The sequence below is a fragment of the Pongo abelii genome, chromosome 4, assembly GCF_028885655.2.
Source record: "Pongo abelii isolate AG06213 chromosome 4, NHGRI_mPonAbe1-v2.0_pri, whole genome shotgun sequence".
Classification (NCBI taxonomy): Eukaryota; Metazoa; Chordata; class Mammalia; order Primates; family Hominidae; genus Pongo; species Pongo abelii.
The window spans coordinates 84,532,762-84,600,864 of NC_071989.2; the positions used below are offsets into that span (position 1 = coordinate 84,532,762).

Here is a 68,103-nt window from a genome sequence, read left to right on the forward strand (position 1 = left end):
CAAGCACACATACATGTAAATATACACACATATATACATATAAATATCACATACAAAGATACAAATACGCACACATATACATATACATGCATATGCATCACACACACACACACACACACACACACACACACACACACACACAAACATCTGCACCCTGTCTGGCATAACTTTGCCCTTTTCTGCTCTGTTCACATCTTTTTGGCTACTGTACCTTTAGCTTGAATTCTAGCTTTTCTGTTGGTGAAGATGAAATGAAGTAACCTGAATCCTGAGTCAGTAGGGCCAAATTTGATAGGATGATTGGCTCCAGTAGGGGCTCCTGATGAACAGGGCTGCCTGGGTCTTGGGCAGACCCCTGTATTTGAGGTCACACAGATATTTCCCGAACTATGTGCCCCAACAAAGGAAGACTGCTCTATGAGTTAACTGAAAGTGGACAATTAGGGAGCCTCATTTCCCAAAGTTATTAACCTCCCTTCTCTCTCTTTTTCACTGGAAACACTTTCCAAGAAAGCTTATAATAGGGTTTAGCTTTCTGGAAAATGAAACTCTTTTAAACCTTTCTTTCATGGAAACCCAAACTTTCTCAACTGACTTTTACAAAACGTTGTTTTTAGAGTTGCACTGGCTATGCAGAAGAAGTATTATTTTAATGTGCTACTTATTCTCAAGTATGTGTGTTTTGTGCATAAAATTGACTTATATACTAGCATATTATTCATATCATAATATGCTAGTATGTGAGATTTTTAAAAGCTTTATGTCTTTGCAAAAATTTTCACTGCAAGATCCTTTAAAACAATGGCTTTTCTACTGGTCTAAAGTACCAGTTTGCTGATCATTGCCTACCTGACAGGGGAGGAGAGAAAGAATTAATATAATGTCCATCCCTTTTCTTCATCCCCTGTAAGTTAATTAGTTTCTAAGTTTCTTGAATCTTCTTCCCAAATTTTTCTCTAATTCCCATTATGGCTTTAGTCTGGGTTCTTACACCCAAGCTTAGAATTATAGCAATAACCTGCTAATTGCTCTCCTTGGAGTAGCTTATCGCTTTCACTTCAATCCAACCCATGCATTAATTTCATACAGATCATCTTAAAGCACTGATATCATTATATCTCTTTCTTGTTCACACTCAAGGGCTGCCCAGTGTGGATGGAATTTAATCCCATCATAATATTCAAAGCCTTTTATCATCTGCCTTTCTTATCAACTTCCTAGTTCTCTCCATGATATCACTTATAAGAACATTTTGCAAATAGGGTAGTAGGCAGAATAATGTTCTCCCTCCAAAAAGAGTCCACATACTAATCCTTGCAATCTTAAATATAGTACCTTAATGTGGCAAAAAAAAAAAATGTTTCAGATGTGATTAAAGTTAAGAACCTTGTGATGGGGAGAGTCTCTGGAATTATCCTCGTAAGCCTCATGTAATCACATGAGTCCTTAAAAACAGACAAGCTCTCCAGGTTGTGGGGAGAGGAGATGTGACTCTGAAAGAAAGGTCAGAGAGATGCAACGTTGCTAGCTTTGAAGGTGAAGGAAGAGGCCACAAGCAAAGAAATGGAAAAGGCAAGGAAATAAATTGTGCCCTAGAGTCTTCAGAAAGGAACACAGCCCTATCAACACCTTGACTTTAGTCCAGTGAGACTCATGTTAGACTTCTAACCTACACAAGTGTAAGAGAATACCTTTGCGTTGTTTTAAGCCATTAAATTTCTGGTAATTAGTTATAGCAACAATAGAAAACTAACATATGGGTAAATCACCACATGCGTACATACACAGTGTTTCTATTTGCCAAACAATCCTCCCACCTCTAGGCCAGGCCCAATAGTGGTTCCAGATACGTTCCCAGGCTGGCCTACTGCACGAAATGCCCTCCTCATTCCCTTTCACTTACTTAAATATTCTCTGTCAGTCAAGTCCAGCCGAAGACCTGTTTCTTCCAGATTACTCCCATCCCTTCCTTTCAGGGTATTGTCTGCACTCAATCACTATCTTCCTACTTTGTCAATTGTTTAAAGTCTGTATGTCTTGTGTCCATAATTAGATTTCAGGCTATTGGAGGAACAGAGACCACATTTTACATTTTTTTGTGTACTTCTTAATAACCAGAAAAATTGCATACACACATATGATCCACCCTAAATAAGTAGTTTAATGCTAGAACATTTTAAAAGTTAAAAATTTAAAAATCAAATTGTTGCCATTAGAAAAAAATCATTGAACTCATTGATGAAATTATAATGCAACTCAGTGAGGAAACAATCGTATTGTCAAATAACCTTCCCCAAGAAAATACCACTGCATAAAGAAAGTCATTTCTGTGCATATTTTAGTGGCAAGGTAAGCTGTAATAGAAATGAATGAGCCATCTCCAGTTGCAAAAGAGTTATACTTTACTACAGGTGAATAGCAATATAACACTTTCTTACCAGCTTGGGAAAGAGATCAGCCTGATTGCTAAGTAGAATGGACAGGTTTATTGTGAGGGCTTGAAAAGTGGGATAAACCCTGAGGGGTGTTGCACTCACAATGCTTAGCTACTCCTTTGTTCACACCTTCATTACATTTAATTTTATTCCTTGGAACTGGAAAATTCAACCTTTGATAAGTTGCTACAATTGACATCCTACTCAGTATTACACATCAGAAAATGATTTCAGTCCTTATGTTTTGCTGCAAAATAGGTATATATTTAGCACTGGAAAAATGATGAAAAGCATTCTTGAGCTTCTTAATCAAGGAAAGTAAGATGAACAATAATGTAAGCATGGGGTGAGACATGGATGAGATTATTATTTGATGTTCTTATAATATTCTTAAGATTCTGATACATTCATCCACTAATCCCTGTAGCTGCTTATTTGTAAGATAATATTCATTATCAAGATCCTTTGGACTTTAATGATTTTGGTAATTATTGATTCCATTTGCATCCTCTTTTTAACCATGTGATTGCGCTCCAGGACAGAGGAAAATTTGCAACAGGGTCTGAAATTGAGCAGAAACAGTTTATCTCCATATGAAACCGATAAGCAGGGGAGAGAATGCAGAATGTGCTGCTAAGTAACAACTGGTCCATTGCTGGATATCTGCAGTGTAATTTGGTGATGAGGTCCATGCCTCCTCCACAGTCATAGCCACTGTCTCTCATTGTCACTGCCTCTGTGTCTTAGTCCATTGGACACCTAAACAGCTCAGCCCAAATGGAGTCCCCAGAAAGAAAAAGTTTCATTTTCTGCTTCCCCCAAATAGGTGCCCAGGCTCTATTTCTCCTAAATTGTGTTCCACACATTTTTTCAGCTTGTCTGCTGGCCTTGCCTGGCTGCTTGCAATACACTGGGAATTCTGCTGGGTATATTGGTTTCGATGACAAGAAATGTATTTCATCCATCAAATGACAACATGTACATATACTGCCTGATGAACACACAATACCAGACATCCGTACGAACTCTTGCTTGTTTCAATCTATTTACACTGAAGACTGTTCAAGAGTCTCAGCATGTAGTTGGTAATTGATACAAGTAGAAGATGGGACTTAGCTCTGGCATCAGAGACCTTTGGCTTGGTTTGGGTGTGGCGCTGAAGGCCGCCTCCAAGTGCCTCCTAACTGGTGACTGGGTCACCTTCTCATTCTGGTCCTCTGTTTTGTGATTGTCAACATCTTGTCAGGAGTCACTCACTTCTTCCTCCTTCTTCCCACAGCACCTTGTTTGTGCTTTTCCTGCGTCATTTTGCCTTTGGGTTAATTTTGATTGTTTAGACGTGTGCCTCTATGATAACAAAAATTAAGCTCCTTGACAGCAGAGAATTTGTTACTCGTATTTGACTCTCCCTCAGGACATAGCAAAGATCTGTGCACCTACTAGACAGACAATAAATATTTGCTGAGTATTTTTTGAGTGAATAATGGCAACTGAATTGTTAACTTTCAGATTCCTATAGTATCAACTCATGGGATCTTCTTTTTTTACATTCATATGGTTTGGCTGTGTCCCCACCCAAATCTCATCTTGAAGTGTAACTTCCACAATTCCCAAGTGTCGTGGGAGGAACCCAGTGGTAGGTAATTGAATCATGGGGCAGGTAATTGAATCATGGGCAGATCTTTCTGGTGCTGTTCTCGCAATAGTGAATAAATCTCATGAGATCTGATGGTTTTAAAAAGAGGAGTTCCCCTGCACACCTGCATAAGGTCTCTCTCTTTGCTTGCTGCCATCCACATAAGATGTGACTTGCCTGTAATCCCAGCACTTTGGGAGGCCGAGGCAGGCAGGTCACGAGGTCAAGAGATAGAGACCATCCTGGCCAACATGGTGAAACCCCATCTCTACTAAAAATACAAAAATTAGCTGAGCATGGTGGCGCGTGCCTGTAATCCCAGCTACACGGGAGGCTGAAGCAGGAGATTCGCTTGAACCCAGGAGGCGGAGTTTGCAGTAAGCCGAGATCACGCCATTGCACTCTAGCCTGGCAACAGAGCGAGACTCCGTCTCAAAAAAAAAAAAAAAAAAAAAAGATGTGCCTTGTTCCTCCTTGCCTTCCACCATGATTGTGAGGCCTCCCCAGCTATGCGGAACTTTAAGTCCACTAAACCTCTTTTTCTTCCCAGTCTTGGGATCTCTTTATCAGCAGTGTGAAAACAGACTAATACACACATGCATGACTTCCCAATATTTGTCTTTACAAAGCCAATTGAAGTCTTGTTTCTTGGCTTCTACTATCTTGTTAGCTTGAGGCCACTCATCAAAGGAACGTACACTATCCTAAGTGGTTATAGCAACCCCTAATTTCATCATGATGTAGAAGAGTCGCCTGGTACCTGGTTACATAGAATCTTTACTGTATCCCTAATAAAATTATATGGAATATAATTTTTAAAACTGTACTTATTCATCAAATCTAATTCTCTTAATAAGTAATATATATCTGAGACTATATTAGAAACTTTTAAATGACCAAGCACATTCTAAGATACCTAGTATTTGAGTAGAATCCATTGTCTATAGAAGTTTCTTGGTATCTTCAAACTCCAGGTCAACTGTAAAGAAACACTTATGAAACTGCCATCATCACAGTGAATATGACCAAAAATGAAGGTAAACTTGTAACACAGAAGTTTATTAATTAGAATGCTCAAAAATATTAATGAGTTCAGACTGGCTTTTGTTTCCTTTTTTTCACTTTGAAAATGATAATCAGTTAACTTGTGTAGCATTTTACATAGATAAACTAAAAACCAATTCTAAAAGCTGTACCTGTGGTCATTGGCCAATGAAACCAAACTCTGCTGATTTTCAACACTGCAGGCTAAGGTGAAGCTGCAATGTGCCCTTATCCACACTGGGCCACCATCAGTTATAATCAGTGTGCCCTTATCCACACTGGGCCACCATCTTCCTACTTGTTACAGAAAAACCTGCTCTGTAAAGACAGTTAAAGGTAAGGAAATGAGAAATATGGCAACCGCATGCTGAGGACATCTCAGTCTCTTCCTGTCCATTAACCCAGTCAGAGTACAGTCGCACTAAAATGTATCCCAGGCCTCCTGGATTATTTATGCCCATGATACCAAATTATCAAAAGTTCTATAAGACCATATCACACTAAACCAAATAAAAGAAATAACCAAGGGTGAAAGTAGCTGAGAACATTTGGAAAATGAAACGAAGTGGATAATAAAACTGTAAAGATTGTATTTATGAATTTAATTCTATAGGCATATAATATGTTAAAGAAAAAGTACTAGATCTCTGATTACTATGTGTTTCTGACATTTTATAGACCTTGAGATCAGATATGAGTACTCAATCGATTCAGCACTGCGTATCGCCACTGCAATTAAGACTAAATGAAGTGAAAACGCTTTTTAACAAGTATGTCATAGAAAGTGCTATGATTCATCTACTTACAATGGAATTAGAATTCTGGAAATATGTCGCCAATTTTTTTTTGCCATTAGAGAGGATTAAATTGTGCAAAATAAGTGCATTGTCTGTTATTTATGACTCAGATCTAAAATTTTTCTTGGTAAATGAATAAAATCTTTATATAACCATTAATCTGATCTCTGGTATTTTCAATAGTAAAAAGGAAAGTGTTGACATTTTACAATTCATTGCTGAAAGAAACCTATAAAATGGAGTGCCATCATCTCATTGTTTCTTGATACAGACCAGTCATAATTTCTATACTAACTTTTAAGTATGCTGCAGTTTAACTTTAAAGCACCATGGTATAATTGAATTTATTTACATACTTTTCAGATCATATTGGAACCTGGACACATCCCATGACTAGAAGGAGTTACTATTTTATTTAAAGATTATGTTGAATAATATAATCTATGTTGACGGGAGGTTGGCTCTGGGTTAGAATCACACTGTCACTTACTAGCTGAGTAACATTAGGCAGGTTACTTAACCTCTCACCAAGCCTCAGTTTCCTCATGGCAAAATAGCATTGGCCTCAAAGTGTTTTCTTTTAACTTTGTATTTTGAAATAATTGTACATTCATAAGAAGTTGCAAGAACAGTATAATGAGGTATCAGGTATCCACCACCCAGCTTACCCCAATGGTGACATCTTCCATAACTACAGTTCACTATCAAAACCAGGAAATTGATTGGCACAATGCAATTAACTAGACTCAGTTCTTACTCAAATTTCACCAGTTTTTGCACATACTTTTCTTTGGGGGAGCAAGGGTAGGGCTTTGCATAATTCTACGGCATTTTATCTCATGTATAGATTCGTGTAACTACTATTACAATCAAGATACAAATATGTATCTTAAATACAATTAAGCATTTGAAGTACTTAGCACAGGAGGTTGCACATAGAAGAAACTAGTGAAATGTTACCTACTAGTATTAATTAGATTAAATCAGATGATCTTGCTTATTCAATGCTTTCCAATTATGTGAGTTACTTTGTTGGTTGACATAGACAGTATTTTAGAAGTTAGAAATAAGGCTTTTTGTATTAATCATGTTTAGAATTTTTTTTTTATACTTTATGAAGCTTTGTCATCTTGGGCCCTTGCCGACCTGAGGAGGATCGGCCCCTCACAGGGGGCAGCTGATTCCTATAGAGGGCAAGAAACTTGCCTGTGAGAGCATACCTTTTATATGCAAACCAACCAATCCTAGCCCATACCCCACCCACCTCTTTATATCAGGCTTCTGCAGCCTGGGACACTATCACCTTCTCCTCAGCCACCCCAGGCCCAGGTACTGGCCAACCAGAGATCACCCTGTAGTTTAGAGCCCACTGAGATTCTTCAATGTACCTAGTGCATGCCCAGCCTGCTCAGCTGCTCACCCTGCCTCACCCATTCCTTCCATGGAAACACAATACAGGCTTTTCACTCCTTCCTTCTGTTTCCTGATCAATTCTGGTGCTTCCTTGTGTGGCTCGCCCCCTATTCTTGGGAGCTGTGTATTTTATTTATTTATTCATTTTTTTTTTAAGACAGGGTCTCCCTCTGTCATTCAGGATAGAGTGCAGTGGCACGATAATATTTCACTGTAGTCTTCAATTCTTGGGCTCAAGTGATCCTCCTGCCTCAGCCTTTCTAGTACCTGGAACTGCAGGCACCACTACGTCCAGCTAAATTATTATTATTATTATTATATTAATAATATAATTTTTTATTATAAATATTATTATTTATGTAGAGATGGTGTCTCACTAGTTGCCCAGGCTGGTCTCAAACTCCTAGGCTCAAGTAATCATCCCATCTCAGCCTCCCAAAGAGCTGGGATTACAGGTGTGAGCCACTGCACCCCACCACAAGCTGTATTTTCAATGGCAATAGTCTTCCGTTCTATTTGCCTCATCCTAACTAAACCAAAACAAAATCCCCGGTACATTAAAAAATATCCTTCGAGCCCCAATTAACTCTCTATTTTGGAAAGATATAAACTAGAACATTCAAAGTGAGCCAAATCTGTCTAACATGGATGTGTGCCTTCCCTCAGACTGAGAGGTCCCAGTTTAGAGCAAAAAATTCACCAAAGAAATAAGTGAAAGAATTTGGCACATGGTAAGTACCCAGGAAATGCTCAGTTCCTGACTTACCTTCTCCCTCTTTGACCATAACTCAGAAAGCAAATTTCCATAGCACCAATGTCTACATGAGTAAGAGAGAACCTAATTCTTTTTAGCAAGTGTCCCTCATGAAACAAAAGAGCTTCATGCATGGCCCACTGATGCCTTTGCTTCTGCAAAGAAGACTTCACAATCAACCTGTTTTCCAGAAAACTCATGCTGGACCTCTTCCTGTGGCAGTCCTCTGACTCAAGAGACTCAAGGTTCCTGGCCTCTGCTATGGGGCACCCTGCAGTCTGACTCACCTTGCAGCCTGCACCTTCCTGAGCCTCATCCTTATCGTCCTATTAGACTTCCATTGCCTGCCAACCAGTTTGAGACTTCACTACATGGAGTTGCCAGATATCACTCCTGCTCTTGAGTGATTCCATCTTGGAGCTTGGATCTCTCCTATCTTATTTCCCTTCTGAATGACCTCTCCATTTCAGCTTTGCTTTTTATGCTCATAACCATTCGTATTCTGCGTTCATAGATGGGCTTCAGGGGGTCAGTGAAGCAATGGGAATGGTTGTTGAGTTTTTGAAAATTCAACTTGCTATGCAAATATGTAGAATGATCATTTTATCCTGCTTTTTTGTGCATCTCCAAACATATTCTTTACCCTGGTTGCCCATTGGAATTGCCTGGGCAGCTTTTGAAATGTACTGGGCCATATCTCCAAAGTCCTACTTCAATAGGTCAAGGTGAAACCACACATTGGTCGTTTTAAAAGATTCTCAAGTGATTCCTGTAAGCATCTAAGGTGGAGGTTCATTTTCTTGGCTGAGTAGTGGGGGCGGGTGGGTAACCTCTTAGTCATGTCAGAAATCTCTGAGAGGGATCAAGCTGGAAGAATGGGAACATGTGCTTTTCCACAACCCTTTGGCCACCTCCAGGTCCTCAAATTATATGATCAAATCTGAGATATGCCCATTCAAGTGAGAATATTTGACTACCTATGAATTGGTAGAGGCTTGTGTGCAGATTCAGTTTAGAATTCTGGGGCAGGACAAATTCACAGGTATTGTTATGGGCCTCTGTCAAGAGACACATAATATCTGGTTTGCAGATATTGATGATTGATATTTAGGTCCATTAATTTATTAGGGGCTATGAAATGCTGATATTCTAATTCTATCATTCCTTCTTTACTTATCACCTGAAATCTTTCTATAAAGAAAAATTTCCCTTCATCTGTCATTTGGTGAGCCAATGGCATGGTTCTTATAGGAAGGGAGGGAGGATAAATTATACAAGTTACTTGTTTTCAAATGAATTGGTTCACCGGTATCATCTGCTGTGATTAATTAAAGCTCCTTTGTCTGCTGTTTTGTAATTATTGTCTTTTTGTCTGTGCTATAATGCTGTAGCTAACATTATTCAATTTGACAAGTGAGCACAAGATGCAGACACAGCTTCACATACCGCTTTTCTCTACATCAATATGTGTTCGTTCCTGAATTATCCAATATTACATTCACGTTAGCCATCACTGAAAATGACACCTACAAGGCTGGGCATGATGGCTCACACCTGTAACCCTAGCACTTTTGGAGGCTGAGGTGGGAGGATCGCTTGAGCCCAGGAGTTTGAGACCAGATTGGGCAACATAGCAATACCCCATTTCTAAAAAAATAAAAAATAAAAAAATAAAGTTATCCAGGCATGGTGGCATTCGCCTGTGGTCCCAACTACTAGGTGGGCTGAGGTGGGAAGATTGCTTGAGCCCAGAAGTTTGAGGCTGCAGTGAGCCATGATCGCACCACTGCACTCCAGTCTGGGCAACAAAGTAAGACCCCATCTCTAAAAAAAAAAAAAGAAAAAAGAGAATGGCACCTACAAAGTTAATGACACAGAAAGAGTTTAATAAGCACGTGCCTACTTAAACCCTATAAAAACTTGAAGATACTTAGCACATCTTTGTTCTGTGGTTTTTTTTTAAATAAGGATCTTCAGAAGGCTATGGATTACTATTTAATTATATTTTAATCTTCCAGCTATTGTATCATCCTAGTTAGAACTGCTAAAGAGCTAAGGATTAACCTGGTTTTTGAAAGTCAGGGTGTAAGCCAGCCTACACATCTCCCATAAACACGCTTGGTTCTTCAAGTTCCCAGCAAAAGCAACACAGCCATAACACAGGTGAGGTACATTGCTTATCAATATATACAGATTAATTGAAGTAAGAACTGTGCTGTTAAAGAGAAGTACCCAAACACATGTTCTTATAAGTTTATGCAAATAAATTCTCTAACAATTTTATATTGGAATAAAATATATATGGCAAAATATACAAACATTCATATTCCCACCGAATCTCTGTGGCTGTCTAGCCACTTGGCAGAAGATCAAAACTCTGCCAGTTTATGAAGCAGATTCTGCATCAAATTAAGGTACTGTCCTGGGCAATAGGGAAAATGCCCATCTGTACTAAAAATATAAAAATTAGCCAGGCGCGGTGGTGCTTCCCTATGATCCCAGCTACTCAGGAGGCTGAGGTGGGAGGATTGCTTGAGCCTGGGAGGTTGAGGCTGCAGTGAACCGAATTCACACCACCGCACCCCAGTGTGGGTGACAGAGCAAGACTCTGTCTCAAAAAATAATAATAATAAAATAAATTAAGGTATTGGTGCTCTCTGTACATTTGAACCCAACAAAAACTGTCTCCTTGACCAAACTTTAGTCAGTCTCTCCTGAGCCCTCTTCTCAACTAGGCCTCAACGTGCATAGCCCAGTTTTCACAAGAATCCCACAAAGTCGATTTAGAGAGAATCCCCCATCCTCGATATTTGATCGCTGTTGATGTCAATCAAATTCCTCATACCCTACCCTTGATGTCTCATCAGCCTTTCCTGCCCTCAGCAAGAGCCTTGTTTGGCCAGTCTAGCAAGAATCCCCCGTCTTTGATTTCTCTTCTTAGTAAATTTCCATCCACCATTACTCCCAACCTGTTCCTTGGCTGTAAAATCTCCGCTCGTTCTTGCCGTATTCAGTGTTGAACCCAGTCTCTCTCCCCTATTGCAATGGTCTTGACACTTTTACCTATTGCAATAGTTCCTATTAGGATCCTCCTTACCATGTTAACAAGGGTCAGAATGATTTTTTCTCTAACAAACCTGGGCCCAGCCTACTCTATCCAGCACTAATGTGCACCTCCCAGAAGTAAGGGAGTCTTCTTAGGATCCTCTTCTTTGATTACCTGAGGTAGAAGGTGTGGGGGACCAAATCAAAGAGTACACCAGTTTCTCCCGACATTCTTTCCCATTCCTTAGATGAAGAACAAAGAGAAGACATTACATTGCTAGATGCAGTAAAATGGGTACATAGAAAAACTTCACAAAAGGATTAAAAATAACATAACTACACTATCACAATAATCATTCCACTTACACAATAAAGTTAACTCAAGTGGGGATTCTTAGTTTCATGTTAATTTCCTCCCATAATGCCCCAAGATGGGGACACACTCTTCAGATAAATAGTCCTGCTCCTGGAGCACCCTGAGCATTCCTGGAGCTCCCTGTGCATTCCTGGTACTGGCATTTATCTCACTACATTCCAGTCACCTCTTGTCTGGGCTCCTCCAGGGTAGGGACACCTGGGGTGATGGTGGGAAGGTGGGGAGTTGCTCCTTATAGTTGAACACAGGCCTCTAATTCCATAATCATCTGAAGAACATCAGGCCCAGAATGTGGACCATTAGAAGCTCCAGGCAACATTTTGGCTCTTTAGATAGACAATACCATGTTAGTCCTTAAACTTGTGCCTGAAACCTTTTGAAAATGTCAATGCTTTATTGCCACCTTCTGGTCAAATTGTGTTTTGTGTTACTTCTTCAAGACATCATATGGTCTCAGTAAAAAGGATCTGAGAGAAATGAAGTCCCTGTCAGAGCAGAAATCCCACTTCTCCAGTGGTAGCCAACATGGACAGAATGTTATATATCCCTTGAGAAATTTCCCAAGGATGTGAATGCATGTATATGTCACACAAATGAATACTGTTCTGAATCTTGTAGAGTATAAAAGACAGGACATTATAGCTTAACATTTCTACAGGGCTTTGTTTTTAAAAAACAGTTTACAAAGCGCTTTCACATTTGGTCATTATAATAACTTGAGAGGCAAGTAGGATATATTAATAGAATGATCTTTTGGCCATCCTATAAAAAGACAGGGAATTGTCAATGAACTCTAACTTTCCTTGCAGGTTTGTGCTCCTATTAATCTTTTTAAGCTTTCTAGAATGGTTCTATATCTACTTTTTCATTAGCAAGCCCACTTTTGCATTTAAAATGTAGTTTACAAGAATAATGTACACATCATATTAAACCATCTATTGTGTAGATAAAACTTTAATAATCAATTCATAACATGTATACATTAATGCCTCATGCTGATGCATAAACCTGAATTTATGGTTCATCATGATGATGACGATGATGATGAGACACTAACATGTGAATTAAGAGCACTGCCTCTGGAGCAGACTGTCTGAATTTGAATCCCAGCTCTGACTCTTACTGGCTGTGTTGTCTTAAGCAAGTTACTTAATCTCTGGACTTCATTTTTGTTCTCTGTGAAATGGAGGTGAGGATGATGATGATGGTGATGACGATGATGATACCTATCCCACAAGACTGTTATGATAATTAAATGAGTTAATATCAATACAGTGCTTAAAACAGTGCCTAGCACATAAATAATTATTTTTGAAAAGTAATTAAACCAGCTCCTGGCATGTAGCAAACACTATTTATAAAACAGAACAACAATAATTAATATTCATTGCAAACTTGCTATGTGCTAGGTTCTAAATTTAGAGCTTTCCACACTATTATTTAATCTCCACCTGACATATGAGGAAACCTGAAACACAGAGCACTTAAGTAACTTGCCTAAAGTCACACAGCTAATGTGGGTAACAGAACTGAGATTTAGTTAACGTGTCTCTGTCTAGAAGTTGTTATTTTACTACCTAACACATGTCTCTGTTACAATGAAACCATTTCACCGATTTATCAAGTTAATTCTATACTATTTGGAATCCTCTGTAACCCTAATGAGCTACACAAGCATCCAACTTTGTCTTTCTCTTCTAGGGTTTTGGTACACATTCAGATGAATCTTAATTTGTTCATGGCTATTTTATATGCAGACATATTCAATGCCAAATGAAATGCCGTGACTATATTTAATAAGTGTATGATGATAATAAAGAAGTTGTTAGGCTTACATTCTGTCCTTGCTCATCAGAAGACAGTTCCAAGAAACTAATCTATAACTTTGGTAATTAAATATTTACTCATCATGATCTCAGATTGAATCCTCATGAACTAACACAAGACGAGAAGTACATATCAATAAACGATGGGATCATGACCAGGATCTTCCTTGAAACAACAAGAAGGTAAATACGTAGTCGTGGCATTCCAATGTTTCCTTTGAATCATCTTAATTTCCTTTCTTATATTTTTAAATATTTTTATATTATAAGAGAATTGTTAATAACTTGCTCCACCTCAGGGAAAAAAGGGAAGGGAAGAAAGGAGAAGACTCCTGCAGAGTTAAATGCTTTCACATTTCTTGATTAATTCAGCACCCTACTCCACCCCCAAGTACAGGTGGGAGATGCTTCCTCACACCCACTCCACTGGGGGTCCAATCTAGGACCCCATCAGTCCTCTCCCTCTCCTTCGGTTCATGAGTGTCTTGGGGTATTATGTGCATTGGGTAGTGAAGCTGGGGAGAGGGGGATGGCTGTGAGTGTTCCTATGTAGTCAGTCGGGGAGGATGCTGGAGGAATGAAGTCCTCATGGGCACCAAGGGAGGATGGTTACCAGAGTCCCCTGGTGCAGGCAGGGGTGACATTCCTATGAATGAAAGTAGAGCCAACTGCAGGTGATGGCCCAGCTCCCAAGCAGTTCCTGAGCACCAATAGCCCTCATGGTGGTCCCTTATCAGATCTGCCCACCCAGTTCTTCCTGGGCAATGCACTCTCTCTCTTCTTGAACACCTTTTCCTAATGCCCAAACCAGCCCCAAACCCTGTTTCCTCTTTACTGTATCCTCTTGTTTCCTTTTGGTCTTGGAAAAACTTCTTACTTCCTTTAGCTCCTAACCTTCTCTAGTGTACTTCTTGCTTTTCCTCAAACCCTAGTCTTTTGTTTCTTTCTGATAGGCTGATGTGCATCACACTCAGAACCCATTCCTTTCCTTTCAGACAGAATCTAAGGGAAAATGATACTATATTAATTATATGACATAATTGTTATATAACACACACATATATGTATGTATACACACACATACACACAGAGTGAGAGAGAACCTTGCTTTGTCACCCAGGCGGGAGTGCAATGGGGTGCTCATGGTTCACTGCAGCCTCGATCTCCCAGGCTTGGGTGATCCTCTTACCTCAGCCTCCCAACTAGCTGGGACCACAGGAGTGCGGCACCATACCTGGCTTATTTTTTAAATTATTATTTGTCTCCTTATGTTGCCCAGGCTGATTTCAAACTCCTGGGCTCAAGTGATCCTTCTACCTTGGCATCCCAAAGTGCTGGAATTACAGGCGTGAACCACCATGCCTGGCCAACATATAATTATTGTAGTAATATTTTATAATGTTATTTTATAATATTTGGACATTATATTGTTAAATTATTATAATTGTTATAATATTGTTATTATTCTTATAACAGTATTGTATAACACTTGTTATAATACTGTAACATTTCATCATCTTATAAACGGTTTTAATATTTATTATATTATTATATTGTTATAATGCTATAAATGTTAAAATATAAATTTACTTTGAAATCATATATATAGTTATTATTATATTAAAATGGTTTGAATATTGCTATCTTTCTACTCTAACTTGTGTGAATGTAACTGCTCCAGGGAGATCGTCTGAGTGTGGGAGAGTTGTGGAAAGGTTCTGAGAACATTTTGTTTACCTAGTAAGGAGAGAGTGTTTATTTTGTCCCAGGTATCTATTTTGATCCTCTGAAAGAAAACTTGCATTGCTTTTTTTTACATCTAGTTAGTGTAACCAAATAAATCGTTGCAAGACTTCACTTACTCTATTTTCTCTAATAATCTGTAGCATGTTTGTCCTTTAAACATAACTCCCATGACATTCTTAGACTTGTGCTTCTATAGAATAAATTGCATTCAATGGATGATATAGTTCTAGTGCTGGTAATCTTATTTTACAATTGTACTTTTTGTGATTTCTTAATTTGTCTTTCTCTCCCACTAGACTTTAAATGGCAAGGAACTAAACCTATTTTCACTCAACCTTGTACCCCTCCCTCTTAGAGCCTTGCACCATGCCTAATACACAATTGATGTTCCATAAATATTTGTTGAACAAATAAACATTTCTCTATTTTGCCTTCAAAGACTTCTTGAAGATTTTATCTACACTTTAGAGATAAGGATGAACAAGAATATTGGTAGAACTATATTAAAGATGTTAAGTTTCCTGTGCCACAACTCTCTGGGTCTTACCCAGATGACTTAAGGCTTCATCCCACATGACAGTTTCAGCGATTGGTTATAGCCACCTGGGGCAATTGTGTTGAGAAGGATTATGGAGCCAAGCCTGGGCTCGGAGGGAAAGAGCCAAGTATAGAGAGGCTACATCCTTGCTGCGTACGTGCTGATCACACCTCACATTGACATGATCACCCTGCCGAGAGAAGTGGGACCAAGGAATAATCACACATATCCAATGTTTCACACAACTTTTTTTTAGCTCATAAGCTCTGTGAGTTCCACAGTCCTACACCACTTCAGACATCTGTCTATAAGTAACTCGGGTCTTCCTGTGCATTTAGTGGTCTTTCAACTTAATTCAGTAGTATACACTGAACACTTACTATCATGGGAATGTGTTGATGGTGCTCAATACACAGGTATTCTGTTCAGTAATCATTTTAAAAATAAATTTTATTTTCTAGGATAGTTTGAAGTTAAAAGCAAATTTTACTACTCATTTTTAAAAGTCTGACTCAAACGGTAATCTGCAAACGTAACCAATTGCAATTTGCATCAACCCATGTAGTATATACATACATGTGCATGCACGTACACACACAACCAGTTACCCTCTTCTTTCCACTATCATTACAGCTTCTTCTGTATATCACTTCTTGGTTAATATTTGTCAAAGGGGAAGGAGAAAAGCCCAAAACTTCAAAACACACCAGGAGCATTTTTATGTCATACTGGTTGAAAAATATTCACAAACATTTCTTTCTTTTTTCTTTTTCCCTTTTTTTTTTTTTTTTTTTGAGATTGAGTCTAGCCCTGTCACCAGGCTGGAGTGCAGTGGCAGGATCTCAGCTCAACGCAATCTCCACCTCTCGAATTCAAGTGCTTCTCCTGCCTCAGCCTCCCGAGTAGCTGGGATTACAGACACGCACCACTACGCCCGGCTAATTTTTGTATTTTTAGTAGAGACGGGGTTTCACAATGTTGGCCAGGATGGCCTCGATGTCCTGACCTCGTGATCTGCCCGCCTCGGCCTCCCAAAGTGCTGGGATAACAGGCGTGAGCCACTGTGCCCGGCCTTTTTTTGGTTTGTTTGTTTTTGAGACGGAATTTCGCTCTCGTTGCCCAGGCTGGAGTGCAGTGGCGCGATCTCGGCTCACCGCAACTTCCGCCTCCCAGGTTCAAGCAATTCTCCTGCCTCTGGAGTAGCTGGGATTACAGGCACTCGCCACCACGCACGGCTAATTTTTGTATTTATTGTAGCGACGGATTTCTCTCTGCTGGTCAGGCTGTTCTCCAACTCCCGACCTCAGGTGATCTGCCAGCCTCGGCCTCCCGAAGTGCTGGGATTACAGGCGTGAGCCACCGCGCTCAGCCTCACAATTTCTTTACCAAATTTCTGGTAAGTTTTAAGGTATTAATTGCTGGAGACTTGTCAATTAATACAACTGCCTTGTGTGGCTTTACAATAGGGATACTGAGACATTCATCAGTTTTGGGCGATTTTGTCATTGTGTGAACATTATAGCGTGTACTTACACAAAGACTTACACAAATCTAGGTAGTATAGCCTACTACTACACACCTAGGCTACATGGTATAGTCTGTTGCTCCTAAGCTATAAGCCTGTACATCATGTGACTGTACTAAATACTGTGTAAACATAGAAAAGTTAATGCGTGGTGCTATGATGTTACAGAGGCTACAACATCACTAGGTGATAGGAGTTTTTCAGCTCCATTATAGTCTTATGGGACCACTGTCATATATAGGGTCCATCATCAACTAAAATGTTATTTGGTGTATGACTGCACTTGACTTTTGGGGAAAAGGTTGGAGGACATAAAACTTTCACTCAAGCCAACTGATATATTTCTTAACTTAAAGGTTTCCTAGGTCATTCACACAGAGGAAGAACAAAAGATGGTCAAGAAGAACCCTGCATATTCCCAAATCTTCCATTGCTAATGGAAATAGCACCAGGAAGCCAGATATTCTTAAACTTACTCTTATTTTATCATAATGTCAGCAATTATTCCTTGAGTTGGAATTATCTTAAAGTGGTCCTAGAGGACAGTACAGTAAATGCTTCACCTAAAAGTTAGGTTAGTGAAAATTACTAAGATGTTTAACAAAGTAGATAAACTACATTAAAAAAGACTATGTCATTTAGGCATTACATTAGGCTGAATGAAATAAAAACCCTACTATGGTGACTTAATCAAGAGGAAGTTCAGAGACAGGTGGTTCACAGTGACATTAACATCCCAGGATTCTCCCATCCTTCTGGTTTGCTTTCCTTAGGGTGTGGTGTTCATCTCACAGTCACGATGTGGCTTCTCCACCTCGAGCATAATGTCCATCTTTTAGGTAGGGAGAAGAAGAAAAAAGAGAAGGGCAAAAACAAAAGACTGAATCTATCTTTTTTAAACAGGTGATATGGTTTGGCTCTGTGTCCCCGCCCAAATCTTATCTTGTAGCTCCCATAATTCCCACATGTTGTGGGAGGGACCTGGTGGGAGATTATTGAATCTGATGGTTTTAAAAATGGGAGTTTTCCTGCACAGTTTCTCTCTTTGGCCTGCTGACATCCATGTAAGATGTGACTTGCTCCTCCTTGCCTCCTGCCATGATTGTGAGGCTTCCCCAGCCACGTGGAACTATAAGTCCAATTAAACGTCTTTCTATTGTAAATTGCCAAGTCTCGGGTATGTCTTTATCAGCAGTATGAAAATGGACTAATACAACAGGAAACTATAGCTTTTCCAGAAACCTTGCCTGTAGTCTACTATTTATACCTCATTGGCCAAAACTTTGACATATGGTCACCTAGTTGCAAACAAGAGTGAGAAATGTAGACTTTAGCTAGGTGCATTGCTACCCAGAACGAAATTCAAGTTCTCTTGTCAGAAAGGGGAAAATATGGCTGTTGGGTTGACAACTAGCAGTGCCTACCACAAAAACACTTTTTAAAGTTGCAGCCAGAAAGGGCTTAACTCCTAGGAACCTTGGAGACAGTGAGAAAATGAAATAATTTAATATTTTGAACAAAATTATTTACAGCCTCAGGCTCATGTTCAGGTTCAGGCTGAGGGCAAAGATATGACCTTTGCTCCCACCAGCAGGCAATTAGACATAGCTGAGCAAGGGCTAGCTTGAGTGATTTTTAAAGAACTAGGCAGGCACCTTCCTGCTTATGCTGTAGGATACCTGAAAGGCACCAGCAAGCAATGAACACCCTCAGAAGAATTTAACAATGATTGCTGATTTTTGTATTTTGTATCCAATTTTAACACTAAAAAATTCCTGTTGGAATGGGCCAGTTGCATTCAAAAAAGCACAGTTCAAATAGCCAAAAAAACTTTTTAAAATTAAAAATCCAAACTGACTTGGCATTTCTTGAGAACTATTGAAAGGGCACCATTTCACACTGCCCAGTAACCCTTCTTGCATCCCTTATTCTCTCCTCTCCCATTCACTCACGCATTTTGTTGTATCTTACAAAAGTACGAATCCATAATGAACCAGAAGTTTTAAAAACATCCTCACCACAAAGAGCTTAAGTACAGCTCTAGTATGAACCATTGATTTTGCCTTCTAAAGACCTAGAATTGGTCCAGTGGGACAGACTGTCCTTTGAGAGTTCGAATTCTTATTATAAGGGAGTGTAGAAGGGAGGAGGACTTGGGAAGATTCGTAACACAGCAATGTTTTAACTCATTATACCATCATAAAAGGAAGGTACAAAATGTAAGAATTTTAGCTGGGGGTGGAGAAGAGTGTCTTACCTAGCTTCCTCTGGCTTCCTTTACCATCACTCCAGTGTTTTAATGTTATATCCACCCATTCTTTTCTTGGGCCTCCAAGGGAGGAAACAGGTAATGGTCAATTGACCAAAAGTAAAATGGGTCAATAAATCAGAACTATTGAAATGCTATGGTTCCCCCAGATATTCTCCTGTGGCATCAAAAAGTTGAATCAGGTAAGGAAAAGTTGGCTACCCACAATATTCAATATAAATTATGACAGGTGGATATTAATTAAATATAAATTTATGACATTCTAAAAGAACTTGGGTATAAATCAGCTTTTATTGAATTGACAATATTCCTCTGTTGTGGAATATTATAATATCTCAGGCATTTGAACTTCAGCCTGATTAAATTCATAGGCTCCTGGAATGGCTCTAGATCAGATTGAGTATCAATTAGCTATTGCTGCATACTAAACACCCCAAACCTCAGTGGCTTTAAACAACCATCCTTCATTATTTCTCACAAGCCTAGGGGTGATGTGTGGGCTGGCTGATCACCACCACCAGGATTGCTAATGTGTCTGAGGGTTTCCTGAAGTCTCTGCTCTAGGCTGGGCTTAGCTGGAGCATCTAAGCTAGGAGAGGTCTGCTCCCTGTATTATTCATCTTTCTCCTGAAACCAGAACACATGCCTGGGTATGTTCTTCTTGTGGCAATGGCAGGAATTCCAGAGGGCAAGCGGAATCACTAAGGCCTTGGGACTTAGGCTTAGATGTGCCACTCTTCTGGCACATCACCTCATTCTGCTGACCAAAGCAAATCACATGGCCAAACCAGCTCAAAGGTGAAGGGGAGATTCTTCGCTTTTAGTGAGGAAAACCACAAAATCACATGTCAAAGGATGAGGAAGCAAGACAGATAAAGAACTGGGGCCATTCATGCAATTTCCAAAGTGTGATGGTTAATTTTATGTGTCAGCTTGATTGGGCCACAAGATGCTCATTTATCTCCTTCAATATTATTTCTGGTGTGTGTGTGTGAGGTTGTTTCCAGAAGAGATTTGAATTGGCAAACTAGGTAAAACAGATGGCCCTCCCCAGTGTGGATGGGAATTCTCCAACCCACTGAAGGCCTGAATAGAAGAAAAAGACAGAGTAAAGTTGAATTCTTGCTCTGCCTGACTGCTTGAGCTGGAACATTGATCTTCTCCTGCCCTTGGCACTCCTGGTTCTCAGACCTTCAGACTTGGACTGGAATCTATACCATTGGCTCCCTGGCTCTCATGCCTTCAAATGACACCACGGGCTTTCCTGGGTATCCAGCTTGCAGACAGCAGATTGTGGGACTTCTCAGCCTCTATAATCACTGAGCCAATTCCTTATAATAAATCATATGACAGCCGGGCACAGTGGCTCACACCTACAATCTCAGCACTTTGGGAGGCCGAGGCAGGTGGACTACCTAAGGTCAGGAGTTCGAGACCAGCCTGACCAACATGGTGAAACCCTGTCTTTACTAAAAATACAAAATTAATTGGGTGTGGTGACAGGTGCCTGTAATCCCAGCTACTTAGGAGCCTGAGGTGGGAGAATTCTTTGAACCCGGGAGCCCGAGATTGCAGTGAGCTGAGATCGCACCACTGCATTCCAGCCTGGGAGACACAGCGAGATTCCATCTCAAAAAACAAAACAAAATAAAATAAATCATATGACACTGAAGTTACAGAAATCACTTTTCTAATATGAATAATTTTTTTTTAAAACAGACAGATTTCACATAAAAATCCTGATTGATTTTTTTTTTTTGAAAAATCAGAAGCTTTGCAACACAGGGTCCACATTCTCATATGTCTCCACAGTTCTCTGGAGCTGTGGACATATGGGAATGTGGACAGCTGCCCTGTCCATTCATTTGCTTTATCTCCCTAGCCCATGGAGCCATTTGAGTTTGCGTTACACAGTACTAGTTCTACAGCCAGATCTGTTTCTCAAGCTTCAGATAGGCTTCTGCAGTGCTCACTATCTACTGAACACCTCAAATTCAATATAATTAACAAAATTGAAACTAAATCATCCCTTCCTCCTCATGCAACATACTCTTCTCCAATAGTCCCTATCTTCCTCATCCAAGCTAGAAACCTATTCATCACTTTGACTTTTCTTTCCCTCTCTAATATACTACAGTATAAAATTTTATTCACAATAAAACTACAGAGTGTCTAGGAAATAACCTAAGAAAGAATACCCAAGACCTTTCCCGAAACAAGGGTTAAAATTGTACTAAAGTCCAAGAAAAATATTAAGCAAAAATGTATGTGAATTGACTATCTAAATAAAGTTTTATGTTAATTCCCCTAAATAAATCTATACATTCAATGTAATCTTAATAAAAATCCCATTGGATTGTTTGAGGAACTCAATAAACTCATTCTAAAATTTATATGGAAAAATAGAGGTTTATGAATAAGCTGATTTTGAAAAAGAAAAACAAAATAGGGCCTTGCCCTACCAGTTAAGGCATGCTAAAGAACCTAAGTGATAAAAACAGAATGGCTCTGGCATGGGAGCAAACTAATACACAGATGGAAAAGAATAGCGAGCTCAGAACCAGACCCATATATAAAGATGGGAACCTGATGGAAGATGATGATGGTACTACAAAGCAATGCAAAGGGGATGGTCTTGAGAAAACCAGGTCATATCTGAATACCCCCAGTTGGAATAGAGAACAAATGTGAAAGTTCAAATTATAAGATCAATAGAAGAAAATATGACTTGGGGTAAGGAAAGTCTTCATGAAACCCTACACTGTAAAGCCAAATAAAATTTTAAAAAGTAAAATAAAATAAAGACTGATTTCACTACATACAAATTAAGAATTCCTGGCTAACAAAGAACACTGGACAAAGCTAACAAATATATGACAAACTGGGAGAAGATATCTGTAATATCGAAAACTGATAAAGAAGGAATACCTTGTTTATATAAAGAACTGCAAAATAACAAGAAAGAAATGGGCAAAAAGATATGGATAGGCAATTAACAGAAAGGAAAGGACATATAGCCATTTCAACATACATACATTTCAACAAATGTATGAGATTCTCTAGTAATCAGAGGAGTATCAATTAAAACAGCAAGGAAATAGCTCATTATATTCATAATGGCAAAAAGTACAAAAATGGTTCATATCATTTATTGGAGAGGATGTGGGAAAAAAACATTACAAAACAAAATCAAATCGTGAAGGGTGTCAAGTAGAATGCTCCTTTAGGGCAGCGCCTCTGCCCACTATGCTAAGTACCTCTTAGATCTGAAAACTAGGTGTGGCAAAGACTGCTATTTACATACTCAACATGAATTTTGCCCTTCTTCCTCACTGGTAGAACCCCTATATTATTAGGAGAATAATGTGTCTAGCTTAGAAAAACACACCTATACACACAATTCCCAGCCCCACTTGCAGCAAGGGGTGGCTATTGATAGGTAGACAGGAACCAATGGGTGGGGCTTTGGGAAAGTCCTTTCATCCCTTGCCATCTTGCACCATGGATCAACCTGGAGGCTCTGGAAACATGCTCCGAGAATAGCAGAGCAGAAAGACATACCGAGCCTGGGTCCCTGAAGAACTGTGGAGTCACCGGCCATGGACCGCCCCTCTCTAGGCTTCTGTAATGTAACAGGATAACACCCTAATTTGTTTAATAAGCCACTATAGACCACCTCTGATACTAGCACCTTAATGCAATTCCTGACATTCAAGGCTTTTTCTAAAAAAAAAATTCATTCTTTTCTAATGGTCAGAGGTGAGATACAGACTGGTATTAAAAGGTAAAGATAACAGCCTTGAACAGATTAAGACAAATAAGAGGAGCACTGCTTCAAGTAGCAGTTAATAAGCTTATTTATTTATTCTCCAGTTAATTACTAAAAACTGAAATATCATCTTAAAGATACCTTTCAAATGGTATTTATGGAATTTCTTATCCCCTAAAGGTGGAGAAAGTAGAAAATAGCATCTTTTTAAAAGGACTTCAATATGTTCATTGATGGAGTCATAATGCATCAAGGGAAGTCAGAATTTTTTTGCAATACATCTTTTTTCTACATCACAGGGGACGTACCATGTCTTCTCACTAAACTTCCTTTGATGGCTTAAGGGTTACTCTTGATATGACAATAAGGTAGAATCTCTAAGTTTCCAGATACAGTGCCTTGTGAAGAGCTCTTCAGGCCTAAGGAGGAATGTGTACAGGACCTAGAGAGGGCAGGTCTCTGCTGGAAAGCTCACTGTTTATGAATAATCTAGTGGGCAGTGCACAAGAAAAATGCATACAGAGCCATATTTTAAAATTTAGATTTTATTATTATTTATGTATGGTGAGGCCAACAGATCAGGAGATGGTCTGCTATTAAAAAGACAGTTTATTATTCACCCAGCCCAAGAGGAGGATGCACACCAAGCCACACAAGGCAATTTGGAGAAGCACCAAGGTCCAAAGGAGGCAGAAGGAGTGGGAGGAAACATGGCAAAAAAGCATTACGCGATTTTTGCAGGAAGGAATGGACAAGTCAGGATAAGCAGGTTTAGTTTGAATAATTTCAGTGGGATCTGAGATGTAGGAGTTGTTCCTAGTTGTCTGGTACTTTGCCCTGGAGTAATTAGGGCAGGGGAATATTGGCATGGAGTGTAACAGCCTGATAAAGAAGGTAGATGATCAGTGCGTGGCATGCTGGGTGAGTTGTTTGCTATGTCTAGGAATTAGCTGACCCTTGGATGGGTTATCTCCCTGGTTAGGGAGACCCCAAATGCCAGAGCATCAAGAATACAAAAAATAAGAAAATACAGTTAATGGAAGTGGCCACTGATCTAAGACATTAAACAGGATTCTCTTGTTCAGCTGTGTTCAGCATTTATGGATACTGCTCTGTGACAGGCACTGTGCTGGGCCCTGAGAGAGTAGCATCTGCACAACACAGCTGCTGACCTCCACGAATCTCAGGCCCAGGACTCTGAGCTCATCATCTAATTCTAAATGACTTTGGCAAAGGAAGGAAGTGTGTTCCAAAGAAGGCCTCATCAGTTTAAATATTGGCAAACCAATGCCAGCGTCATGCAGACAAAAGACCAAATAAATGCACCAAACCAGAGCATTTTTCTCCCCTTTTCCACAGAATATTGTCTCTCTCTTATTTTGCCACCAGGGATGCTCCTTTTTGCGACTCAGACCTAATGTACTTGCTCTATTTTCCCAGGGGGTCTAAACTCAGGAACCAGCAGAATGACTAAATGAGAAATAAAAATAAAATTCTGAGCCCCTTAACTGACTGAACAGACCCATTGTTCACTACATAGAAAGCCAGTCATTGAGACAAGGAGTATTGCCAGGGAAGAAGGTTCTATGGGTGCTGCAGCCAAGGAGAATAGGAAATCAGTCTCAAATCCATCTCTTCAACCAACTAAAATTAGAGGTTTATATGGCAAGGGAGAAATGTGACTACATGTGGGAAAACAGGAATTAGTGAGCGGTAAGGATGAGGACTTGTTCAACAGGCAGCAGGTGGCTGGTTAGGCAATCATGATGGGTGAGGGGTATGGTGCCTCATTGTCCAGATGCAGTGATCTGGTAAGTTTCAGTTCCTTGATACTATCTGGGAGGCTTCATGGTTGGTTTCCCAAGAAAGGAACTCAGATAAGACAGATGTAACTTTCTGAAGTTTTAAGACTGGGAGGGTAAATTTCCAGGTTTATTCAAAACCATAAACATCAGTTCTATAGGACAGTTGGGCTGATTTCACACCAACCAGCATTCCTTCCTGATAAGAGACCACCAACCACAGAGAAGTTCTGGCCAATCTACCAGGGACTTACAGTGAGGGTTTTCATGTCCTCTGCTTTGCCATTTGACGTCAGAGGGCTGAAAACTTCACACTGGGATCATGCTAACACCACCATTTTTTGAAAATGGGTCCCATAGAGAGGCAGGAAGCTTAATTGTGCATGTGCATATTTCTTCTTTCATAAATATTCATGAATCCTCCTACAGCTCATTGAATATATTTGGCCACCCTGCTCAGCATAAATTTCTGTTCCCTTTGCCCTTCTTTCCAAGTGTCTGTTCTCAGCTTCTGACCAGAGGCTATGCTTCCAAGCCTGTCAGAATGGCCACCCTGCAGGCTGTAACCCTTCATGAGAAGTAAAGCCCTTTTCTAAATTTATCAACCTCCTCATTCTTCAGTTGACATAAGTAGAGCATCATAGTCCCCACAAATCATTTCTGGGATACTCTGTCCTTATTTGTAAAACAAGGAGATAGGAAATGCATGCTATACTAAAAGTTTGTTCAAAGAACATCAGCACGTGCAAATGTCTGAGACCAGAGGCTCCAAGCCTCCCTATGGCTCTAGGGCTTCGGTAGCCACATTCCCACCAGCTCTCCACGCCCTCAGGTAACGCCCCTCCGCAGGCCGAGACGTCGGCACGTACACTCTCAGGTCCTTCCCGCTTTCCGTCGCTTCCTGTTCCGACTTGGCCCCGCCTGCCGCTGGCGCCGTTGTTTCCGGCTCAACTAGGGAGTTGCTGGACCCCTTCTGGTCCTTGGTTTTCCGACCGCTTATCCGACGCTCCTCCCTCTGTCTCTGTAGCTGGAGAAGGTAGTTTCCAGGAAAGTTTTCCGGTTTCCAGGCCGCGCACATCGGGCAGGGGCCATCCTCGGTCCCCTTGCTCGTTGCTCGCAGCCCCGTTCGGCTATAAGTGAGTTTCAGGGCGTCATGGCCAGGGGCCACCGCGGCCGGCCGGGTGTGAGGCTGCCTTTCGCTGCCCGCGCGCTTCCGTGGCCTCTGGGTCCGCCGGCTTCCGTTTCGGCCTGAACGCAACCCCTACGCCGCGACGAGCAGTCTCGCGCCGGACCTCATGGCCTCGGAGGCGCCGTCCCCGCCGCGGTCGCCGCTGCCGCCCACCTCCCCCGAGCCTGAGCTGGCCCAGCTAAGGCGGAAGGTGGAGAAGTTGGAACGTGAACTGCGGAGCTGCAAGCGGCAGGTGCGGGAGATCGAGAAGCTGCTGCATCACACAGAACGGCTGTACCAGAACGCAGAAAGCAACAACCAGGAGCTCCGCACGCAGGTGCGCGGTCCGCCTCAGCCCCGCGCCCCATCCAGCCCAGGCGAGGCCTTCGAAGCCCCTGATAGCCTCGGAAGGGGTCCCTGGCAGGGGCTCAGAACTACTGTAGAGTACTTGAAGTAAATAAGTAGAAGGTCAGCGCAGTTACAATTCCAAGTACATTAGGAGCAAACCTGAGTTCAGGTTACTTGATTTAAATCAATGTCTCGCGGCTGGCGTGAATTGAACTTAAGTACTGTGGCTACATTGTCTTCATTCTCACTTGAGCTAACATCCCATTGGCAGTAGGCGCATTTACTGTAGATCACATTTGAGTTTATTAAAATGTTGAACTTGAGTCAGAATTCCATCTCTGCCGTTCACTGGATGTGTAAACTTATACCGAGTCTCAGTTCCCCATTAAATGAGAATGATAGCTAACAGTTGTAAAGGTGAAGTAAAACGAAACAGTTTTACAAAGTTTTGAACGGTGCACCTGTGTAAGGTTGCTCTTCTGGGCGTTTATCATCTTGGGCTTTCTTGTGGAAGTAGGGAAGATATATAACTGCTTTTGTTGGAGACGTTTAACAGCTTATTTCGTTTTCAAGATAGATAGTAGGGGCAAATGTTAATGAACTGTCACATTAAAAACAAAAAACCTTGGCTGGGCGCGGTAGCTCACGCCTGTAATCCCAGCACTCTGGGAGGCCGAGGCGGGCAGATCACCAGGTCAGGAGTTCGAGACCAGTCTGGCCAACATGGTGAAATACAAAATTTAGCCGGGCGTCTCTATTAAATATAAAAATTAGGCGGGCGTGGCGGCGGGCGCCTGGAGCCGCAGCTAGTCGGGAGGCTGAGGCAGGAGAATTGCTTGAACCTGGGTGGTGAAGGTTGCAGTGAGCTGAGATCGTGCCACTGCACTCCAGCCGGGGCGATAGAGTGCAACTCTGTCTCAAAAACCAAAAAACCAAGAGCATAATATTTTTTTCCACCTTGTTGGCAGGCTCTCTCTGCCAACAGATTATTTCCACATAGTAACTAGTTTCAATATGACCGTTGTCTAGTTCTTTATAATTTATTAGTTCGTTTCCTAAAACCAGTGTATAGGCTGAACACTGAAACGTCATCAGACTTCTTTATGTTTTGTTACCAAATGGACTATGAAAATAACTGCTGAGTTGCAATGACTTTGTATGACCATTACATAGAGTTCCTGACATCATGACATTATTGGAAAGTTTTTGTTTAGTCAATTTAAACACCTACGGTGTGTAATAACTATGCTAGGAAAATACAAATATGGTAAAAAAAAAAAACACAAAAAAAAACAAACAGGGAGGGGGGCCGGGCGCGGTGGCTCACGCCTGTAATCCCAGCACTTGGGGAGGCCGAGGCGGGCGGATCACGAGGTCAGAAGATCGAGACCATCCTGGCTAACACAGTAAAACCCTGTCTCTACTAAAAATACAAAAAAAATTAGCCGGGCTTGGTGGCGGGCGCCTGTGGTCCCAGCTACAGGCTGAGGCAGGAGAATGGCGTGAACTGGGGAGTCGGAGCTTGCAGTGAGCCGAGATCGCGCCACTGCACTCCAGCCTGGGCGACAAAGCGAGACTCCGTCTCAAAAAAAAAAAAAAAAAGGGAGAGGGGAGCAAAATATGACAGCCTTTTTTTTAATGACAGCCTTTTGAAAAGCTCCTTTATAATTCTAAATTGTTGAAGTACTGCTTGCGTTAGAGATTCTAAAAGAAAACGTTTTTTGCTAATCTTCAGAGAGCCAGCATTTTGGTGTTACTGTTAATTTGATAAATCAGACTAAATAATGGGACTTTGCGAACAGATCCTTTATTTCTTACAGAAAAGAATGTTTTTATGCTAATATTTCGGGAGGTCAGCAATTCTCCCTAAAGAATTAGAAAATTTAAAAGCTATTAATTCCCATTCATGTTATCTAATATCATTCAGTGTTCACGTGGATTTAATTATTAAATATGTTAATGCCTCTTACAAGCTTTAATACATTTAAAAAAAAATAGTAGTTCTGTGACTAAACTGCAGCAGAAGCTAACAGAAGGTAATTGCCTGAGAGGATCATCTGTCCTCCACATGCCTCCATTTTAGTCCAATATTAAAAATTTAATCTCATAGAAAGTCTTGACTCTAGTTTGGATAGTGATAACTCCTTACTCTCCTAGTCAGCCTCCGTTGGTTGGGGAGAGGGTGGATTTGATTAATTGTCATTCCAAATTACTGAATGTGTTTTATCTGGAGCAGTTAAAAAGTTTTGCTTGAGAATTAATGATAACTGGAGAACCATAATAGGTATAGGGTTTGTACAAGACCCCAAAATAGCCTTGTGCAAATTACTCTGTCTCGTCTGATATTTTATGTGTAAAATAGGGGCTAGGACAACGAATATTTCAGGTGGTTTTGTGAATTAATGAGATGTTATCCAAAGCATCAAGTATAGTGCCCAGCATGTAGTAGATACTAGGTAATCTAATTCATAGTAATAGGGACAGTAGCCAGAGCCAGGATTTAGGGCAAGGCAATCAGGCTCCTAGGGCAAGGAATTTAATGGGGCACTAATTCCCAGCGATGGACTCTGTACTTGGATGAATCAGAGGAGGGCCTCAAATTTTTCATGATCAGTGTCTTGCTTGCCTCACTGTAGTTCCTGCCCTAGTATTAGCAACAGATTGGATAACTCATGAAGTGCACGGATAATCTGTATATAATCAGGTTTATCACCTTTCTCTGTTTAAGCTTTATGTATCATTAAATATTTAAAAGCTTGTTTTTTAGTTGGTTTCACGTGTGTAGTAGACATTGTCTCACATTGAGGTCCTCTCAGGCTGAGGTGTATTGACTGAGGCAGCGTATTGACTGTGGCAGCATGTTACCTGCTTTTTGGCACTTCCACACAGTTTCTCTCTGTCCTATGTAGTAGCATCCTTTTAAGGGTATTTTAGTGTGTGAAGTACATGGAGGACAGATGCCCCTCTCAGGCCATCGCCTTCCCTGTTCTCTTCTGCTACAGTTACTTAATTATAGGACTACTGTTTAATGAAAAAATGTATTAAAGCTTGTAAGTGGCATTAACATATTCAAGTGGATAGTTAATTCCAAGTGGAGAATACCAAATGAATATTAGATAATCCAGTAGGGATGAGAATTTGTAATTTTTTAATTTTTGAATTCTTTAGAAAGAACTGACTTTATTAACATAAAAGCATTCTTATTTGTTAAAAATAAAGGACCTTGTTCACAAAGTCTCATTTTCGATTTTTGGAGGAGATATTTGGACGTTTAGTAAGAGAGATTAGGAATAAAAACGTCTTTTAAATGTAAAAAGTAAAATAATAATTTTAGCTTTTCTGAAATGGAAACTTGCTGCTCTTGACATTTCTCTAAAACAGTTATTTGTAATGGCAGGAGACTGGTATATATATTATTAGATCGTCACATGATTTCTTTTTCCTAAAGCCTTGTTTTCTCTCAGGTGGAAGAACTCAGTAAAATACTCCAACGTGGGAGAAATGAAGATAATAAAAAGTCTGATGTGGAAGTACAAACAGAGAACCATGCTCCTTGGTCAATCTCAGGTATTTAGCTTATAGTGAGGATATGCTAATACTGTTACATTCAAGTCATGCTAATGTTGAGTTTTCTTTAAATTTAAAATAAACTGAGATCAAGGCAAATGAGAATTGTTAATACTGTTGACGTCTCTCCATATGATATGGTATTTTCGGATAATCAATTTGTTCTTCTGGAGGAAAAAGTAGTATTGTCATTCCTGTGATTTCTATAATGTTGCTAATGTTTTCAGTGGCACACTCACTGAGTAATTTTTGGCACGCAGTTAGCCATCTACTTCCATATCTGCCTTCCTTGTAACCGGGGGCATTTGTTTTCTTGTTGATGTGTTCTAATTAGAATTATGTATAGTATCAGTCTCTCACCCTTGTGGGAATGGTGAGCCCACCACCATGGCCTCATGAGTGGCATTATGTTATAAGGCAAAAGAGCTGAGATACTGAGTTTTAATATATATGTGTCACAAGAAGAAATCATCTTTCCTATTAAGTTTTGCCTTGCTTCCTTCAGGACATAATTTGACTAAATTGCTAAACATAGCAATAGTGCTAACCTTTCTTATCTGCGTGATATGTTTTAAAAAGTCTGCATGGGGAGAGAAATTTGACAAAAAAAAAAATCAACCCCTAATTCCTTGCCTTTATTTCATTATCACTTGATAAGCAACAATATTAAGGTATCCAGTTAGAAGTTAAGTTTTTTAAATAGAACACAACCGATCTACTGATTTTTATTTTACTCTTGCTGTGGAAAATGTAACCAACTTACCTTTTTTTTTCTTTTTAACTGACAGCTAGGGTCTTGAAGGAGACATTAGAATCAAAGATATACACTTCTGCAGATTTATCTGTACCATCTGTTTTAATCTTTTAAAATTTGTACAGTTGTAAAAATCATGATTTATTTGAAGTATGTGCTTTTTGTGTTTAAATGCCAGTGTTTTGTAATTAAGTTCTTTTTATATACATTATTCTAATATATGATTTCACTTAATTTTTTTGCTACAGATTATTATTATCAGACATACTACAATGATGTTAGTCTTCCAAATAAAGTGACTGAACTGTCAGATCAACAAGATCAAGCTATCGAAACTTCTACTTTGAGTTCTAAAGACCATTTACAAGTAGAAAATGATGCTTACCCTGGTACTGATAGAACAGAAAATGTTAAATGTAGACAAGTGGACCATTTTGCCTCAAATTCACAGGTAATAAAATGCTAAACATGAAACTGTTGATGCCCAAGAACCTGTCCTTCTTTGTTGTTATTATGTGGAAAGATAGACTTCTTTGGTCTGTCACAGCATATATAAGGGTTATAAACATTCTTATGTGTAATTATGCAAAGAATGTTGTAGTTTTTCCAAAACCAAAAGTAGAACTTGTTCATATGTGTAGTGGTTTTCCTACTACATTGTGTTCCAAAATTTTGTGATATACATAAACTAAAACAAAATTTGTCCAGATATTTTGACTCAGCGAAAGAACTGTGGACAACAATACCACATTTACACCTACAAAAATTTTAATGTTCCTTTATGTCAGATACCCTGCCACTGTTCAAATTTCCCTGAATCTATAAATTTGTTTTTATAGTTTGTTTGAATTAGGATCCCTATTGTGTTTGATATATCTCATTTAATCTACAGTTTTCTCCTTCATTTGTCTTTTTGAAATTTTTTTTCCAGTTGAACATATAATTATTGAAGAACCTAGATCTTTGTCTTAGCCAATATTTCAGGGTCTATATTTTGTGGATGGCTTCCCTGTGGCATCATACATTTATTCTCGAATAATTGTCACTCATTTTTAGTGCCTTCAAAACTGGGTCAAAGTTGAAGTTACTGACACACTAGTAAACGTTGTAAAAAGTGGTTCAAATCGTAATTGATAGCCATCCTTTTCCATTGTAGAAATTGAAGTCATTACTTAAACATAGTCTCAAGTCTTGAGTTCAGCCAACTTTTTAATTGATATACAGAAGCTTTTGTCTTATTTGGCATGACTATGTCTTTTATAGGAGCCAGCATCTGCATTAGCAACAGAAGATACATCCTTAGAAGGCTCATCATTAGCTGAAAGTTTGAGAGCTGCAGCAGAAGCGGCTGTATCACAGACTGGATTTAGTTATGATGAAAATACTGGACTGTATTTTGACCACAGCACTGGTTTCTATTATGATTCTGTAAGTATCTCAGACCTTTTTTTTGAGACAGAGTCTCCCTCTGTCACCCCGGCTGGAGTGCAGTGGTGTGTTCTCAGCTCACTGCAACTTTCACTCCCCAGGTTCAAGCGATTCTTATGCCTCAGCATCCCAAGTAGCTGGGATTACAGGCATGCACCACCACATCCTGCTAATTTTTTGTATTTTTAGTAGAGGCAGGTTTTCACCATGTTGGCCAGGCTGGTCTCAAATTACATCTCAGACCTTTTAATACTGTATGATACATACTTAGGCCTGATATCAAATATTAAACCCTAAGCCGAAGTAAGAAAGCAAAAAGCTGCATTTAAAAATTATATTTGACTGAAAACTATTTGACAGAAGAATTCTAAAATAGCTTATGATGCTACACTTCTAAGTTTTTAAAATAAGGTTAAGGTTAAAATAAAGTTTATTGTGATTATTATAGACAATGTTTTGGAGCAGTCTTTATGTATAAAAATAACATACAAAAATTTTGGAGCTTTTGTTAGTAAAAGCAGATAGTTAAACTACATTGTAAATATTTTAGAACCTAAACTAATTTTTTTTTCATAGAATTAATGGAGAAGTAAGGTTAATTTTAGGCTTGGGGTGAGAATTTTAAAAATTATATCAAATACTTTATGAATTCATTTTAGGCCACATAAGGAGACTTCTTTATTGAATTCTTAGTAGTATGTTTATTATTAGCCAGTGTTTTATATTCTGTGCCTTTTAACTATTTCACTTTAAACATTCAGTCTGTTGGCTAGGCATGGTGGCTCACTCCTTGTAATCGCAGCACTTTAGGAGGCTGAGGCAGGTGGATTGCTTGAGTCAAGAGTGCGAGACCAGCCTGGGCAACACAGTGAGACTCTTTCTATAAAAAATTTTAAAAGTCAGCTGGATGTAGTGGCTCACCCTGTAGTCCCAGCTACTCAGGACGCTGATGTGGGAGCATCGCTTGAGCTGGGAAGATGGAGGCTGCAGTGAGCCATGATTGCACCACTGCCCTCTAGACTAGGTGACAGAGTGAGACCCTGTCTCAAAAAACAAGCAAACAAAAATCAATCTGTTAGCAATGAGAGCTCATTAATATGGGATCTAAAATATAATGGACCACTGACTAGGATAGAACCAGAAAATAAAGTTCTTGATTTATAATACAGTGTTATAGCTATTGAAGTCTAATACTTAATTATATTTCATTGAAGATTTGATGACAGTGATAGAACTCAGTCACATACCTCAAACTCAAGAATCTAGTAATCTGGTTTTCTGAGGAATTATAGAATGTGGTACACAAAAGTGGAGTTGACGTTCATCATTCCTGTTACTGGAACTATTGTTATCTAGAGAACATAAGATAATACTAAATATCTCAATTAACATAAGAGGTGTCATTAGTTTGTCAGTCTGCATATGGTAAACTGTAAGTCCTTTGTAAAGAGAGGGTTTTCTTTCATGGGGGTTGCTAATTGACAACGCTAATTAATAACCAGAAAATTAGTGTTTAAACACTTATCCAAAGGGAGTAGTTAGTTTCTAGGAAAACAATAGTTTCAAGTAGACATTAGTCTTTGTCAGTCTTCTGCCTGCCTTTCTGTATCTTTTCTCTTGACATCAGTTGTTTTGTAAATGGTTAGTACATTCTGCAGGTTATATTTCTGAGTAAATTAGGAACTTCATTGTGTTGCCATTTTTATTGTGCTAATATTTTAATAAAATTTTGTATTTTGAAAATGTCTATATTTTGGACTGACAGATTAAAAAGTTTGAATTATAAAAGTTCCATTATTACTAGAAATAAAGATTGGAAAGCCTCCATTCAGTTTCTTAGTTAAGAGAAAGATGGTGAGAAATCTAAATATTTTTTGTAAGAGATCTGCAAAATGCATGGATTAAAGACAATAAATTGCAAGTGTCAATAGTTAGAAAAATAAATTATTCTTTTTCAGGAAGTTTTAGTTGCTCAATCTCAGTACATTAAAGATGTTTCCAGGTCTGATCTGCATGGATTTAGGATGTAAATAAAATATAGACTCTTCAATTAAATCTTGGTTTTAGAGTACTGGCCTGTATATCATAAATACAGGTGATTACCTAATTTTATCTTTCTGGTTTTTAAATCTGTAATTTGCCAAATTCATTTTTGTATGGTTGCTTATAAGTCTTATTTACTGTAGAATTAATTAATTAGTGAAGACAGTTTATTGATTGCATTTTATAGAATGTTATTTTTTGGTATGCATGAGCTTTATTTTCAAAATTTTCTTCACTAATTTTAAGTAATGAACATCAAAAGACGTATCTTTGTTTTATGACATTGAGAGAAGGGTTTAGGGGTTTATACTGCCACACCATTATTGTGCAGTCATTAAGAATCAGGAGTCTAGAATTGCGCTCATATGGTCAGCTTTTTCTTATGCTTGCTTTAGTTTTCATACCTTCAAAAACATTATCAGTTTTTCTTAATGTATTAAGTGGAACCATATGAAATTGCTGTTTCTTATAAGTTAAAAATGGTTAAGTATTGACAATTTTATATGATTAAATTTAATATTTAGATTTACTTGTTTCTCACACTTGGAAAATTAGATCAGCTATTGAATGGTAAAGTATTTTGGAAGATTAAAGCATTTTTTATGCTGTTATCTTTAATTCATTGTCTTCTGAAAATACTATAGTTGTTCAAAGAAGTATTTACCACATTTGAATGTATTTGGCATTTTCGTTTATTTTATCTTACATGAATAGAATTTGTTTTTTTCTTGACTTTCAAAGGAAAATCAACTCTATTATGATCCTTCCACTGGAATTTATTACTATTGTGATGTGGAAAGTGGTCGTTATCAGTTTCATTCTCGAGTAGATTTGCAACCTTATCAGACTTCTAGCACAAAACAAAGTAAAGATAAAAAATTGAAGAAGAAAAGAAAAGATCCAGATTCTTCTGCAACAAATGAGGAAAAGGTAATGTCTTTACAATTTTAAAAATTGACATAATGGTGATAACATAATAATTAAGACAATTTTTTATGAAACTGACAATCATTCAATAACTCTGTATTTCAAACATGCCCATTAAGATGACAACCAAGGAAAGTTTAGATGGAGCAAACATGGACTTTGTCATAAACTCGGTCACTAGAAATAGAAAGCACTTCTTAAAATTTGAAGGAGATAGATTAAGGGCAGATAAAATATCTCGTGTTGTATATAGTTTGGAAGAAGAATTTAGATCCTCAGTTGATAAGTTGATGTCAATGCACAATTCATGATAAAAGATAAACACAGTTTATAGGTAGACATAGATACAGGTTCAACTTTCTTAGTCATGTGGAGCAATTTTTTACTTATTAGGACAATTTTTTTTTTTTTTTTTGAGACAGAGTTTCACTCTTGTTGCCTGGGCTGGAGTGCAATGGCATGATCTCAGCTCACTGCAACTTCCGCCTCCCAGGTTCAAGTGATTCTCCTGCCTCAGCCTCCCGAGTAGCTGGGATTACAGGCATGCACCAACACGTCCGGCTAATTTTTTTGTCATTTTAGTAGAGACGGGGCTTCTCCACATGGTCAGGCTGGTCTCGAACTCCTGACCTTAGCTGATCCTCCCGCCTCTGCCTCCCAAAGTGCTGGGATTACAGGTGTGAGCCACCGCACCCGGCCAGGAAAATATTTAAAAAAAAAAAAAATCCATTGCTGACAACTGTGGAGTGAGATAACGTATTTATTAGGATTAATAGTTTAAATGGCCTGCAAGACAATGGTTAAGAAAGCGATAGTTACATTTAATTGAAAAAAGTATTATGTAGGCTTTCAGATGGTACTTGTAAAGACTAAGGGGAACCCCAAAAATGCTTACGATGATGCAATGTTAAATTGAAAGAAGGAAAATATAAAAAGTTATCAGTGTTCTTTATTTCTACTCTCTGAACAGGTAAGTTTGGTGGTTTATAGGTTAGAAAGGAGGCTTGCTTGTTTTATTGACATTTTATGAACTGTGGCAACTATTTGTTATCTTACTCTTGAAATTTTATCTCATGGTTTCCTGTCCTGTCCTTTCCTGTCCTATCTCTGTCCTGTCCTATCTCTGTCCTGTCCTGTCCTTCTGTCCTGTCCTGTTCTGTCCTTCTGTCCTGTCCTGTCCTTTTTTGAGACAGGGTCTTGCTCTGTCACCCAGGTTGAGTGCAGTGGTGCCATCATGGCTCACTGCATCCTCGACCTCCTGAGCTCAAGTGATCTGCCTACCTCGGCCTCCCAAAGTGCTGGGATTATAGGCGTGAGCCACTGTGCCAGCCAGTTTTTCTTTTCTTAACCAAAGAAAAATTACTTGATACTAAAGTTCACATAAGGAATTAGGATTCTATTAGATTTTTTTCTGTTCTTTATTTGATTTATTTCTGTTCTTCTATTTTTTTGTGGACAATACTTAGGAATAGAAGAGTATGTGACTAAAATACTAAAAATCAGTTTTCTGTTTGCTTTCAAGATCTGTGTTTTAATGGCTTGTGCTTGTTACTAGTGGTTTGACTGTAGGTCAGGCGTGTTGGCTCATGCTTGTAATCCCAGCACTTTGGGAGGCCGAGGCAGGTGGGTTACCTGAGGTCAGGAGTTCAAGACCAGCCTGGCCAACATGGTGAAACCCTGTCTCTACTAAAAATACAAAAATTAGCCGGGTGTGGTGGCGGATGCCATAATCCCAGCTACTTGGGAGGCTGAGGCAGGAGAATCGCTTGAACCTGGGAGGCGGAGGTTGCAATGAGTCGAGATTGCACCACCACCACACTCCAGCCCGGGCAACAGAGCGAGACTCCATCTCAAAAAAAAAAAAAGAAGGCTAGGTTGTGAAAGCACCTCTCCCTAACAATAGAAAAAGAGTATATAGGGCTCCTCAAATGGACTTGCCTGAAAAACTAGAGAGTAGAGGTGGAAAGCATTCTGTGGTATTTTGGTCCAGCCTCGCTCACATAACTACTCATCTTTGCTATTCTTCTTTGAAAATATGCGAATTCCAAGACAAGAACTTTAAGAAAAATCCTGTTGGAATTTGGAGAATTTCCTGAGGATTCTAAAAGGTACCTATGAGACCAAGAGAGTATCTTCGTCTGTTTTCTTTATTTTTAAAGATATTTTTGAGCCTCACTTTTTGTAGGTGAAGGTTAGGTGGAAGGAGGACAGTAGGGGAGATAGGAGTAAATAATTTGAAATATACGTATGTGCGTCAGTGCCCGTAAATAAGCCCTCCTTTCTTTTCACTAAATGGCTAACTAACGTTCTGTACTGGCAAATAGCTTTCCCTGCATATGTTGTTCAGTAAGTAATAAATATACAAGATTGGAAACTGCTTTTTTAAGAGTATATACAGATAGGGAACTTTTTTGCTATAATTTTATAGTGTAAAAGCTCCTCATGGTTTTTCAGCTCCTTGCCCTTGTTCTTGTTCTTGGTGAATTTGTATTGCTAGAAGTGTATATAATTTATCACACTGTGAATGTTTAGCCAGTCTCCAAGCTGAACTTATGCTATTATTAAAGATAGGTATGTGAGGTGAGTGGATCATGAGGTCAAGAGATCGAGACCATCCTGGCCAACATGGTGAAACCCCATCTCTACTAAAAATACAAAAATCACCTGGGTGTGGTGGTGCATGCCTGTAGTCCCAGCTACTCGGGAGGTTGAGGCAGTAGAATCCCTTGAACCTGGGAGGTGGAGGTTGGAGCGAGCCGAGATCGCGCCACTGCACTCCAGCCTGGGCGACAGAGCGAGACTCCATCTCAAAAAAAAAAAAAAAAGAAAAAAAGGTGTATAAGATGTTCTCATATTTTATAAAATAACAGAAGAGCATATGAATTCGCCTCATGTTGCTCTGAGGTAGAAAGAAAAGTGAGAGTGTGTTAGAAACCAAGGGAAAAAAACGGAAAATAATTATTTACTTTTTCTAAGGCTAAAATAATAGATTTGACCATTGTATAACACGGTGACTATAGTTAATAACAATGTGTTGTATTATTGAAAACTGCTGAGAGCAAATTTTAAGTTTCTTACCACAGAAAAATAAGTATTTGAGGTAATGTACATGTTAATTAGCTCAATTTAACCATTCTACATTGTGTACATATTTCAAAACTTCATGTTGTACATGATAAAAGTACATCATTTTTGTTAATTAAAAAATAGATTTGTTCATTTATTATAAGGCATGTCAACTATAAATGTACAATAAATAATAAAAGACTTATGCCAGGCAAGTTAAAATTTTAGAATAAGATAGTTACAGTTAATTTGTACTTTAAACTTTTATATATTATCAAGCTGAATCTGAAGTACTAAATTTTAGCAAAACTACAATTTTGCTACATATTGAGTACATTTGGATCTTTAAATTCATGTTGTAAGTAAAGCTAATTCTGTATTTTATTTGTGTTGACTTGCTAATTGATTACAAGTTTAAAAAGAAAATTTAGGTATTTAGGCCTGCACTGTCCAGTAAGGTAGTCACCAGCTCCATGTGGCTGTTGAGCACTTGAAGTTTTGCTAGTCCAAACTCAAATGTGCTGTTAAATGTAAAATACACTCTGGATTTTGCAGACTATCTAAACTATCTCATTAATAATTTTACTTTTTAAATGTGGCTACTAGAAAATGTAAAAGTACAAATATGGCTTGTGTTACATTTTTATTGGACACCATTGGTCTAGGCTATCCCATAGTCCAGGCAGTATGTGATGAGGGCCTGAAGTAGGAATGTTAAGACATTGAGAATAGAGAGACAGATTTGGATATATTTTGAGAAAAGTCTGTAGCACCTCGTAATTTTATATATGGTTAAGGGGATCTCAGAGATAACTATAGGATTTTTAATTTGGATGATAAGAAGATGGTAATGTCATTAACCAAGAAAGGAAATGTGAGAAGGAGGGGGGAACAGATAGTAACCATTGTTATTTTACTGACATATATCTTCAAGAATTCATTGAAACTTGATGTAATGTTATAAGATAATGATGTTTAAGAGTATTCTCCCCTGTTCCCACGTATCTACCCACCCTTCTCCAGGATTTGAACTCAGAGGATCAAAAAACCTTCAGTGTTGAACATACAAGCTGCAGTGAGGAAGAAAATTTTGCAAATATGAAAAAGAAGGCCAAAATAGGCATTCATCACAAAAATAGTCCCCCCAAAGTCACTGTTCCAACTAGTGGAAATACTATAGAGTCTCCTCTTCATGAAAACATCTCTAAGTCAACATCGTTTAGAGATGAGAAAATCATGGAGACTGATAGTGAACCAGAAGAAGGTGAAATTACAGACTCTCAGACTGAGGATAGTTATGATGAAGACATTACCAGTGAAGGCAACGTAACTGCAGAAGATAGTGAGGATGAAGGTGAGTAAATAATCATTATTTAAGTAAATAGCCCAGTCTGGTAACTATAAAAGAGCAAAACCATTAAAAATGTTAGTGAGTTGTAGTATATCTGCCAGAAAGTAAACATTGTTTTAATGATGTTATTGAAAATTTTGTGGGTTGCCACTTGGTTATTCTGAGAGTAGGATGTGAATAAATGACTAATACTTAGACCTTCAGAAAGTTTCATTGTATTGAATGGCATAGTCAGTAGAATACAAAACCAGGTTACCTGCATTCTAATCTTAAAATATAGATGAAGGCTGTTTTAGTGGGTTAGATATTTGTAGTCTACTTTTGTAATTGAGAGAGAAAATCAAGTTGTCTTTAAAAAGTATACATTATGAATTCGGCTACACGGATATTATGGTAAATCTAATTTTTTTTTTTACTTGAATATATAAAGACATACTTTTAAAACACAGGATTTCATATTACAGTTGTCCTTCTGTATCAATCAGTTCTCCTTTGGTGGATTCAAGCAACCTCAGATCAAAAATATTCAGGGAAAAAAATGGATAGCTACATCTGTACTGAACGTGTACACACTTTTTTTCTTGTTATTATCCCCTAAATACAGTGTAACTATTTATATAGCATTTACATTGTATTAGGTATAAGTAATCTAGAGATGATTTAAGTTGTACAGAAGGATGCACATAGGTTATATGCAAATATGATACCATTTATATAAGGACTTGAACATCCATAGATTTTGGCATATGAGGAGGGATCTTGGAACTAATCCCCCACAGATACTGAGGGCCGTCTGTATAGTGTATGAGCTTATTTTGTTCTTTGGTTCTCAATGGCATTTCTCTTGCTTTTTTTTTTTTTTTCCTGAGACAGAGCCTTGCTCTGTTGCCCAGGCTGGAGTGCAGTGGCGCGATCTCAGCTTACTGTAACCTCCACTTCCTGGGTTCAAGTGATTCTCTTGCCTCAGCCTCCCAAGTTGCTGGGACTACAGGCGCATGCCACCACGCACGCCCAGCTAATTTTTGTATTTTTAGTAGAGACGGGGTTTCACCATGTTGGCCAGGGTGGTCTTGAACTCCTGACCTCAGGTGATCCACCTGCCTCGGCCTCCCAAAGTGCTGGGATTATAGGTGTGAGCCACTGTGCCTAGCCTTTTTTTTTTTTTTTTTTTTTTTAATGGACTCAATTTTTGTAACTTAAAATAATATAAAAATATTTGGGATTTTTTCAGATTCTGAAACCTTAAAAAAGAAAGAGTTGATTATTTGATAACTGTGATAGATGCTAAATATGCAGCAACCTTTATGTTGATCACTTTAATAACAGTGTTAAGCCTTAACCATTGCTATGTATTATACAGCAGAATTTAAGAAGTTTGTTTTAGTCAGAATTAAGATTTTTGACCAGCACATTTTTATTTTATGGGTGCCTCCTAGTTATCCCTATGAAGTTCTTTGTCATAGTAGTTAAATTAATATTTACTCACTTCTTTCGTTGGCAGATGAAGACAAAATTTGGCCCCCATGTATTAGAGTAATTGTCATTAGATCACCTGTGTTGCAGATAGGATCACTCTTTATCATAACTGCTGTAAACCCTGCTACAATTGGAAGGTAAAATGGTTAATATTATTATATCATTCTTTCAGTTATTTCAGAAAGGCTTTATTAAGAGCATGTATTTTTGTTTGTTTGTTTTTGAGACAGAGTTGTGCTCTGTTGTCCAGGCTGGAGTGCAGTGGCACGATCTCGGCTCATTGCAACCTCCGCCTCCTGGGTTCAAGCAGTTCTCCTGCCTCAGCCTCCTGAGTAGCTGGGATTACAGGCGTGCACCACCACGCCCAGCTGATTTTTGTGTTTTTAGTAGAGATGGGGGTTTTACCATGTTGGCCAGACTGGTCTCGAACTCCTCAAGTGATCCACCCACCTTGGGCTCCCAAAGTGCTAGGATTACAGGCACATAAGCCACCACGCCTGGCCATTATGTTAAGCATTATTCTATGTGCTGTGGATACAAAGAGGACTAATGCAAAATGTCTACCCAAAGGAAGCACAGTCTGGGGGGAAAAAAAGACATGAGTAAATAATCACTGTGTGAAAGCACAGGAAATCTAGAGTGGCAATAAGGAAACTGGATAATCCATAACCAGGAGATTTACCGTTGATAGACGTGTATTTTAACATTATCTGTTTTTTAAAATTCTTTCCATGTCACTTTATATAATATGCTTCAAAAATTATTAAAGACACTTTACTTAACTCTGCAGAGAAAAGGATATGGAACATACTCTCCGAATCCCTGAAGTTGGTGTCAGTAAGGTAAGCTCTTTGATTTATCAAATATAGTCCCCTAGATGTAATTTTTTATATTATTATTACAGTAGAAAGCTTAGGGCTTTTTCTCATTTAATAGGAAGGTTAATATGCAGTGTAGTAATGGTAATGAAGGCAGTGCAGATCTGTTTATTCCAGTGCTTGAGAAAATAAAAAATCTTCATCACAATTTGATTGCTTGTTTTGTTTGGTTTTTTTTTTTTTTGCGACAGAATTTCACTCTTGTTGTCCAGGCTGGAGTGCAATGGCACAATCTCGGCTCACCACAACTTCCGCCTCCCAGGTTCAAATGATTCTCCTGCCTCAGCCCCCGAGTAGCTGGGATTACAGGCACGCACCACTATGCCCGGCTAATTTTTGTATTTTTAGTAGAGATGAGGTTTCTCCATGTTAGTCGGGCTGGTCTCGAACTCCCAACCTCAGGTGATCCGCCCACCTCGGCCTCCCAAAGTGCTGGGATTACAGGCATGAGCCACCGCGCCCGGCCCAATTTGAATCAACAAACTTATGTTTATTTTTAAGAATCTGGACAAGAGTAGAAAACATATGAAGTCTTAAAGTAGTACCCATTTAATGAATATTTATTGAGTGAAATAAATAGGCTACATTTTATGACCGTTAAAAAATGAATCTTACCTGGCTTCTGGCTACTTTAGTAGGTGGTTACTTTGAGCCGGAGGATTTTATAACCCAAGAATATATCCTATACCACTCAGGGATTTTGTTTAAAACTTCTCCCAGTTGAGCATCTAATGGTTTCAGGAAAAAGAACAATTGAGTTTTCAAAACAAATAGAACAGAATTGCAACTCAAGTTATAAGTAGAAAATAACTAAAGGTTTAGCTACTGAGATTCTTTATATATTTTTACTTTCTTTTTGTTTTTTGAGATAGGATTTCACTCTGTTACCCGGGCTGGAGTACAGTGATGTGATCACAACTCCCTGCAGCCTCAAACTCCCGGGTTCAAGCAATCCTCCCGCCTCCCACCTCAGCCCCGCAGGTAGCTGGGACTACAGGCATACTCTACCATGCCCAGCTAATCTTTGTGTATTTCATAGAGATGCGGTTTCACCTGGGTGTTCGCTAGGCTGGTCTCAAACTCCTGAACTCAAGTGATCCACTTGCCTCTGCCTCCCAAAGTGTTGGGATTACAGGCGTGAGCCACCACGTCTGGCTGAGGCTTTTTATGTTTCTCTTTCCTGTACTATGTTTTCTGTGTTTTCTCTCCTCTGTTATGGTTGTTATCTTTTTTCCTGTTTTGCTTTTCCCTTTTTTTGACCATCCATCGTTCCCATTTTGCTTTTATTTAATGGACTGTAATGTGGACCTAAAGTAGATTTTATGTGATTTTTGTCTTTTTGGAATATAATTTCTCATTTTCAATTTGAAAGTCCATTTACTTTCACTTTTTGGGGACTCATTCAGAAAGAGGAAAAAGTCCTCATAATTTTAATTCTAACCAGATTATGTTGCTTTTTTACTTTTTTACTATGACCGTGAGTCTCCTGCCTCCAAAAAAATAAAACAACACCTAATCTGTAACTTAAATAGCAAAGGGATCTGAGATCCTTCTCCACCTCCAGTCTAAACCATAGATAGTTCTATGGTGGCTTTTTCTTTTTCTTTTTTTTTTTTTATGTAGAGACAGGGTCTTAACTGTGTTGCCGAGGCTGGAATGCAGTGGCACGCACCACAGCCCCTGACATCTCCTGGGCTTAAGTGAGCCTCCTGCCTCAGTTTCCTGAGTAGCTAGCACTATAGGCACACACCACCACACCAGGCTTCTGGTGGCATTTCTGTTTTTTCTTTCTTTTAAACTAACATCCGCTAGTGGGGTGGATAATTTGTTGGTGAAGTCAGTTTGATAGCACATATAACATGTATCCAAATAGACGAAAAACTTTTAAAAAAGAAGCTTAATGTTAGGGGAAAAAACAAGTATTTGACCACTAGATAGAAGACTTTCTGAGTTTAAAAAATGGTAAAAATTACAAAGGACAAAATAATCTTGCTCTTTATATGTTAAGAACCAATTTAGAAGGCAGACTCAGACAGGCACAACAAATATGACACAATATACATTATTTATTTTTGAAAAGTTCATGCAAATTTATGTTTTCAAACTCCACTGTGATACCGGTAGATAGGTGAGCAAAAGATACATCAGGCAGTTCAGAGTAAAGGAAATATCATGGTTAATATATGAAAAACCATTCAGTCTTTCTAGTAATCTAAGAAGTACAGATGAAGCCAAGGTGTGAATTTTCATTCATCATTTATTAAATATCACTCCTATTGGGAATGTAATTTAGAACAGCTTTTTGGAATAGGGTTTGGCAGTACAGAAATACTTATTCTAAACAATCCAGTTGGAAAAAAGTGTACAAAGGACATAAGAAAATTTACAGAAGAGGAAACCCAAATGGCTAATAAATATTAAGAGTTTTGGGGGTTGGGCGCGGTGGCTTATGCTTGTAATCCCAGCACTTTGGGAGGCTGAGGCAGGCAGATCATGAGGTCAGGAGATCGAGACCATCCTGGCTAACACGGTGAAACCCCATCTCTACTAAAAATACAAAAAATTAGCCGGGTGTGGTGGCGGGCACCTGTAGTCCCAGCTACTCAGGAGGCTGAGGCAGGAGAATGGCGTGAACCCAGGAGGTGGAGCTTGCAGTGAGCCGAGATCATGCCACTGCACTCCAGCCTAGGCAACAGAGTGAGATTCCATCTCAAAAAAAAAAAAGTTTAGGTAGTAATCCAGGAAATGCAAGTTAAAATCACAATGATAAGGCAATTTCACACCTCTTAGGCTAGCAAAAATTAAAAATTTTGGCAACATCAAGTTTTGGTTTAGTATACATAGAGCAGCAAGAATTCTCACAGACTGCTGGTGGGAATATGAATTGATACAACCGCTTTGGAAAACAGTTATCTAGTAAAGTTGAAGATTTGCTTATATTATGATTTAGCAATTCCATTCCTAAGTGTGTACTCCAGAGAAACACTTGAATTTTGTATACAAATAGATTGCGGGTACAAGAAGGTTTATAGTAATATTTTTAAAAATAGTAAAACCTTGGAAAAAAAACCCTGAATGTCCGTTTTCAGAAGGATGGATGGATAGATTGTGGTATATCCACACAATAGATTACCATTCAGCAAAATGAATGAACGACAACTTTATAACTGTGTATAACAACTGGATGAACCTCATGACTTAATGTTAAAGGAGCAAAATAAGAGGAATAGATAGAGTGCTATAGAACAAGGAGGGAAAGATTAGTCCTAACTATTGAAGATCTTGAGAACTTCTCTGAGAAGCTGGCCTTGAGTGTTTCAAATCACATTTTGTATTAAGAATTTTTGGCCAGGTGTGGTGGCTCATGCTTGTAATCCCAGCACTTTGGGAGGCTGAGGCGGGAGGATCACTTGAGCTCAGGAGTTTGAGACCAGCCTGGGCAACATGGTGAAACCCTGTCTCTACAAAAAATACAAAAATCAACCAGGTATGGTGGCATACGCCTGTGGTCCCAGCTGCTCAGGAAGCTGAGGTGGGAGGATCGCTTGAGCCCAGGAAGTCAAGGCTGCAGGAAGCTGTGATCACACCACTGCACTGTAGCCTGGTTGACAGAGCAAGACCCTGTCTCAAAAAAAAAAAGAAGTTTTTAATGATATGGACAAATACTTACATTAGGTCAAAATTTTTCAAATTATAATCTCTAGTACAAAAGGAGAAGAGGTAGGACATATTCTAAATTTTTCATGGTAATTAGAGGTAGAGTTATAGATGACATTTTCTTCTATAGCCTCTGTTTCTACCAGAAGCATATAATAGTTTGTGTTTCTAAAAAAAGTATTAAGTATAATAAAATTTAAATTATCAAAGACTCAAGTTAACATCATCATGTCATACAGAAATTGTCCATAGTTTTGAAAAGTGTAATAATTAATAATTGCTTGATTTCACTTTCTAAGTTTCATGCAGAAATTTATTTTGACCGTGACTTACAAAGTTATGTCCTTGTGGATCAAGGCAGTCAGAATGGCACAATTGTTAATGGAAAACAGATTCTTCAGGTGAGTGTATATGTATTCATTTGTTACCTGCACATTATTTTTAAACTGAATTTTTTTATTTCTGAAGGGCATAATCTTTATCATTTGGTTCAGAGTAGAGTTAAGCCCAAATGTGTTACTTCGGAAGGAATTTCCAGAAAGGCTGAAAAAAGTGTATAATCAGTGGGTACTTACTTGGCTGTTGAGTTTTGACTTCTAATTATGTATCTATGCCTTATTTTCAGTTATGAATCCATTGTAAAGCTATTCAGAGTAAGTGTGTAAATGTCTCAATAGCAACTTTGAAGGTCCTCCCTTTTTTTGTTGTCTTAATGGAAATGTTACTAAATTGAAAACTGTATTAAAGGCAAAACTATGTCTATTCAGTTAACACTTAACATCCTCAGCATGTAGCAAAGTATTTGGCATATAATAAGAAAATATAGGCGCTAGGTGGCATAAAATAAGAAAATATAGGCGCTAAGCGCGATGGTTCATGCCTATAATCCCAGCACTTTGGGAGCCCGAGGCCAGTGGATCATCTGAGGTTAGGAGTTCAAGACCAGCCTGGCCAACATGGTGAAACCCCATCTCTACTGAAAATACAAAAATTAGCTGGGCGTGGTGGTGTGTGCCTGTTATCCCAGCTACTTGGGATGCTGAGGCAGGAGAATCGTTTGCACCGGGGAGGTGGAGGTTGCAGTGAGCCGAGATCACGACATTGCACTCCAGCTTGGGCTACAGAGTGAGATTGTCTCAAAAAAAGAAAATATATAGGAAGGCGGGAGGCCTTATTCTTAGTCTGTAAGAGTAAAAATGGAAATAAAACTGAGTTATCAAGAGAGAAGAAAAGGGAGATGTGATGCATTTATCCCATTCTCTTAACATTTCATCTTTTTTTATTGTGATGATTATATGTTTTGGTAATAGATTGAAGTCTAGAATTGGATATTTCTGATTGGATAGGGAGATTGGTGGATTTGACAAGTTGCTCACTTCAGCTGTCTTCATCTCCACTAGTAGTACTTTTTTTATGGGTCATTAAGTTGGGGACGTGTGTGCATGTGTGTATGTGTCTATTTCATTTATAGCTATTTTAAATATATTTTAAAAATTAAAATCAGACATTACTTACAATAGATGTAAGGTAACCATAAGTGATTGTTTTGAAATCTGTTTTGTAAAATGTTTCCCCTCTAGCCGAAAACTAAATGTGACCCTTATGTACTTGAGCATGGAGATGAAGTCAAAATTGGAGAAACTGTCTTGTCCTTTCACATTCACCCTGGCAGTGATACCTGTGATGGCTGTGAGCCAGGGCAAGTTAGAGCCCACCTTCGCCTTGATAAGAAAGATGAATCTTTTGGTATGTGAAACAGATTAAATGTGGCTGTGATAACATTTCTCTTTCATTACCTAAATGTTCTAAAATATCAGTCAGCTACTGGCTACATGTCTAATTGATACGATACTGCATTGAGAGATATTTATACAAAGCTATCGGTCTTGTATCCAGTTAATCTAATAATAGATTGAGATATATTTCAGTAAATATTACCAAATGAGACTAAGAAATGACATATATTTGGAGGTTGAGACTAGGCTAATAGATTATAATTGTAGTTAATTTTTCTGTGTAATAATTTAGCTTCATGATATGTAGCATTGGTCTGCTTTCTCACCAGGAAAGAGATTGATTAGTTCTCTTTCTGCTAATCCAGTTTAGTAGGCTTTTGAGGCAGACTGTAGTGGTAGTCAAATGTACTTAAGAGCAGTTGTAATTGAAAATTGGTAAGAGTAGATTTTAAGTGTTCTCACCGTACACAAAAAATGATAAGTACATGAAGTAGTAATGGATACGTTAATGAGGTTGATTTAGCCAGTTCACAATGTATACATATATCAAAAATCATGTTGTATACCATATATACAATTTTTATCAATTAAAATAATTTAAAAAGTAGTTATGACTTAATAAAGTAATAATTTAATAAAGATTGGTTTCCTTTTGACATGTATGTATCGATGTAAAAAAAGTCATCCACAGTTGAACTCTGTCATATAATATTAACATAGGAAATAATAAGCCAAGGCATGAAGGGTTTATTGATTGATATGTTTTCTGTCCTATTGATAGCTCATGCTGTATATTGTCTATGTACCATTATTTTTTATTATAATAGCACTGTAGGATATTACTGTTGTGCTTTCAGCCCACACATCTAAAGCTCTTAAAATTTAAATAGATGCTTTGAACTAGTAAGAGGTCATCTTTTTTGACATAAATTTTCCCCCTAAATGCCAAGTATGCATGTTCATTATTTTTTGTTTTCTGATACTAATTTGAAAATGAATATGTTGCATTACACAGTAACATAAATTTTGGTTTCTCTGGCTTTCATTTTGCATATGGCTATGTTCCTTTGCAACATTGACTTAATATTTCTGCATTTGAGATTCTATTACAATAATCATATTGAAAAATCGAGATGTTCATTGTTCATTTTGGTATCTATACTATAAGATTCCTATTATCTGTAGTTTTTGCTTTACTTCTCAAGTAGGTTTAGTTACCAAAATGCTGAAAGGGCGTCATCACAACACAATATCCTTTATATTAATGTTTATTTCAACATCTGGTTAATTGGGATGGGTTACCAATGGGTTATATTAGTTTTTTATTAGTTAAATAACGTTCGTTTTAATTTTCTACAAAATCAGATTTAGTGGCTTTTTTTTAACAAAACTTTTTTTCTTTCAGTTGGTCCAACACTAAGTAAGGAGGAAAAAGAGTTGGAAAGAAGAAAAGAATTAAAGAAAATACGAGTAAAATATGGTTTACAGGTGAGGATGTTGAATATTGTTTCATTTGTTAAGCTGTATATCTGGTTTTGAGTAAAAATATCTTTTTTACTCAAATATACTTTAAATATGCTCAGTACATTTTATATATAAATAGTTGTGTAGTATCATTTTGTGATTTCTATTAGTTTACTGTTCTGGTATTCATAACCTAAAAACTGTTGAAGTTGCAGTAGAAAAATGATAATAGCCTACATTTGAATATACATTTCTAGTTTTCAGAAAACTTGCATTAAGATGCTTTGACATAACTAGACATGATAGTGTCTGTAGTTTGTAGTCCCTGGTACTTGGGAGGCTGAGGCAAGATCATCGGTTTAGATCAGGAGTTCAAGGCTGCAGTGAGCTGTGATCACACTTATGAATAGGCTCTGCACTCCAGCCTGGGCAATATAGCGAGATCTTATCTCTACAAAAAAGATGCATGCTTTTCTAAGTAGGATATGTACCAGTGGAATTTGTGTGTCTTCAACTTTGTTAGGTAATGCCAAGCGGTTTTCTAAAGTAGTTGTACCAATTACTTTTAATTCATGAATTTATTATAAATGTGACCTAAAAGATCTTTTATAAATCAACTATCATTGATTGAACAACATAGTTGGAGAACTAATATGACCTTATTATAATTAAACTACAGTGATTAAGGTAGTATCATATTGGCATAAAGATAAAAGGATGGAACAAAATAATAGTCCAGAAGTAGATCCATATATATATGTGTGGACAATTAATTTTTGATAAAGATGTGATGGCAGTTTGGTGGAGAAAGAGTGGTCTTTTTTTTTTTTTTTTTGAGACAGAGTCTTACTCTGTCACCCAGGCTGGAGTGCAGTGGCACAATCTCAGCTCACTGCTACCTATGTCTCCTGGGTTCAAGTGATTCTCCTGCCTCAGCCTCCCAAGTAGCTGTGATTGCAGGTGCCCCCCACAACGCCTGGCTAATTTTTGTATTTTTAGTAGAGATGAGGTTCACAGCGTTGGCCAGGCTGGTCTCAAACTCCTGACCTTAGGTGATCTGCCCACCTTCACCTCCCAAAGTGCTGGGATTACAGGCGCGAGCCACTGTGCCCGGCCAAGAGTGGTCTTTTTCAGCAAATGGTGGTAGAATAATTGGATGGCCTTACCAAAAAAAAAAAAAAACCACAGACAAAAAGAATGTTCATCTGTACCTTGAACCATCTATAAAAATGATCCAAAAGTGGATCATAGATATAAAAGTAAAACCTGAAACTTTAAAACTTCTAGAAACTTTTTTTTAAAGGCAAAGATTCTAACACCAGAAGCACAATCCTTAAGAACAAATTGATAATCTGTATTTCTTCAAGATTAAAAATTCATGTTTTTCCAAAGACACTATTAAGAGAATGAAAAGACAAGCCACAGACTGGAGAAAATATTTGCAAATCATGTATCTGGTCAAAGACTTCTATATCTAGAATATACAAAAAACTTTCAAAACTTAATAATAAGAAAACAACTCAGTTAAAAAATGGGCCAAAGATTTGAATAGATACTTCGCCAAAGAAGATATGCTGATGGCAAATAAACACCTGAAAAAATGTTCAGTATCATCAGTCTTTAAGGAAATGCAAATTAAAACCACAATGAGATACCACTATACATCTATTAGAATGCCTAAAATTTTCAAAACTGACTATAACAGGTATTGGAAGGGTTGTGGAGGAACTAGAAATCTCATACACTGCTGGTGGGAATGTAAAATGGTGCGGTTGCTTTGGTAGTTTCTTAAAAAGTTAAACATACACCTATTTTACAGTTCAGCCATTCTACTCTGAGACATTTACCCAAGATAAATGCAAGCATATGTGCATAAAAAGACCAGTAAACAAATGTTGATTGCATTTTTTTTTTTTTTGAATAACCAAAAACTGAGAAAAACTCAAATGTCCATCATATATGGATAAGCAAAAACTATGGTGTATCTGTATGGTGAAAATACTACTTAGCAATAAAAAAGCAGGAACTAGTAATATAGGCCACAACCTGGATGAATCTCAAAATAGTTAGGTTGAGTGAAGCCAAATAAAACACGTATATGTGCTTCCACTTGCGGAACAGTTTCACTATTCACTGGTTTCCAACTTGTCTGAGGTCTGTGAGACAGAACACACTCTCATACAAGTTATATGAAGCTAACTTACTACTTACAAATAGTGAGCAAGAGATGACAGAAGCCTAGGATTTATTGTGAAACCACCCCCCAAAGCTCAGAAAGCTGCCTTCTAGGTGAATGGAGTCTCAACTGTGTGTGCCCTACTTGCACAGCAGTTGAGGGACCCTGGAAAGCATCCCACCTTGGGTTATGTACCTCAGGGTCATTTGACTCACTGGGCTAAAATGTTGAAGGACATCCTGTTTCCAGGTGGGGACTGGAACAGAGCCTGGACTGTTTTAGCCAATCCCTCCTTACCTCAGGATGTTGCATTCCCAGCACATTCTGGTTGGTGTTGAGAACTACAAACAAGAAAGTGGGAAGAACTGTTCTGCACCATTTATGTAAACTTCTAGGAAAGCAAACTAATGTATTGTGACAGAAGGAAGATGAGTGATTGCTTAGACACAAGGAAGGAATGCTACACAGGGAAGGTCTGGAGAGTTGGATTACAACGAGAGACAAGGACACTTTTGGGAGAGATGGATATGTTTATTATCTTGCTTATGGTGATAGTTTCATAGGTCCATAAATCTCAAAAGCATCTCATTGTACACTAGGTATGTATGATTTATTTATGTTAATTATACCTCAATAAAGTTTTTTAAAAAGTTATCACTTAATCCTGTAAATAGACGAGGAGGGCAATTAATTAATATTTCTAGTTTACTTTTGAGAAACTAAAGCTTAGTAGCCCAGCTATTAAATTGTAGAGCTAGATATAGAATCTAGGTCTTAAGTATATTTGTGCTAAATTTTTATACTTCATGAAGATGTGAAAAAGAAGTTGCTGCCAAAATAACATATTTTTCTGTCAAATTGTATTTTTTGTTGTTGTTGCTGTTTTACTAAGGTAGAGAAATCATAGAAAAAAACAAGATAGGCCAATTTGGGGGGAAAATAGAAGACATTTAAGGAGAGAATAAAATTGTTTTGTCAAAAATTTTAGCTCAATTTCTTTATTGTCTTCTGGAGGAAAAACTTACTAGGATAGATAGTTCTATATTTTTCTTCTCTTTTTAAAAGCAAAATTAATTAAAAGCTTCTGTCGTACCTTCCTTGAGTTGCTCTCCAGTCCCTAGCATCTCTCTGGATGAGTATCATACTTTTTATATAAAGATCAGCAAGTTATAACAAAGGGAAAGGGAAGGCTTCTATGAACGCTGAATTGACTACCCCTTCTTTGTGCCACCACCACACCTTGTGTATACCTTTATTGAATCACTCATACTGTAACAGGCCAAAGGTTATGTGTGCCTTCCCTCTGGCATTCCATTACCTAGCACGGAGCTTGACATACTCTTTATCTAGTGAATGTTTGTTAAGTGACTAATTGGTCACTTAAATGGAGCTTTATTGAAGCAAAAAACTATTGTTGCCAGGGTAAATGGGTTTTTTAAAAGTCTCTACATTTCTCCCTTCCAAGAAACAGTATCAGACTACTATAGGTCTCTTGGAACTTTTAGTTCCTTAGAGAAAAGGGGAGATAGATTTTTTTTTTCCCCCAAACCCCAGGGATTCTGTATTTTTCTTGGAATACTAGTAGTTCATATTTCAAGATGAGAACACAGCATTAAGTCAGAATATACTGTTATTTTCACCATGTCATCTTCTTATGTATATGTATGTTGTGGCATAACTTGAAATATAAACATTTTAAAGGGAATAGGATAAAAGTAGCATATCTAATATGACAATTTCTTCATATCTTTTTTTTATAACTTTAATATAAATCAAGTAGAGATGGGGGTCTTGCTATATTGCTCACACTGGTCTCAAACTCCTGACCTCTAGCTCTATCCTCTTGCCTCAGCTTCCCAAAATGCTAGGATTACAGGCATGAGCCACCACACCCAGCAGTTTCTTCATATCTTAGCTTGTTTTATTTCATTGTTTATAGAGGCCACATTGAATCATATTTGTTAAGTAAGGCACATGTACAGAAATTCTGTTTTATTTATCAGCTTTGTTTTCCTGAATGAATATTTTGTGTTTATTAAGAATACAGAATACGAAGATGAAAAGACATTGAAGAATCCAAAATATAAAGATAGAGCTGGAAAACGTAGGGAGCAGGTTGGAAGTGAAGGAACTTTCCAAAGAGATGATGCTCCTGCATCTGTTCATTCGTAAGTTTTGAATTACGGTGGCTCAAAACATCCTTTGTTCATAATAACATTCATAGGGTGGTCTGATGTTCAGGGCTATATATCCTGATAGGTGGCCTATTTATTTGTTTATTTATGAGATGGAGTCTTGCCCCATCGCCCAGGCTGGAGTGCAGTGGTGTGATCTCGGCTCACTGCAACCTCCATCTCCTGGGTTCAAGCGACTCTCCTGCCTCAGCCTCCTGAGTAGCTGGGATTACAGATGCGTGCCATCACGCCCAGCTAATTTTTGTTTTTAGTAGAGACAGGGTTTCACATGTTGTTGGCCAGGCCGGTCTTGAACTCCTGACCTCATGATCCGCCCGCCTTGGCCTCCCAAAGTGTTGGGATTACAGGCGTGAGCTACCACGTCTGGCCGATAAGTGGCCTTAAAATTAACACTTTAACAACAAAATGGAGACACTAAGTCTATTTATTCTTTCCACTAATCTTAGAATTCTATTATCCCCTAAAAAATTGCTGAGCAAATACATGAGCACCTGTACTTAAACACACGTATGTGTATGTTAACAGTCTAGCCACACAGTTGAGTGTATATACTTTTATATGCTAGGTATCTAGAAGCCTAGACTGGTAAGAACTTGGTATGGACTGGTATTTTTTAATAATTATTTTAATACTCAAATACTTTCATTCTTAATGACCCTGAAATATAATTTTTCTTATTTATTTTTCTCTGATTCAGTTTTCTCTTGGCAAAGTAGTTTGGATAAAAATGAAAAAGGTGATTTTTGAGGTTTGTAATATGACTGTATTTCTGCATTTAATCAAATATTAGCTGCATTTTTTTCCTCAGAATATAAATTTTGAGTTTAGTTAAAATTTAAATTTTTCATGTAGAACTGATAACTAATTATAAAGTTTTGATTCAATATCATATTGCATTGACTCTTAAGAGTTTTACGGTTATAAATGGCAACATATTTTTCTTAATGGTACATAAAATAATGGTGTACCTTAGAGTTGATGGAGTTTGATCCATTACCAACATTTTATTTGATGAAATATAGGATTACAAAGTAGGTACACTAAGCAACATGACCTTTTTTTTAAGTTTAATATTTAAAATGTAATCTTGGAGAATATAAAGAGTGCATTCAAATTAAATAAGACATTTAAAATAAAACACATTGGTTTGACATTGCTTGGTTATTAACTGAAGAGCTAACAGCATATTTTGTGGAACTGAAAAGATATAATGGAACATAAAATACTCTTAAATTAGCAGAGTATAGAATCATAGGACAAAATGCAAACAGCGATTAAGAAGTCTTATTTCATTTGAACTTTTTAATATATAACATGTACATAAAATTACACAAATTATAAGTATACAGCTCAATGATACATCGTAAGATTAACATATTGCAGAATACACATTTCTTGGACAAGAAATAGAAAATTATCAGTAACCCCAGAAGCTTATTCTCCCTGTGCCCCGCCTAATCACTGTCCTGCTCTCCTCCCAAAAGGTAATCACCATCCTGACAGGAATAGATTAATTTCACTTATTTTAAAATTTTAATGAAATGGAACAATTCAATATTTATTTTGTGTCTATATTCTTTTTGTTCCACATTATTTTGTTAGGTATGGTTTATTTTTATTGCTGAATAATATTCTACTGTATGACTATACCACAATTTATCCATTTTAATCATTGCCAGACATCTGGATCATTTCTGATTTGTTGCTGTTAGATTTGCTGGAAGAACATTGTTGTATGTGTCTTTTGGTGCACATGCACATGCTTTTCTAAGTAGGATATGTACCAGTGGAATTTGTGTGTCTTCAACTTTGTTAGGTAATGCCAAGCGGTTTTCTAAAGTAGTTGTACCAATTACTTTTAATTCATGAATTTATTATAAATGTGACCTAAAAGATCTTTTATAAATCAACTATCATTTTAATATTCCTTAAAGTGAAATTACTGATAGCAACAAAGGTCGGAAGATGTTGGAGAAGATGGGTTGGAAGAAAGGAGAGGGCCTGGGGAAGGATGGTGGAGGAATGAAAACTCCGGTAAGACTTGCATTTTTTTTATTCATTTATTCCTAGAGCAGACATTTACTGTGTACATTAATGTGCCAAACGTTGCCTTAAGTGCTAAGAATATAGTAGAAAGCAAAAGGAGACATGATTACTGCCTTTGTGGCATTCACAATTACCAAATATATACATGTGCTTTGTTTTGTGTTTTATATTTTTAGAAAGCCTCTTTTTGAGTTTTTTTTCCTACATTAAAGCTAGGGTAAGAAGTGCTGTTTCCTGAGCCAAAGGTTCTTCTGTGTTTTAGAGTCATTTTTAATAACTGTCATACTGTGCCTGGTATTGAGCACTCAAGAACAATCATGGTGTTAGTTTACAAACAGGTGGACTGTGTATGAGCTGAAAAATCTGTTTGGTTCAAGAATCAGAGCATGTAACATGAAATATAGAGAACAATGTCTGAAAAACAACATAGTGGTTTAATTAATGGTCCCATGGTTCATAGGAGGTTTGGGTTATCTTTCACACAAACCTTAATAAGTAACCTGACTGTAGAACTTTCTGGATAATGACTTAGTACCTAAAGAAATAATAGATGGATCAGTGTGAGTATATACCAGCTTTCTCATTTTTTTTTGAGGTACAGTGGAAAGAACAAGGATTTTGTAGTCAGACCTAGGTTAGAATATGTGCTCTATCATTTACTAGCTATGTGGCTTTGGGCAAGTTTGGACTTTAGTTTTCTTATGAAAAAATGGGGATAAGAACTCTTTTTCAGGGTTGTCTTGAAGATAAAGCCCCTAAGCATTGTACCTTACATTAGGCACTCAGTAAATGGTAGCTTTGAATGTTCTTAAAATATTGAGAAGTGCTCCCCTCCTGTTATGAAAACAATCAAATTCTTTTTATGGTTATTAATGTTTAACCTGCTTGTTCACTTACTTAGGTAAGGATAGGACAGTGGGTTTAAACATATCCATTGCCTTTATTTCTGGTTAGGGTGGAATGATATCTCTGCAGCATCTAAATGAAATTTGGTGATTGCTAGTTAAGGAGCACTGTATTTTCTGTAAAGTAGGCTGTACTTATTGACAAGGCAAGACAACATAGAAAAATGAGTGTAAGTTCCATGTATAAAGGTATATATATTCCTGTATGTATTTGATGCATTTGACAGGTTTTTCTTTTGCATCAATCTTTAATAAATCAAAAAATTATAGAGTCCTAAGTTGGACACAGCAGATTTCAATGTGTTTAGACTCTAAAATTAAAGTCCTCTGCTCAACTTTTGGTAACAGATCCAGCTTCAGCTTCGGCGAACACATGCAGGCTTGGGGACAGGCAAACCATCCTCAATTGAAGATATTCACCTTCTCCAAAACAAGAACAAAAAAAACTGGGACAAAGCACGAGAGCGGTTTACTGAAAACTTCCCAGAAACTAAGCCTCAAAAAGATGACCCAGGGACCATGCCTTGGGTAAAAGGGACTTTAGAGTGAAGGCTAATCATAGAAGAAAACTCTAGTTTTTTTAAAAATAGAATTTGGAAACTTATTTTTTCTCCCCAAAAGAATCAGCAGCATGGGGGAACTATGTCACAGTTTACCTCTTCCTGACTCAGAAATGTGTATGGTTTGCAGCTTTTAAGAACCATTTTTTTAAAACTAATAGTGACAACCAATTTATGCAGTGAATAGACTAAAGTTCACAGGGCACGGATGAGTTTATCAAACTTCGTTATTTTATCTTGTCATTTACAACATCCATATAAGCAACTAGCCATATAAGCAAAATTCATAGAACTACTGACTTAAGTGTACATCTGTTCTTGTCTCCATATATTCATGTAAGATGCACAACAAAAGAAACATCAGAAGTTTATAAAAATAAATCTGACTATGTGCATCCTCATTTATTCCCTTTAGAACCTAGATAAAAAATGTTGAGAAAACATGGGTAGTGGCGCATACATTTTGTTTTCCTTGAAATAGCCTAAGTAATATTATTGAAGAACTAATGAACAGGTGACATGTTGTAGAAAATTAGTCTTTCATTGTTTTCTTCTGTGAAGAATCTGTTGCTATGTAGTATATATTCAGCATTTATATTTGGTTTGTTTCATAGCTAATGAGGTATTTAGATATGCACAACTGAATACATATTGAAATAGTGTGCTGGCTTTTGTAGTTTTGATAAAGACCATTGCAGGCAATGGAATTGTGCCAGAGAAATCTGATTTCTAGTACAAAAGGAATACTTAGCCAGGGCCTCAAGCTCAAGATACTTATTGAAAACGTCCTCAATTGCAATAAAAACATTATAACATGAAAAAGAGTGATTTTTTGAACCGGTGATTTAAATGTATTGATCTGCTTTGAATTTTCAAGCAGCCAGAATTTTCTAGTTTAAATTGGCAGAGTTATAACAAAGGAGAGCCTCAAATAGTAGACAATTGCAGTGCGGCTTTCTGGGCACAGGTGTCACTGCTCTGCCATCTATCACTATTCTTTTCTGTTCAGTTTTTCTCTCAGGTGTTTGCTGGGAAATTAACACTGGAACTGACCCTTTTCTGGCAGTGAATGTAAGCTCTGGCTTCCCCATCTACTATAAAGAAATGTTTTCAAGATGCAGCAATGAGGAATATTCTGAAAATAAAAATTATACAGTAGTAAAGATAATTCAGAAAGAAAAAGCTACCTGTTCAAATTTCCAATCTAAAGGGCACAGGGTAGTTATGGAGAAAAGGGGATGGAGAAGGAGAAACCATGACTAAAGATGAGAGGTATGAACGAGTTGTCAAGTTCCTATGGGCTTAAGCTAGGACAATCAGGCCCTAAACTCCAAATTTGGATAAAATATCTCTGCATTCTTCTTGGCCACCTGCATAGTCTGACACATATGTATGTACAATTAGACTTGCAGGCTGCAGGAGTGCCCTGCATTGTTTTCTTTTAATTAGAAATAAAAAGTATTAGTCTAAATGTGGTTCTGGTGCTGGTGCCCTGTATATATGTAACAACATAGGACCTCTCCAAATAGATTTTGCTTCTGGTGAATCTTGGTCATTGGGTTAGTATATGACTGTCTATAATATTTTCCATTTGTATTATTATATTGGGGAAAACATTTTTTATCATTTTCTATTGTTAAGAAAATGGAAAACTTAAATATGGTGTTAAAAATGGAAATATATATGATATTTGCATTATTAAACCCCTTTGCAGATCTAAAGTCTCAGGGTTCCACTATTAGTGGTTAAAGTACTGAATAATGTCTGGGTCTGTTTCCATCTGTAAAATAAGAATATTTGTGTCATATGTCTGTCATGAATAGCAAATGAGAAAATGTATATAAAAGCACTTTGTAAATTGTAAAAGTAGTACAGATGTGAGCTTCTATTTGTTTAGAAGCATAAATGTGAATTATATACAGTTTGAATTTTGCATAAATTTTTTTGTGTCTAATTTTAAATATTTGTTTAATCACACTATACATTTTCTGAGTAGCTTTTAAGTATGTATTTTAAGTGGAGCTGCAAGTTCTGAATTTTAAGAAATCTAACATCTAATATTTTTGCCAGAACATAAGAAGCTGGCAAAGTTGAGAACAGAAGAAACCTTCAACATTAGAGTAAAATAGAAATTTTTTCCAGTATTAAATAGAGGAAGCACTCTTATCCTCAAAAAGAGGAACTTTTTGCTGCTTTTGAAACAAGTGTTACTTCTGATATGTCATTTTTATCCTGCATTTATAGAACGTAATGGTTTATGCAAATCAAAAACCTTCTGACTTTTCATAGAATATTTTTTATTTTTTATGATTTTTATTTTTTTTTATTTATTTTTTTGAGACAGAGTCTTGCTCTGTTGCCCAGACTAGAATGCAGTGGTGCAGTCTCAGCTCACTGCAACCTCAACCTCCTGGGTTCAAGCGATTTTCGTGCCTCAGCCTCCCAAGTAGCTGGATTACAGGTGCATGCCAGCATGCCTGGCTAATGTTTGTATTTTTAGTAGAGATGGGGTTTCACCATGTTGGCCAGGCTGGACTCCAACTCCTGACCTCAGGTGATCTGCCTGCCTCAGCCTCCCAAAGTGCTGGGATTACAGGCGTGTGTGAGCCACCATGCCTGTCCAAAAGATTATTTCTTAATTTGACATATTTTTAAAGAGCAGGCAAAGAAGATAGAAATCTCAAACAAGGGAAAGCAAGAGACGTTGGAGATTGCATACAAAGGCCATTCTGTAAAGTTGCAGGACAGAGGGATGTCTTTGGCAGGGAGCAAGAAAGCACTTGTGGACCCAAAACTCAAAGGCAGTCTCAGGAACAGTTGAAAGTATTTTCCCCACCATCTTGTTGTAAGTGTGCTTCTTTTAGTAGGGCATAACTTATATTTCTGCTCTGAATCTTTGATTCAAACATTTCATTTTACTTTTTCAGCCTTTAAAGTGGAAATGCATTTTGATTCTTTAAAATGAGGCAGTGGTTACTTATATTTCTGTGTGTTTCAGGGCCCAGGCTGTCTCTTCTGCTTTTCTGTTTTACTAATCTTAGTGTTGGCTTATGGCCTTGTAGTTGCAAAATGGCTTTTGAAATTTCAGACATCATATTCATACCTAAAGCAACAAGAAGGAGGAAAGAGCAGAGTGTAGTGTTAGTTCTCTTTTTTTAGGAAAACAACAGCTTACTCAGAAACTGACTTCTTAGGGTCATTAGCCAGAACCAGATAGCATGGCTACCCATAGAAGAGATGCTATAAAAGTGGGTAACAGGATGGTCACATTTGGCTTAAGCCAGTTATGAACCATCACCTGCAGCTGAGAATGTTGCCATTGGAATGAAATAGGTTCAGTGAACCAAGCAGAAGGGGGCAGTGGATGTTGAATGGGCAGGTAGGTAACTGCCAGATAATGTACCTGTTCATCAGTGGGGACTACAGGGTTGCTTAAATTGTGATGCATCCCTACTATGTAATACTTTCTAGCCATTCAAATGAATAAGATAGAACTGTGTATACCCTAGTGTAGAAGAATATCTCACAAAGCAGATTGTAGCAAAGTATATATGGCATAATCCCATTTTTATTTTTAAATTACAAAGGTATGTATTGAGTTGCTAATTACCCAGAGTGAACAAACTTTCACATTTTATTATTTCTATATTTGAACTTTAAAAAAGTAAACAGGTGTGTGGTTTATGTGTATGTATATACACATTTGTGGTAAGAATTTACCCAGAAGTGGTTAAATTTGTGGTTAAGCCTTCATGGCTCAAACCAAGGCATTTTTCTCACATATATACCCAGTTTCACTTAACCATCTATAAACTCATGACTTCTAGGCTGTCTTAGGATATTGATTCTGAGCTTATGACTGACATATCCACCTCAGAGTCACTTTAAATGCAACTCCAAGACTAACTCCATAATCTTCTCCAAACCTAGTCTCTTCTAGTTTACTCTCTCCGGCTGGTAACACCATCCATCCAGTTGTGTGAGCCAGAAGCCTGAGTCAGCCTCTGTTTCACAACCACCAGCTCTTCTCCCCTTTGTCTGTTTCCAATATATTAAATCAGTTCACTGTTACCACTCACCAAAATTATTCTGAGGGCTTCCTAACTGGTCTTCCTGCAGGCATTCTTTCCTCCGTCTTCCGCACTGCAGACAACTTCCATCTCGTCGTCTCCTGTTTGGCTTCCCATTACTTTGAGGCCATAAAACAAACTCCAGGCCCATAAAACCCTAAAGGATCTGGCCACTGCCAGCTTTCCTGGTCTCATCTTTTGTCACTTTCCTACTTGTTCTCTGGGCCCTAGCATGCTGGCCCCTTTTTCAGTTTGTCAAACACAGCTGCCTTCTGTCATCACAGAGCCTCTTAACATTGTATTACATGTATGGAATGCTCTTCCTCCCCCATTTTACATAGTTAATTCTCACATAGTCTTTAGGTCTCTGCTGATTGAATCTTCAGGGATGCCTCCTTTGAAGCCCTGGACTAGATTAATTGCCTTTGATACGTATTTTGAAAAACCAGTTCTTTCATTTAGACCACTTAGCTTGGTTCACAGTTACATATTAGTGTGGTTAGTGTAATATTTCTCTGTTTCTCTAGATTGTTAAGTGCCATGTGAGCAGGACCTTGGGTATGCTTACTATTGCATCCCTAGAGCCTAGCACCACATCTGGTTTATACAACCATAGGCACTGAAGCAAACAATGGGTAACTGCAAGTGGCTTGAATGGAGTTTTATCAAGCTGTGACTGAAGAAACATGGGAACTGAGGCTACATAGAGGATCTACAACAATGGTTTCAAACTGTTTTGATGATGATCTATAATATGAATACAATGTGTATTACAATTCAGTACGCGAGTATGTTCATAGCATATGTAACATAGATTTTGTATACCAGTACTTTGCCATAAGCTCATGTAATACACTCTTGTTTTCCACATCACTGATTGCATCCACTAAATTGCTTTCATAATGCACTAATGGGCTGTGTCCTACAATCAGATTTTCAAACCTTTTCAGAGAACCCATTGCATTGCCTTAGGAGCTGCAGCTGTGTGAGTCTATGTTTGTATGATGAGGTGGGGAGAGTTTAGGATGCCAAACTGTGGTGACTCCAGTTCTCAGGCTCCTTAACTACAATAGGTCTACTTTCATCTGATTTGCAGTTCAAGCTTCCAGATAGATTTGATTGCATAACAAAGAAGGGGTGAACAAAACTGAGCCTCTTACCTGTAGCCAAAACCGCATATTGTGTTAAGAAATTTACACAATTAAGAAATGGTGGGCATAGGAGACTCCATTTTGTTCTGACTAGGAGAAATTCTTCTGCCTTGGGATGCTGTTGATCTATGGCCTTGCCCCCAGCCCCGTGCTCTCTGAAACATGTGCTGTGTCAACTCAGGGTTAAATGGATTAAGGGCGGTGCAAGATGTGCTTTGTTTTTTTTTTTTTTCTTTTATTATTATTATTATTATTATTATACTTTAGGTTTTATGGTACATGTGCGCAATGTGCAGGTAAGTTACATATGTATACATGTGCCATACTGGTGCGCTGCACCCACCAACTCGTCAGCTAGCATTAGGTATATCTCCCAATGCTATCCCTCCCCCCTCCCCCCACCCCACAACAGTCCCCAGAGTGTGATGTTCCCCTTCCTGTGTCCATGTGTTCTCATTGTTCAATTCCCACCTATGAGTGAGAATATGCGGTGTTTGGTTTTTTGTTCTTGCGATAGTTTACTGAGAATGATGATTTCCAATTTCATCCATGTCCCTACAAAGGACGTGAACTCATCATTTTTTATGGCTGCATAGTATTCCATGGTGTATATGTGCCACATTTTCTTAATCCAGTCTATCATTGTTGGACATTTGGGTTGGTTCCAAGTCTTTGCTATTGTGAATAATGCCGCAATAAACATACGTGTGCATGTGTCTTTATAGCAGCATGATTTATAGTCCTTTGGGTATATACCCAGTAATGGGATGGCTGGGTCGAATGGAATTTCTAGTTCTAGATCCCTGAGGAATCGCCACACTGACTTCCACAAGGGTTGAACTAGTTTACAGTCCCACCAACAGTGTAAAAGTGTTCCTATTTCTCCACATCCTCTCCAGCACCTGTTGTTTCCGGACTTTTTAATGATTGCCATTCTAACTGGTGTGAGATGGTATCTCATTGTGGTTTTGATTTGCATTTCTCTGATGGCCAGTGATGGTGAGCATTTTTTCATGTGTTTTTTGGCTGCATAAATGTCTTCTTTTGAGAAGTGTCTGTTCATGTCCTTCGCCCACTTTTTGATGGGGTTGTTTGTTTTTTTCTTGTAAATTTGTTGGAGTTCATTGTAGATTCTGGATATTAGCCCTTTGTCAGATGAGTAGGTTGCAAAAATTTTCTCCCATTTTGTAGGTTGCCTGTTCACTCTGATGGTAGTTTCTTTTGCTGTGCAGAAGCTCTTTAGTTTAATTAGATCCCATTTGTCAATTTTGGCTTTGGTTGCCATTGCTTTTGGTGTTTTAGACATGAAGTCCTTGCCCATGCCTATGTCCTGAATGGTAATGCCTAGGTTTTCTTCTAGGGTTTTTATGGTTTCAGGTCTAACGTTTAAGTCTTTAATCCATCTTGAATTGATTTTTGTATAAGGTGTAAGGAAGGGATCCAGTTTCAGCTTTCTACATATGGCTAGCCAGTTTTCCCAGCACCATTTATTAAATAGGGAATCCTTTCCCCATTTCTTGTTTTTGTCAGGTTTGTCAAAGATCAGATACTTGTAGATATGTGGCATTATTTCTGATGGCTCTGTTCTGTTCCATTGATCTATATCTCTGTTTTGGTACCAGTACCATGCCGTTTTGGTTACTGTAGCCTTGTAGTATAGTTTGAAGTCAGGTAGTGTGATGCCTCCAGCTTTGTTCTTTTGGCTTAGGATTGACTTGGCGATGCGGGCTCTTTTTTGGTTCCATATGAACTTTAAAGTAGTTTTTTCCAGTTCTGTGAAGAAAGTCATTGGTAGCTTGATGGGGATGGCATTGAATCTGTAAATTACCTTGGGAAGGATGGCCATTTTCATGATATTGATTCTTCCTACCCATGAGCATGGAATGTTCTTCCATTTGTTTGTATCCTCTTTTATTTCCTTGAGCAGTGGTTTGTAGTTCTCCTTGAAGAGGTCTTTCACATCCCTTGTAAGTTGGATTCCTAGGTATTTTATTCTCTTTGAAGCAATTGTGAATGGGAGTTCACTCATGATTTGGCTCTCTGTTTGTCTGTTATTGATGTATAAGAATGCTTGTGATTTTTGCACATTGATTTTGTATCCTGAGACTTTGCTGAAGTTGCTTATCAGCTTAAGGAGATTTTGGGCTGAGACAATGGGGTTTTCTAGATATACAATCATGTCATCTGCAAACAGGGACAATTTGACTTCCTCTTTTCCTAATTGATCCTTGATGAACATTGATGCAAAAATCCTCAATAAAATACTGGCAAACAGAATCCAGCAGCACATCAAAAAGCTTATCCACCATGATCAAGTGGGCTTCATCCCTGGGATGCAAGGCTGGTTCAATATACGCAAATCAATAAATGTAATCCAGCATATAAACAGAACGAAAGACAAAAACTACATGATTATCTCAATAGATGCAGAAAAGGCCTTTGACAAAATTCAACAACCCTTCATGCTAAAAACTCTCAATAAATTAGGAATTGATGGGACGTATCTCAAAATAATAAGAGCTATTTATGACAAACCCACAGCCAATATCATACTGAATGGGCAAAAACTGGAAGCATTCCCTTTGAAAACTGGCACAAGACAGGGATGCCCTCTCTCACCACTTCTATTCAACATAGTGTTGGAAGTTCTGGCCAGGGCAATTAGGCAGGAGAAGATGTGCTTTGTTAAACAGATGCTTGAAGGCAGCGTGCTCTTTAAGAGTCATCACCACTCCCTAATCCCAAGTACCCAGGGACACAAACACTGCAGAAGGCCGCAGGGACCTCTGCCTAGGAAAACCAGAGTCCTTTGTTCATGTGTTTATCTCCTGACCTTCTCTCCACTATTATCCTATGACCCTGCCATATCCCCCTCTCCGAGAAACACCCAAGAATGATCAATAAATACTTAATAAAAAAAAAAAAGAAATGAAAGATTTTATCTCTGAGACAATGAGGAATCCACTGAAGGATTTTAAGCAAGAAAGGAACCTCATTAGATTGCTTTATAGCAGAATAGCTGTGGTTGATTGAAAGGAGGCAGAGTGGTGACTGGAAATCTTGAGAGTAGGTTGACCTCTTTGAGAGTTTGTTCAAATATTTATTGAGCACCCACCAAATGCTGTGCACATCTTGGAAGGCAGGAACCTTCTTTGTCTTATTCACTGCTGTATCTTCAGCACCTAGCACAGGATTGGATGTTTGGGAGGTCCTCAATAAGCATTTGTTGGTGGAATGGATGGAATGCACATTTGTGTTGCGTCTGGCACTGTGCTAGGCCCTTAACATACATTTATTCTGGACACCATTTTATGAATTAGAAAACTGAGGCTTAAGATGTTTTTATTTTGCTCAAAGTCAAAAAGCCGGTGTGACAGAAGTGGCAGGGCTGAGGTTTCTATCTTGATTCTTTCCATCCCACAGGGATGATTAAGAGCACAGGCTGAAGAGTCTGACTGACCTGAGTTTAAATTAAAATTCTACCACTTCCAAGCTGAGTGACCTTTAAACATTTATTTGACCCTCTCTACCCGTGTCTTCTATGGAGTTTGTAACCGCCCATCAGGTTCGCCTTGCCTGCTGCCCAGATAAAGCCGATTTATCAAGACAGGGGAAGTGCAAGAGAGAAAGAGTTTAATTCATGCAGAGCTGGCTAAGTGGGAGATGGGTTTTATTACTCAAATTGGTCTCCCTGAAAATGTGGAGACTGGGTTTTTTTTTTTTAAGGATAATTTGGCAGATGGGGGCTGGGATAGTGGGGAGTACTGATGGGTTTGAAATCATAGGGGGTCAAAGTGGGTTCTTCTTGCTGTCTTCTGTTCCTGGGTGAGCCAGGACTGGTTGAACCAGATTATCAGTCTGGGTGGCTCCAGCTGGTGCATCAGAATGCAGGGTCTGAAAGATATCTCAACCACCAATCTTAGGTTTTACAATAGTTATTTTATCCCTAGGAGCAATTGGAGAGGTTCAAATCTTATGGCCTCTGGTTGCATAACTCCTAAACAATAATTTCTAATCTTGTGGCTAATTTGTTAGTCCTACAAAGGCAGTCTGGTCCCCAAGCAAGAAGGGGGTTTGTTTCAGGAAAGGGTTGTTATCATCTTTGTTTTAAAGTTTAAATATAAACTAAGTTCCTCTAAAAGTTAGTTTGGTCTTTGCCAAGGAATGAACAAGGACAGCGTGCAGGTTAGAAGCAAGACGGAGTCAGTTAGGTCAAATCTCTTTCACTGTCGTAATTTTTGCAAAGGTGGTTTCAAGTTTTGGTGAAGATTAAATAAGGTTTGTGTGGCACTGAGCACACTGTCTGGTGCATAATGAGCCTCCAAATATTAGTGATTATTAGCATTGTTATTATCCATGCTAGCAATACCAAGGACATAGTTGTAGGAGTAGAATCCCAGAGTAGAGATCGTGGTTATGGAAGTCAGGTGGGATGAGGAATGAGGGTAGCAAGTAGTGGATGGGTCATCCTCATTCCACAAGGCAATAGGAGATAGGTGTGGACAAGAAGACTGAGTCAAGAGCTGGCTTTCTAAGTGAATATTAGAGAATGAGGAGGAGATTGGTAGACAATATTGAGGAAGGACAGAAGTTATTGTAGGTGACTCATCATCCTTAAAGGAGGAGGAATGGATTCTACATGACTTTGGAAATGGAGTCATCTGGAGGAATGATAGATCTAGCCAGGCAACCCTGGCTCTCAGTACTCCATGGGAGCACAAGAGCTACAGGGAGAATTCCAAGAAGTAGTAGATTTCAGATCCCCATATGTAAAAATCTTTCAACAGCATACATTAATTCAGCAAATAGCCATGAAGCACGTAGCATAGGCCAGGCACTGTTCTAGGCACTAGGGATACAACAGTGAATAAAACAGTCAAGGCTCCCTGCCTTCATGGAGCTTACGTGTATTTTTAGATAGGATTTGGCAGAATGTAAGGGCCAAGTAATACATGCAGGCCTTGATAGTTCCAGAGAGTATTAATCCAAAATAGTTTCTGTTCATTCCAAAGTCTTAAAGCCAACATTTTAAAGCAAAAATTTGGGTGGAGTGTGTGATACAGGAAGGATTTGGGGCTTTTTTCCTAATGTTTTCAGACTGTTTCTAAACCAGATCTATTTAGGGGAATCTTATAAACTGTGCTTTCGAAATCTTTTTAGTCATGTGTTTGAGAGTTCTGGGTATGTAGACAACAGACCTCATTGAGGCTTCAGCCCGTTGTTCAATTATGTATCTCCTCTACCTGAGAATAATAACTGCCTGCTTAGACATCTGGGTTCTATGGTTCTAAATCTGAGCACTAAGTACAGTCATGTATCACTTAACGATGGGGATATGTTCTGAGAAATGCCTTGGTGGTTATTTCGTCACTGTACAAACATCGTAGAGGTACTCACACAAACCGAGATGGCACAGCCTACTAGACACCTAGGCTATGTGGTATGCTGATTGCTCCTAGGCTACAAAACTGTACAGCATTCTGTGGTCTGAATACTGTAGGCAATTCTAACACAGTAAGTATTCGTATATCAAAACATACCTAAACATAGAAAAGGTACAGTAAAAATACAGTATGGTAATCTTACAGGACCACCATTGTATGTGTGATATGTCATAGACTGAAACACTATGTGGTGCATGACTCTACCAAAAAAAATGAAACCGCATTATGCAGTTCATGACTGTACAAAAAAAAAATGCAACAGGAATCAGGTCAGTGGAAACTGGAAGTGATGGAAAACATGTAAATCAAAAAGTCTTTGGAGGGTGAAGAGCAGACACAGATCGGAAAGTTAATGTGAATGGAGGCAAAGAATGTTTGCCTGCTATGTAAGAATGTCTTTTTTTTTTTTTTTTTTTTGAGATAAGGTCTTCCTCTATTGCCCAGGCTAGAATGCAGTGGCATGGTCATAGCTCACTGCAGCCTTCACCTCCCAGGCTCAAGCGATCCTTCCACCTCAGCCTCCTGAATAGCTGGGATGACAAGTGTGTACTAGCACACCTGGCTAAACATTTTAATTTTTTGTAGATACGGGGTCTCCCTCTGTTGCCTAGGCTGGTCTTCAACTCCTAGGCTCAAGCGATCCTCCCGCCTTGGCCCTCCCAGTGTGCTGGGATTACAGGCATGAACTACCATGCCCAGCCAAGAATGACTTTTGGAA

General features: G+C 38.3%; 1 protein-coding gene across 1 annotated transcript; it reads left to right on the plus strand.

Moving 5' to 3' along the window:
* Positions 1 to 25,878: 25,878 nt before the first annotated feature.
* On the plus strand, positions 25,879 to 58,659 carry AGGF1 (angiogenic factor with G-patch and FHA domains 1). Its single transcript, XM_002815668.5, has 14 exons — positions 25,879 to 26,480; positions 29,956 to 30,058; positions 31,061 to 31,263; positions 32,076 to 32,240; positions 35,025 to 35,213; positions 39,300 to 39,630; positions 41,129 to 41,240; positions 41,894 to 41,945; positions 45,938 to 46,039; positions 47,219 to 47,384; positions 48,780 to 48,862; positions 53,055 to 53,182; positions 55,144 to 55,243; positions 56,509 to 58,659. Exons 1-14 carry the CDS (start codon positions 26,271 to 26,273, stop codon positions 56,707 to 56,709), a joined length of 2,145 nt encoding a protein of 714 aa, XP_002815714.1. The 5' UTR covers positions 25,879 to 26,270; the 3' UTR covers positions 56,710 to 58,659.
* The last annotated feature ends 9,444 nt before the right edge of the window (positions 58,660 to 68,103 follow it).

Bases quoted from the DNA above. Each gene is read 5' to 3' on its own strand.
- AGGF1 (XM_002815668.5), top strand. From the start codon at position 26,271: ATGGCCTCGGAGGCGCCGTCCCCGCCGCGGTCGCCGCTGCCGCCCACC. The intron at 41,946-45,937 runs GTAAGCTCTTTG...TCACTTTCTAAG, and splicing joins CTGAAGTTGGTGTCAGTAAG to TTTCATGCAGAAATTTATTT. The intron at 46,040-47,218 runs GTGAGTGTATAT...TTTCCCCTCTAG, and splicing joins ATGGAAAACAGATTCTTCAG to CCGAAAACTAAATGTGACCC.